The 72,089-nt window shown below is 41.4% G+C and overlaps 1 protein-coding gene and 1 pseudogene across 1 annotated transcript; both read right to left on the reverse strand.

The window, feature by feature from the left end:
• Window positions 1–5,977: 5,977 nt before the first annotated feature.
• Window positions 5,978–39,725, reverse strand: LOC100997079 (vacuolar protein sorting-associated protein 4B). Its single transcript, XM_003914455.5, has 11 exons — window positions 39,420–39,725; window positions 28,579–28,690; window positions 27,399–27,555; window positions 24,556–24,623; window positions 20,864–20,983; window positions 17,366–17,522; window positions 16,871–17,019; window positions 16,068–16,149; window positions 13,923–14,142; window positions 9,991–10,131; window positions 5,978–7,696 (listed from the first exon to the last, which is right to left on the reverse strand). The coding sequence occupies exons 1-11, from the start codon at window positions 39,708–39,710 to the stop codon at window positions 7,595–7,597; spliced, it is 1,599 nt and encodes a 532-aa protein (XP_003914504.2). The 5' UTR covers window positions 39,711–39,725; the 3' UTR covers window positions 5,978–7,594.
• LOC103879789 lies at window positions 31,792–35,690 on the reverse strand (annotated as a pseudogene).
• Window positions 39,726–72,089: the final 32,364 nt, after the last annotated feature.

Consider the following 72,089-nt stretch of genomic DNA (forward strand, 5'->3'; position numbering starts at 1 on the left):
AGTCTTATTCTGTCACCCAGGCTGGAGTGCAGTGGCGTGATCTCGGCTCACTGCAGCCTCTGCCTCCCGGGTTCAAGCGATTCTCCTGTCTCAGCCTCCCGGGTAGCTGGGACTACAGGCAAGTGCCACCATGCCCGTCTAATTTTTGTATTTTTAGTAGAGACGGGGTTTCACCATGTTGGCCAGTATGGTCTCGATCTCCTGACCTTGTGATCCACCTGCCTCAGCCTCCCAAAATGCTGGTATTACAGGCATGAGCCACCGTGCCCGGTCTGTAAGATTAAGTTTATATAATATCTGTTCTTTCTTCTACATCTATTTCAATTCTCAACTTACCTTAGATATATCTTCATTATCTAACTGTGAAATACCAGGCCGATGGAAGAACACGTAAAGTATGTATTCACTGTTATTCTCTAAAATTCATTTATTTTCTAAACTGTCCATCCTGCAGAGTTAAACGGGCCCCTGGTGGATAAGACCATACCTGCACTTTTCGTGTTCTGGATGGTGGCAGTATTTCTGTGATTTCCTCTAGTGTTGTAACAACTGTTTATTATTTACTGTTTCTGTAAGAGGGAAAAGTTCCAAGGGGTTCTCCTTGACCCTTTTTTTACATTAACCTTCACCCCACGTGTAAGAGAACTGCTCTGGTGACTGACCATTCCCAGAGATATTCATTCAGCTTAACCAATGCACACTTTGGTTAAAACACCACCTCATTTATCACTGAATCCCCGTAAGTCCCCTCTTGACCAGTGGACCATGTGACTTTCTGATTCTCCAGTTAAGATTATTGGCTCAGAGCCAGTGTCCCACAGTCCTCCAAAGTCTTCATATTTCTGTTTCATTATTTCCTAGCAGCTTTGACAAGTAGCCTCCCACCCCTTCGGAGAAGGCCGAAAGGAAGGTACTTGTGGTATCATTGCAGGATCCTTCCTCAACAATACCGAGCCTATGCTTATTTCAAGTGCTGCAAAATCAATGCTGTGCTTCATGCTTTGCCTATCATGATGGTTCTGGTCAGGTGTCCACCAGACTTGGGAGATTTTGGTTAGGCTAATGAAGTAGCCCCTTAGTGAGCTGAATAGGCATTTGTTTTTATTGCAGGGATCCCATCGCCAGTGAATTGTTGCTTAAGACTCTGTGGGAAAGACCTTTGTGATGATCACACTAGCCTAACATGGTACCAAAGTCCACTTGGCTTGTGCTAGCCTGGTGCCACTACTTGGCTTCTGCAACCCAAGTGGATTGCTTTCTGGCCCCAGTGCAATCGGAGGACAAGGAAAGCACGTTAGAAAGCATTTCTTCCGCCGGGGGGCGGTGGCTCAAGCCTGTAATCCTAGCACTTCGGGAGGCCGAGGCGGGTGGATCACTTACAGCCTGGCCAACATGGTGAAACCCCGTCTCTACTAAAAATACCAAAAAATTAGCTGGATGTGGTGGTGGGAGCCTGTAATCCCAGCTACTTGGGAGGCTGAGGCAGGAGACTAGCATGAACCCAGGAGGTGGAGGTTGCAATGAGCTGAGATGGCACCACTGCACTCCAGACTGGGCGACAAGAGCGAGACTTCATCTCAAAAAATAAAATAAAAAGTAAGAAAGCGTTCTTTCCACCTACCAAAGCTTTGATTAAGGAACCAGATTCTAGTTCTCTAGGAACACTGTGGCTTTGTGGATAGGTCTTACAGGGTAAATCCACTAAAGCTTTTTTATTTTCTAAAGTTGTTAGATTTTTTCTTTTACATTATATGTTAATGGAGTTCAGAGAGGGGCCACTGCCAAGTTCAGTTTCTTCAAGCAGTCAGGCAAACAATGAAAGTCCCTCTCAGTGACTCAAACCAAAAACTGAATACAGAATTTCTGATAACTGAACCCATAGTGATACATCCAATCATATCGGAAACTTGATTCCTCTGCTTTTTGATCATCAGCATAACCCACTGTCACATATGCTCCAGATGCTGATACTCAGAATCCTCCAAATTTTCACGAATATACACATTCTAATGCTACAGGGCCTGCTGTTTTCCTACTAAATTTTCTTCCTTTCACATACAAAACGTGGTCAATCTGTGAATTCAACTGATTGCCAGCAACCTGCAGGATCAAATACTGAGTTTGGCTTTTGATTACTTAGGCACTGTGGCTGTAAGAAATGTTTGTTTTAGGACAGTCACAGAAGATCCCTGGTTTTCCTTCTCTGCCCTGACCAGCCGTTTGAAGTTCTCATGCTCTTTATTTTATTCTACAGCAGCTGCAAAGTGGCTCTCCAATGTCTTGTCCTCACTGGGCACTTCATTCCGTGTGACCATAGGCAATGATGTAGTCAGCTGTCTCACTAGGAGCTACCAGAGTCCCATCCAGTTAGATGCTGGTGATGCTGCTATGATCCTATTTTAAATGTCCTGCCATCTCTGTGTTACTTGCTCAAGATTGAAGGAACTTAGTGGCAGTACTTGATATGCCAAGGTTACATAAAGGGCCCAGCTACTGGTTACCAAGTGATGAAGAAAAATAGGATCTCCCCACTTCGGCTCCTGTGTTGGGAGGCCAGAGGGCAGTTAGATGAACAGCACCTCTCCAGAGTACATCTGTTTGATGACTGACTGTCCTGTTCTCTTTTTAAAACATTTCCTGTTATTTCATAGGGTTCTAGTGGGGGAGGAGTCCTAATTCCTGTGATTTGCTGTCAACCAAATTCTTCCTTAAAACTTTTTTTTTTTTGAGATGGAGTCTCGCCCTGTCGCCCAGGCTGTAGTGCAATGGCGCGATCTCAGCTCACTGCAACCTCTGCCTCCCGGGTTCAAATGATTCTGCCTCAGCCTCCCGAGTAGCTGGGATTACAGGCGCCGGCTACCACGCCCAGCTATTTTTTGTATTTTTATTAGAGATGGGGTTTCACCATATTGGCCAGGTTGGTCTCGAACTCCTGACCTCAGGTGATCTGCCCACCTCGGCCTCCCAAAGTGCTGGGATTACAGGCCTGAGCCACTGCGCCCAGCCCCTTAAAACGTCTTAATTTTGAGAAATTAAAAATAAAGATAAAAATACAAAGAAAAGAATGAAAGTGTCCATATTTCTATTCACCAGGATTTAGTCACTGTTAATTTCTTGAGGTGTTTTCAGTCCTAATTTTCTTTTAGAATAACACTGGGGGTGGGGGGCAGAAATTATACATGCTGATTGTACAAATTTAGAAAGAATGCAAAGTAAGTTTCACTCACTCAACAAATATTTGTTGAACCCCCATCAGGCACCAGCACTCTTCTAGACACTGGAGATACAGCAGAGAACAAAGCAGACAAGAAACTCTAATTTCATAGCATACATGTTAGTGGGAGAAATCACATAAGGAAAATAGTAAATTATATCGTATGTTAGATGACAAGCACTATGGGGAAAAATACAGCCAGGGATGGGGATAAGGAGCATCAGGAGGGTTTGTCATTTTCAGTAGGATGGCCAAGGAAGGTGTCACTGAAAAAGAGACACCGGAATAGACCTGAAGGAGATACGAGAGGTAAAGTAAGTTTAAAAAAAAAAAAAAAATCAATCTAATAACATCATGAGCATTATGTGGAAGACATTCCAGATGTCTATGTGAACATGCAGATTTCTGGATGAATGATTATGGATGGATGGACAGAAAAATATACTTAGGAGACACTATCATAAAAACAATTCAAACTAGAAAAGATTTTTAATAATCAGTAAATTATTTAGTACCTATTTCTGGATATCTACATATCTGGATATAAATGTACAGCATAAAGCATATGAGTTTTCACATACACATACACCTTTGTATCAACTACCCAGATCCAGATTTGGAATTGCATTAAATCTACAAATTGAATTGGTTAAATTGACTTTGTTTTTTGTAAGTCATCCATCTCATAAACAGGGTCCACCCCCCTCTTATTTAGGTCTTCCTTAGTGTCTTTTGGTAACGTTCCATAGTTTTCTACGTGGCAGTCTTGCCAATCTTTGAGTAGATTAATTTTGAGGCATTTGATGCTGATATTATTGTAATTAGTATTCTCTTTTTTTTTTTTTGAGACAGTCTCGTTCCCTCACCCAGGCTGGAGTGCAGTGGTGTGACAATAGCTCACTGCAGCCTTGAACTCCTGGGCTCAAGTGATCCTCCCACTTCAATTCCCCAATAGTTGGGACTATGGGCACATACCACTCTCATAATTTCAATTTCTAATTGTTGCTAAGATAAATAATTTTTGACTTTGTATCCTGCAACCTTGTTAAATTATTTCTGTAAGTTTATATCAATTTTCTACAATCATGTCATCTGTGAATGACAATTTTGTTTCTTCTTTTAATCTGTAAGACTTTCATTTCTTTTGCTTGCACTGGCTAGAATCTGTATAAAGTTAAGAAAAAGTGGTGATAGTGGGTAACTTTGCCTTTTTCCTGATCTCTGGGGGAATAAACTTTTCAAAAATTCACAATTAAATACGTTGGCTATAGGGTTTTTTTCTAGATCTTCTTCTATTAAGAAGTTCCCTTCTATTCCTAGTTTGTGCAGTTCAAAAAAAAGCAAGTGCTGAATTGTATTGCTTTTTCTGCATCTATAAATAACTTGTCTCCTTTATTTCTGTAAATGCAGTAAATAGTATTAATCTTCCTATTTTAAGTTACAGGCAATCCTTGTTTTTTATGGCTAACTGAACTCTTGCTGATTTCTATGGTATAAATATTCCCATCACAGCAGACTTTAAATTTCTAGTATGAGGTCACTGAACTCGCAGCTGGGAAAGAGGTACTATCGGTTTTGGTGAGCCAGGGTGAGCTAGTTTGAACACATTTTTGATTTTGTAGTTCTTAATCACCAAGACAGAAATTTATCATAACTTCACTAGACAAGTAAGAACAAAGTCACTTTATAAACTTACCTATTTTATAAGTCTCTCACATAATCCACGAGGTAGATCAAAATTAAAACATAACTCCTTTTTTTCCAATACTAAGTACCTAATAGCACCCAGCAATATATTAATTGCTAGGGAAAATGTAACTCTCAGAACTTACAGTCTAAATGATCTAAACATGGTCAATAGAACATGCTTCAAACAGAAAAAAATCTCAACACAGCAGCAGCAATTTAACTGCTAATTCTTTAGCAGTTGGCAAAACTAGGATGGGGATAGTTTAGGCGGTCTTCCTGCAAGAGGCTACATGGTTCATCATTAGGTTTTAATGGAAATACGTGGACTAGCAAAAAAAAAAAAAAAAAAAAGATACCCTATTAGAATAAGAGAAGGATACAAATGAAGGCATGAAAGTAGGAAAGAAAAGGGCACATGTGAAAACTCACAAACTTAAGATAACATCAGTGTCAACAATAGGCACTGTGTTGCTTCATTTGCAAGACACTGTACCATCAGGTAGATATGCCTCTTTCTCATAGAAGTGGCTAAATGGTGTTTCTGTGGCACTAATCACGTACACCCATTCTGTTTTTCTGCATGTAGTCGACGGCAGACTCAGAAGTCAATCCTCTATTGACATGTTTTATAATTAGAGTCCTTCTAGATTTCTCAAGGTGAGACAAAATGCTTTCAAATATCCAGGGTGTAGATTATAGAGATGCTTAACAACTATGATCTACTTGCTGGCTCAGAAAACGTCTACCTAAACTTCATAATTACTGGTCAAGAGCCAGAAAAATAGAACATGCCCATTCGGGTTCCTCTGAGTATCTGTGCATAAAGAACACACAGCAGTACTGTGTAATTCTGAGGCAGATAAACAGGTAAGATGTATAAATTACCTTATCCACAAAGAATTCAGTGTTAGTCTACTAAGTTAGTTCTCAACCCTTGCATAAAAGTCATTGAAAAACAAGAATTTTCATGTATACATTAATAATTTTAATGATTTCTTTGTATCTAACCAATTTAGGTAATATTTTCTTTTACACAGATGGTCCCAAAATAAAGAATACACAGAACACAGTCAATGGGTTTTATCGATTTACTTCACATAAGAGCATAATTCAGGCCTTTTCCATTTAATAACAAAAACAATCTGTACAGAAAACCCAAAGGCAACCACATAGCATATGTAAAATGTGCAAATACACTTTAAAATGCAAGTTATTCTAGAGCATTTGCAAGATAGAATTTCATAGTAATTAAGGAGTCTACTTCATTCTAACTTAATAGTCTTTTGCAGGTATAGACAATGCAAATCTACAAGGCACAACTTAGCGCTGATGCTAAAGTATGAAACACATCCTCAGATTATTTATTTGAAAATATTAAAATAGTATCATGTTTATTTTTTAATGAGTCATGAGCTCATTTCTAAAGCTTCATAAAGCATTACACTGATAACATATGTGTGGTCAGGACAAACTGCTCCCTGAACTTAAAAGGTGAAGGACAAGACCCCATATTATTATCCTGTATTAAAAAAGGAAATATACATATATGTACACAGACACCCCATATCACAGACAAGAAACTTCCCATAATCCAAAGGGAGACCATTTCCTTACTAGCATTACAGTATTCCATGACAGTTAAAAATTACACACTTACCACCTGTTTTGGTCAATCTTGCTACAAAAAGACACTGAAATAGACAATTTTCTTATTTAAGGTAAAGACAATGTCTAATTTAGAAAATCTTCCTCTTGAGATTGCACAGTGAAAGGTATCATTTAATTAAATATAAAAGCTTACTGTTGTTTTTTTGAGACAGAGTTTCGTTCAGTCGCCCAGGGAGTGCAATGGTGCGATCTCGGCTCACTGCAACCTCCGCCTCCCAGGTTCAAGTGATTCTCCCGCCTCAGGCTCCTGAGTAGCTGGGATTACAGGCACCCGCCATCGTGCCCAGCTAATTTTTATACTTTTAGTAGAGACAGCATTTCACCATGTTGGTCAGGCTGTCTTGAACTCCTGGCCTCAGGTGATCCACCCGTCTTGGCCTCCCAAAGTGCTGGGATTACAGGCATGAGCCACCACGCCCAGTCAAAGCTTACTTATTTTAAAGAAATTATTTAAATCTACACAGAAAAAAATATCAACTTATTAAAAACCAGTAAGAGCACTGTCTATAATTCAAAATCTTTCAAACCCAATCACAATGCTCTTTGCTGTTTTATTGCCCATCCCTGAGAGTAAAGATTCTATCATTTGTAATTTTTTAATAACGTAAATTTTACATTGATAAGAATGTTTAACAATTTTTTTGAAAATATAAAATAAACCCTATATCATTTTAGTAAAAAAAAAGATAAATGCTCTTTGCAAAGACCACTATTCATAAAAATTTTAAATATTTGTATGTCAATCAATTTCTGACATCCTTTCTACTGGGTAATTTCTATTTTTTGCCATTCATATATCGCTCATTTCCTCATAACCTGTTGTTTTGTACATTTTGTTAATAGGAGTATTTAATAAGTAATGGAGGAAAAGTACAATATAAAACCTAATGGAATTCTGAAGTGAGATGTGTATTTCCCTGTGGTAAAAGTGTTTTACTGGAAACAATCAATGCGATCCAAAATAGACAAAAATATCTATGAAAGAAAGAATACATATGAGTAAGCATCTTCCTTGTCTTTGGTTTAGCCTTCTTGACCAAAATCTTCTGTAAACTTCTTTAATTTCAACAAGTCATGTTCATTGACTGTAGGTTTTGTGTTAGATAGTGACCGCAACATATCCGACTGTCAGGGAAAAAGAAGGGCAGGGAGGATATTAATAATAGAGTTAACAAAATAAAAAACCGTCATATTATCATTATTGTTACGAACTTTAACCTAAGTTTAAATATGAGTATTTGCCGTCTACCATAAGATACTGACAATAAACTCCCTGTTCTTTTTTTTGAGTCAGAGTCTCACTCTGTTGCTCAGGCTGGAGTGCAGTGGTGTGATCTTGGCTCATTGCAACCTCTGCCTCCTAGGTTCAAGCAATTCTCCTGCCTCAGCCTCGAAGTAGCTGGGATTACAGGCACCTGCCACCATGACTGGCTAATTTTTGTATTTTTAGTAGAGATGGGGTTTCACTGTTGGTCAGGCTGGTCTCTAACTCCTGACCTCAGGTGATCCGCCTGCTTCTGCCTTGCAAAATGTTGGGATTACAGGCGTGAGCCACCGCACCCGGCCCCTATTCTTTCACAGATCTTTCAAGATCTTTGATCATGTTATTACTTTGTGTAGAAACTTACACTTTCTTCCCCTGCATTGATCAAACAGCTCCCCATTATCAGAAGGACATTCCTCTTAGTCTGAGGATCAAGGCCTCCAAAGTATGTTCATGATCTAATTTCTGGCCTTATCTCTTTTTCTTAAACAAGAGATCAGTTTTCTAAGTAAGTATAGTTCAAAAGGAAAATATCATTCACTTACACGTAAGTGAAGCAGAATACCATTTTATGAAAAATCAACTAACCAGAATTTTACCATAGTTACAATTAAGATTGAAATGGTTAGAAAAATATGCTAATATCAGAGATTCATTAAAAAACTAACTTCTAAGCCAAGACTCCTGTAAAATGATATGAAAAATAATAAAGAGGACTACTCTAAGTCACTAAAAATTCTTCAAAGTTGAACAAAGTACAAAAAATAAAAAATAATACACCAAGGATTAAAACAAAAGGGGTTTCTGAGTAACTTCTCAGATAAGCATTATGGTTGGTTCACACACAAATATATAGGCGTGTACACATTTACATGTATGTCTATGTATCAGGTAAAAGTTTCTCCTCTGGAAGTTACTATTAAACCCGCCATTAAAAGTCCTTAAAGATCTGAAACTGACAGAAAATTCTGAAAACTGAGAATGTTCTTCCATAATTAATCAACTTTTCAATCACCCTAAGTTCCCTAAAAATAACATGCCTTACAAAATAAGTCATATATTAATTCCTCCAATATAAACTATGTAACTGTAATTTTTAAAAATAAAAATAGAACTACATTATTTAAACTTTCTATGGACCTTTGAAAAGTGAACTAGAAAACACTATAAATATGATGATACGAGCATTAGTATTTGTTTTTTGTTTTTTTTTTTGAGACAGAGTCTCGCTCTGTTGCCCAGGCTGGAGTGCAGTGGTGTGATCTCGGCTCACTGCAACCTCCGCCTCCTGGGTTCAAGCTATTATCCTGCCTCAGCCTCCCGAGTAGCTGGGACTACATGTGTGTGCCACCACACCTGGCTAATTTTTTTGTATTTTTAGTAGAGACGGGGTTTCACCGTGTTATCCAGGATGGTCTCAATCTCCTAAATTTGTGAACAGCCCGCCTTGGCCTCCGAAAGTGTTGGGATTACAGGCGTGAGCCGCCGTGCCCAGCCCTGTTTTTTTTGTTTTTTTTTTTTTTTTGAGACAGAGTCTCACTCTGTCACCCAGGCTGGAGTGCAGTCGCGCAATCTCAGCTCACTGCAACCTCTGCCTCCCTGGTTCGTGTGATTCTCCTGCCTCAACCGAGCAGCTGGATTACAGGTATGTGCCACACTGCCCGGCTAATTTTTGTATTTTTAGGAGAGACAGCATTTCGCCAGGTTGGCCAGGCTGGTTTCAAACTCCTGGCCTCAAGTGGTCTGCCCGCCTTGGCCTCCCAAAGTGTTGGGATTACAGGCAACTTCTGGTTATTTAAAAAAACCTGAGATGCAGGGAAAAAAAAATTTCACCAATCCTATTTTCTAAGTTAGGTTTTGGCAATAATTATACTATATATGAGCATTTTGGAGATATTTTAGCTGTAAGACCTGTAAAGTCAGAATCTTGTGCTTTAAAAAATAGCTTTTTCACTTAAAGTTTCCTCAAAACCCAAGAAAATAGTTTAAAAATAATTACTTTTTATATTTTAAGTTCAATTAACTTTATAATTTCTAATGTGAGTCAACAGTATTAAAATACACCTGTTTAATAGTAAGATTTTCCAGCAAATATTATGTAACTGAAAATTATAATGTTTTAAAATTTTTCTTAAAAATAAACAAAATTTCAAACCATGGAAACAACTGGCTCCAAAAGTTTATCTCCAGGGACATCCATCCATGTCATTTCAATGGCACCAGGGTCACCTGGAGAGCAAGGTGTTAGCAGATCATCTACAAGATGGTTAGGATCAGCTCGGGAAGGTCCGCGAACCTGAAATAAACAGTAATCTGAAATATTTATTTGAAACAAAATTGAACATTAAGATTTAATCCATTACCAGGAAAGTTAAAATGTATAATAGTTTTGTATATTTAATGTTTACTTTTGGGGAAAAAAATTAAGAATATACAACAAAAAGTAGTTATCCCCTGGATAATAGGATAGATTTTGGTTGCTTTTAATTTTTTTTTTTGAAAGGGTGTCTCGCTCTGTCAGCAGGCTGGAGTGAAGTGGCGCGATGTCGGCTCACTGTAACCTCCGCCTCCCGGGTTCAAGTGATTCTTGTGCCTCAGCCTCCCGAGTAGCTGGGATTACAGGCACGCGCCACCACACCCAGCTAATTTTTTTTTTACTTTTAGGAGAGACAGGGTTTCACCATGTTGGCCACAATGGTCTCAATCTCCTGACCTCACGATCCGCCCACCTCGGCCTCCCAAAGTGCTGGGATTACAGGAGTGAGCCACCGCGCCCAGCTGCTTTTACTTTTTTTCTTGATGCTTTTATTTTGAAATTTCCTACAATAAATTACTTATATGATCACACATAGAAGTTAAAAAAAAAAAAAAAAGAAATAGTTACCTGTGTCTAAGCTTTCTCTTTTACCCCTCCAGTGCTTAATAAGTGGTAGTAATCTCAGAGACCAAAAACAGATACATTAAAAAATTCTCAGAAGTTGCTCTATAGCTGAGAAACTTCTGTAATATTTGGAACTTTAGTATGAAACTACTGAATCTGTATCTTTCAACAAAAATGCTCTCAATTCTAAGTGCAAAATTATATGCTAAATGCAGTATCAATGCCATTTTATCATGTACAACTTAAGTTTTTTTTGTTTTGTTTTGTTTTGAGACAGAGTCTCACTCTGTCGCCCAGCGTGGAGTGCAGTGATGCGATCTCGGCTCACTGTAAGCTCCGCCTCCTGGGTTCACGCCATTCTCCTACTTCAGCTTCCCGAGTAGCTGGGACTACAGGTGCCCGCCACCACACCCGGCTAATATTTTTTTTTTGTATTTTTAGTAGAGACGGGGTTTCACCATGTTAGCCAGGATGGTCTTGATCTCCTGACCTCATGATCTGCCTGCCTCAGCCTCCCAAAGTGCTGGGATTACAGGCGTGAGCCACTATGCCCGGCCACAACTTCAGTTTTAACAATATCCAGAAAAAGAATCTTTGTGACATAGTCACATGGAAACATTTAGATGGCAATAGTCTGCATCAACTTGGGGGCACTTTCTTTTTTTTTTTTGACAGAGTCTCGCTCTGTCGCCCAGGCTGGAGGGCAGTGGCGCAATCTTGGCTCACTGCAACCTCCGCCTCCAGGGTTCAAGCAACTCTCCTGCCTCAGCCTCCTGAGTAGCTGGGATTATAGGCACCCGCCACCACGCCCAGATAATTTTTGTATTTTTAGTAGAGACAGGGTTTCACCATGATGGCCAGGCTGGTCTTAAACCCCTGACCTCGTGATCCGCCCACCTCAGCCTCCCAAAGTGGTGGGATTACAGGTGTGAGCCACTACGCCCAGCCAACTTGGGGGCACTTTCACATCTGTTTCACAATGATCGACTTTAAATACTATCTCAGGATTGGTGTAGGTGTGAAGAAATACACGCTCTCACCTTATTATGTGTATTTTATTGTCTGTCTTTACTCACTAATATTTTAGCTGCATGAGGTCAGGGATTTTTGTCTCTTTTGACTGCTCTACTTTCTGATGTACCGCTGGGCCCAGATTAGTATTTTAGAAATAAAATACTAGTAAATGCAAAAAATAAACAGGGAATCTTATTGTTAATTGAAATAATCAGCTTTAAAAGAAGTAAAGGATGGAGCCGCTGAGAGGTCTGCTGCAGCTGGTGATCCCCAGTCGCAGAGGTAAACCTCATCTGGCTGTGTTATCTTCATCCCACTAACAAGGACCTGGCTTCAGCGTCATGTGAGCTCACTCAGGCAGTAATATGCAGAATCGAGTGATAAATTCTGAGTAGGAAAGGACTGAGTTCCTATGCATTTATAGTTTCTAAATGGCAAAGAGAATTTAAGAGAAAACATAATGGCTGTGGCATAAACTTAACAGTATTTCAGTAATGAAATGGCTGAAGAAGGGTGGATGAGTAATATTCACTGGGCATCTGCAGTATCACGACTGGTGTTTTATAAGTATTATATCACTTCATTATCAGAAAGGACTTCAAAATAGCATGATCATCCCCATTTTAGAGATGATAAAAATGAGCCTTCAAGAAGTAATAGAATTCGCTCAAAAAGGTGTAACAAGTAAATGGTGCCAGGTTTCAAATTCAGATTTTAATTCAAGCTTGTTAACCTAAAAAATCTTATTGTGGTATATGATAAACATACATATGTGACTTAGTCATATTAGTCTTGACATACATTATGAGATTAGGTTTGCGATAGTATTCCACATCTATGTTCATGAGTAATACTGGATACTGCTGTTCACAGCAAAAGGGTTGGTCCAGATGACCCAGTACACTGTTACTCAAACTGGGTATCTCAAGACCATAGTCTTTTTATAAAACTTTATCTCAGCCATAGATGCTTAACTTGTTCTTGCAGACAAAACAGAACACAGGAGGGGCAGGATAGCAGAATGGTTGAGATTTCGGATTCGGAACCCTCACCTCCAGACAAATCACATGTGAACCACTCTAGCTACTGTGTTAGCACCTAAGTCTAGGACTAACCACCAGCAGGTGGCTGGCTACGTGTACCTCTTGTTGTTTTTGTGAAGACCAAATGAAATAATAAAAGATAGAACACAGTGCCAGGCATGTGAATATATAAAAGATATTAGCTATTATTAGTTTTACTTTATGAGGTATAAATGCACCAGATTCTGCTCAAAAATATTCTAGATGTGTCAGAAGCAGCCTGACATCTATACATTTAAGTTTCTATACTTACATCAAAATAATACACAAATACTTCAAAGCTCATTTCACAGGAAAATTTAAAACACATTAGGATGATTAATAAGGTCTTTTCTTTTTTTAAGACAGGCGCTCACTATGTCACCCAGGCTGGAGTCCACTGGTGCAATCTCGGCTCACTGCAACCTCCACCTCCTGGGCTCAAGTGATTCTCCCACTTCAGCCTCCCAAGTAGCTGGGACTACCGGAGTGCGCCACCACATCTAGGTAATTTTTCTATTTTTTATAGAAATGGGGTTTTGCCGTGTTGCCTGGGGCTGGTCTCGAACTCCTGAGCTCAAGAGATCTGCCCACTCCGGCCTCCTAAAGTGCTAGGATTACAGGTGTGAGCCATTGCACCCAGCCAATAATGGCTAATAAACTTTATTGAAGCACTTGTTTCAGTGACATAGAAATATGTCTATTATGTAAACCCACTTATTGTATTATTATACAACACTGAAACCCTCCCAAATTCTTTGAAGACAAACCAATGATGGTCTTGAAACTTGATTTTAAAAATATAGGAAAGGGGCCAGGTGCAGTGGCTCACGCCTTTGGGAGGCCGAGGTGGGTGGATCATCTGGAGCCAGGAGTTTGGGACGAGCCTGGTCAACATGGTGAAACCCCATCTCAACTAAAAATACAAAAAATTAGCCAGACATGGTGGCACACGCCTGTAATCCCAGCTATGCAGGAGGCTAAGGCACGAGAATCGCTTGAACCTGGGAGGTGGAGGTTGCAGAGAGCCAAGATAGTGCCACTGCACTCCAGCCTGGGCGACAGAGTGAGACTGTCTCAAAAAAAAAAAAAAAAAAAAAAGATAGGAAAGGATAGATAAAAATGACTTACCTTTTTAAAATGAGTAGCTGACTGTACTTTCCTAACAGGCTGCATAAGTGCATCACGTACAATGATACTTATATCTGCCCCTGAATAACCATCTGTTTTCTTCCCAAGTTCCCGAAAGTCTGCTTCCGTGAGACTGTTCTGAGTGGTCCCCAGGTGCAGTTTAAACATTGCTGCTCGGGCATGGGGTTCCGGCAAAGGAATATAAATTCGTTTCTCAAATCTTAAAAGAGAAATTACATCAAGAAAATATTTAATTGAAAATTAGGATATTTGCAAGGAGAAACAGATACTAAGTTAAGTGGGCGTGTATGTGCCAAGGTTAAACATATATATTTCGGTTCAAGGGAGAACATCCAGAACACATTAAAAACAAACAAATAAAATCAAAATAGCCTGGGAGCCAGTTTGGAGTGGTTGAATATTTCGCGCATGATTTTTGGGTTATTTTGGCCACAGTGTTCATATGTCTGGAATTCATGAAATAAAAAGAGGTCCTACAGGATTACAGTTTCCCACAAAATTGTACTGTGAACTCTTGATCAAGGGACTAATGATTAACAATATAAAATAGAAGTAGAGATGACACAGTAATTCTCTACATTCAAAATAGAATTAACTCACAATCTTATAGGATATACATTACACAAAATGTCCACTTTAATGAATACATCCAGAACAAACAATCCTATATTATAAAAAATAAACACTATGTTTCATTAACAATAATTTTGCTTGCCTTCTTAGAATGTATTTGGAGATAGAGAAGCAGCGATGAGGGATAATTTAAGTGGTCTGAGCAGACTGTTTTTCCTCCAGGTAACTCTCTGTGGCAATGAAAAGAATTTTAAGTTTCCATTGCCCCTAGAGATGGGTGCAGAATAAGGCAATTTTCCAAAAATACCCTGCACATTTCCTTTCTTGGTACTGGATGGTAAGCTAGCATGCTGGCAAATCATCAAGTGAATGGGATAAAAGTGGCAAAAACTGAAGTGCTAATTTTTACCATACAAAATAAATGAATGTACTAGGGAACTGTGAAGAGTGAAAAGTGAAGAGTCCATATACCTTTCCTAGAGCTGAAGTTTTATTTTCAACTTAAAAATTAGATAGATATATACACACACACACATATTTTATTTGTGAGATGGAGTCTCACTCTGTTGCCCAAGCTGGTAGTGCAGTGGCACAATCTTGGCTCACTGCAACCTCCGCCTCCTGGGCTCAAGCGATTCTCCCACCTCAGCTTCCCAAGTAGCTGGAACTACAGACAGGTGTGTGCCACCATGCCCAGGTAATTTTTTTGGATTTTAGTAGAGACAGAGTTTCACCATGTTGCCCAGGGTGGTTTTGAACTCCTGAGCTCAGGCAGTCTGCCTACCTCGGCCTCCCAAAGTGCTGGGATTACAGGCACGAGCCACCGCACCTGGCCTGACATACATTTTTTACTTAAAAAAAAAAAAAAAAAAAAAAAATCTTGGCCGGGTGTGGTGGTTCACATCCGTAATCCGAGCACTCTGGGAGCCCGTGGTGGGTGGATCACGAGGTCAAGAGATCGAGACCATCCTGGCCAACATGGGGAAACCCCGTCTCTACTAAAAATAGAAAAATTAGCTGGGCGTGGTGGTGAGTGCCTGTAGTCCCAGCTACTCGGGAGCCTGAGGCAGGAGAATCGCTTGAACCTGGGAGGTGGAGGTTGCAGTGAGCAGAGATTGCGCCACTGCACTTCAGCCTGGCAACAGAGCGAGACTCCGACTCTTACCTGGTTATCTTACTCTGACTTATAGAATTGCCATTGTGCTAAAATTTTATATGAATGGTTTTTACTGAATTGTCAAACTATGTTTGTAAATTTTTGAAGCATCAGTGCCCACCAAGCTTAATCAGAATGAAAGGTAAACATTATGTAATATATTTCCTAATATGAAAGACTCAAGTATGTGGAAATCTTGTATATTTGATAAAATAGGGAAACAAACAAGCAAATAAGCACCCTTCTCCCCCTCAAGGCAGGGGAGCGACAGGGTTAGAGTACACTACAAATCCTTTGAAAAGTTGTTAGAATGCCTCCTCACATGACAAAAAGGGAATTATCATCTACTTGTTACATCTGCGGTGAGAAATAAGACATTTACTGTATTATCCTACCTTCGCCTAATGGCAGAATCCAGAACCCAGGGTATATTTGTAGCTCCCAGAACCAAAATTCCATCATTGTCTACACCAACCCCTGCATTAAAATAGGTAATGCTTTAATTAATTTGTCATTTTGCTGTTCTTTAAACCTCTTCCATATATTCTGTTAAGAAATGTGGTGCTTTAGCATTAAAGTGCCTCATCTTGAGGGTCTTTGAAAAAAAACTGTATTTAATCAAATATCACCTTACAGCAATATGATCCAAATTCACTATGATGCAGGATGATGCAAATGTAAGCATCAAATCTCCCAGACTGTGGACAAATACTATTAACATTCATTTCGAAATATTTCTTGAAAGATTTCATTTGAAGTCTACATATTACTTTTACTGAAGTTGCTGCTGGTACACTATAAATGAATATATTAAAACTCTTTTCTATTTATGTCAGTGAGTCCTACAAGATAATTACAACTGAGTAAAAATCATGTATGCATATGGAAGACAACGGAATGAAACATGGCAAAATGAAACAGTTTGTTAGAATGGAGAAATTCTGCTTGAATTTTTTATTACTGTTATAAAAACTGTTATAAAATAAACAAAGACGACTTTAAAAATTAGTAACATTAAATTAGCCAGGCATGGTGATGCGTGCCTGTAATCCCAGCTACTCAGGAGGCTGAGGCAGGAGAATCGCTTGAACCCGGGAGGTGGAGGTTGCAGTGAGCCGAGATTGCGCCACTGCACTCCAGCCTGGCGACAGAGTGAGACTCTGTCTCAAAAAAAAAAAAAAAAAATTAGTAACACTACCTTGCATTTGCACTAGGAACTCCGTCTTAATTCTACGTGCGGCTTCACTTTCGTTTTCACTTCTTGAACCACATAGAGAATCAATTTCATCAATGAAGATAATGGAGGGCTTGTTCTCTCTGGCAAGTTGGAATAAATTCTTAACCAGTCTAAAAATAAATGAAAACTTTAAGTGTCTAAAAAATAGTAAAAGAGTAAAACAAAGCAATGTATCAATATTACAAGAACTGTGTAGATTAAAAAGCCTAATCATGTTTCAGGTACAGAAAATAAGAATGCTACAACTGGATAACTCACTTTGATTTACTAGGTTGTACATATATGCTATCTTTTCCCACAAAATAAATTCTAGATTAGAGACTGATTTGACAGAGAACTGAGTACTTACATTACATCACTTCTCTGAATATCTATGAATGATGTAAGAAATCTATTAAGGACTGATACAGTAATTACAGGCAAAGAAAAAACTTTAAAAATTGATTTACTACTTACTTTTCACTTTCACCTAGCCACTTAGAAACAAGATCAGAGGAAGATATTGAAAAAAATGTTGAGTTGTTGGCTTCTGTTGCTACAGCTTTGGCTAAGTAGGACTTTCCTGTTCCAGGCGGCCCAAATAATAGGATTCCCCTCCAAGGTGTTCTCTTGCCTAAAATTTACATTTAGAAAAATGTCACAAGAATTTTAACACTTAATTGCAGTTACCACTGACATCATCTATACGGAGGAATACTCTGAAAAGATTTTCACTCTAAACCTGTAAGGATTAAAACAGTATTTTAAAAATAAATCAATCTAAGGTATGTCTTAAATGTATTTTGTTTCTTCTAGAGACTACTTTATCAAAAATACACTTACATAACATAAGCCTTCTAACAGGAAGTACATTTGTTTGCTCATTCATTCAACCAGTATGTATCAAAACCATAACATTTGCACAGGCAAAAGGATTGCTGCCCTGCATGGAGTCTAATAGGGGAAAAGAGTTCAGTGAAAAGGTACTTTCTGATCATCCACTGTGTGCACAGCTTGATACCAGAATATTGTACAAAAACTACACCCGTAAAAAATGGGCAGCTGGAAGAGATTTTCTTTCAATATTTATGCTCTTTAGAAAAGTGAACCTAACAAAGTTTGGATGACTTATGAGTTTCTGCTGAATTCTTGATTCCACAGGAAAGCACAGGTTAGTGTTATAGGTAGCAGACTTCCTTTTATTTTTTTTGAGATGGAGTCTCACTCTTGTTGCCCAGGGTGGAGTGCAATGGTGCTATCTCGGCTCACTGCAACCTCTGCCTCCTGGTTTCAAGTGATTCTCCTGCCTCAGCCTCCCAAGTAGCTGAAATTACAGGCGTCCGCCACTATGCTTGGCTAGTTTTTGTATTTCAGTAGAGATGGGGTTTCACCATGTTGATCAGTCTTGAACTCCTGACCTCAGGTGATCCGCCTACTTCAGCCTCCCAAAATGCTGGAATTACAGGCGTGAGCCACCGCGCCCATCTAGGTAGCAGACTTCCATGGTTGGGTAACAAAAAGGTGATACTACCTTAAATCCTAGTTTTGCCAAAATATAACCAGTGAATACATCAACTCTTTGTGCCTCAATTTTGCTAATGAGCAATTATAATTCTGCCTAAAATAAAACAGGCTGGGTTACAGCTGGCAGTAAATTATCAAACATACATTTAAAAAACTATGGCTGGGCACAGTGGCTCACGTATGTAATCCCAGCACTTTGAGAGGCCGAGACGGGCGGATCACCTGAGGTCAGGAGCTCGGGACAAGCGTGGCCAACATGGTGAAACTCCGACTCTAGTAAAAATACAAAAATTAGCTGGGTGTGGTGGCAGATGCCTGTAATCCCAAATACCAGGGAGGCTGAGGCAGGACAATTGTTTGAACTCGGGAAGTGGAGGTTGCAGTGAGCCAAGACCTTGCCATTACATTCCAGCCTGGGCAACAAGAGTGAAACTCTGTCTCAAGAAAAGAAAAAAACAAACAAACAAAAAACTGCTAGGTGCAAACTATGGCTGTATACACAGTATCTGCAAAAGGATGATACGCAGATGAGTAATACTATTTCACTTAACTGTTATGAAAGCAACTATTACTTGAATTTCATTTTCTTATTTCAAATGTATACATTTACAAATCAGTGTCTAAGTATGGTACATATACCACTGGTATAACATGAAATACTTTTAGGTGGTATACACTTTTTAATTTTTTAACGTGTATTAGGAAAACACTTTTTTCACTTATAATAGGCACAAAGTCTTTTCAATAACGTTACTAAGTGAAAATATGTGAGATGATTTAAAGTTCAAATACAGGCAAAATAATCTCTGGTGTTAAAAGTTGAGAGAGAGATGACCTCTGGGGAGGAATGAGGCAGAAGGCTCCTGCCAGGTCCCTAGCAATGCTGTTATTTCTGGATCTGGTTGATGACACTGGCATGCTTGCTTTGTGATAACTAAGGAAGCCCAACACCCAGGGGCTCCTGTATGTCTCTGTATATTTATGCTATACTCCAGTAAAAATACTGTTCTAAAAAAATAAGCAAAGAAAAAGTAATGGTACACATACATGGAAAAATTCATGAAGATGATACATAAATGACTTATGTTTGAGAAAAACTGGTATAAGTAATATACCATAAAATGAGTTCAACCATATTTTTGTGCTTTTCTAGGATTACGATGTCAACTTTTATGCTGTTAGTTTCATACTCCTGAAGTTGGGTTGTAAACTACACCTTGAAGTTAGGTGGACAGTGCGTGACCTACTGGCTTTTTGCTCTTCATCACTGCTCTATATGATATGACTGTCTGGACTGCTCAGTCTGAGGCCTACATTACAGATTTGCTGTTGACATAAACCAACATGTTTATAAAAGGAAAACCTCTGTCTGACCATCAGATTGTGGGTGTGGCCATATTACAGACACAGACTATCAGTCACAAGAAGGATAATATAAAGGAATGGTTTAGCACAGACATATCACTTACTGCTAGAACTAGAACCTGTAAGTTTCCCCAGATGGTAGGTCAGCAATATTCTCTTCACAGTGATAATGAAATGTTGTTTTGCTACTAGAGGATATGCACTTCCTCTGAAGCTGTTAAGTGATTCTTACCTCTCATTTTAAGAAATGGAAATGCTCTTTAAAAATTAATACATAACTGGCCAGGCGCGGTGGCTCACGCCTGTAATCCCAGCACTTTCGGAGGCCGAGGCGAGAGGAACACGAGGTCAGGAGATCGAGACCATCCTGGCTAACACGGTGAAACCCATCTCTACTAAAAAATACAAAAAATTGAGCTGGGCGTGGTGGCGCGCGCCTGTAGTCCCAGCTACTCGGGAGGCTGAGGCAGGAGAATGGCGTGAACCCAGGAGGCAGAGCTTGCAGTGAGCGGATATCGCACCACTGCACTCCAGCCTGGGTGACAGAGCAAGACTTCGTCTCAAAAAAACAAAAAAAATAATATATAACCACTGCAAAAATTCAGATGAGAGTCAAAAGTAAAAATCTCCTATAATCTTATCTCCTAGGCATACATTAATATTTCTATGTCAATCCAATTATACTTACTTCTCAGCATACACATTTAACAAACATGGAATCATACTATTCAGTTTATAACTGCTTTTTGATCTTTGTAATAGATGTGGACATTCTTCAATAAAATACAATGCAGATTACAATTTATTAATGTAGATGTACACTCTGTTTTACTGAGGGCATAGTATTCTATTGCATGTTGGTGAATTACCCTACTGGTTGACATTTAGGTTGTTTTTCAATATATATACAGCAAATATGGATATGTATAAGAAATAAAACATCTTGTATAAAGATAAATCACCACCTTTTAAGAGTCACAATTTATTTAAGATAATTCATTAGTGACAAGAATGACAATGCTTCGCCTCAGTCATCAATGAACTTTTACAAACTCATGAAATAAAATTATTTAAACGTTATGTCACCTGTAAAAAGATGAGGAAATTTAATAGGCAGTATCACAGCCTCTTTCAGTGCTTCTTTGGCTCCTTCAAGTCCAGCAACATCACTCCATTTCACATTTGGTCGTTCTATAACAATGGCACCTAGAAAAAATTATGTTATCTTTAAATTAAGAAAGACTATTTCACCAAAGTTAGAAAAAAACATGAAATAATGATGTTAAGGAAATGCATTATAAAATTGTCTGGGAAAGTTTTACGTACTAACAACCTTTTTGAAATAGTGTGAGGAGGAAGCAGGTGTTAGGGAGAAGTCAATAGGACTAGGAACCAGGTGGATGACTAGATCACCTGGGGCATGTTTCTTTACCCTTCTGTTTCAGCTTCCTCATTTGTGAAATGAAAATAATATCATCTGCCCAAACTACTTAGATAGGTTGGTGCAAAAATCAAATGACATAATGAATATTAGAGTGTTTGGAAAAGCACCAAACGTTCCGTAAGTTGGTTATATTTGAATACATTGATTTTGGGGTATCAAAAGTACTTGTTCTACCATTTCTCCTGTTAACCAAAAGAAAAGGGGATCTGATCCTCTCCTCAACCACTGAAAAAAAAAATATGCTTAACAAATTTAACTCAAGATAGGCAGATAGACAGAAGGGAGAAGGAAAAGGGGAGAGGAAAGGAAGGAATGGAAGCAGATGATGGGAAAGAGAAAATATACCCCTGCAGATTTGCAGTATTTTCCTAAGATTTGCTGAAGTTTCTATTTGGCTGCTAAACAGATCTATTTACAACTTTTGTTAATTAACAAAGTTAACTTACATGGAAGATTTAGCTTCTGAATGCAGTATATTTAAAAGCAAAAGCAATTACTGCAGTAAGAGTCCAAGAAGGATGTCTTTTAATATAGCCTACGGACAAATTTTCTAGTTCTCTTTTATCGAAAGCTTTTCTAATTTTCTAGAATATGGAAACTGTTCCACTATAAAAGATGAAGCAGCCTGTTCTGAGATGGCATGTACTTAGTTGTCTTAAGTGTAACAGAACACCACCACTTACACAATCTATTACTTTATGAAATCAGTTCTACTGATTGTTTCTCCTTGTTAGGAAAGATAATCTGTTACTCTAAGACTAGTTACTCAGCAACTTCCCTAAATTATGAAAATCTTCAGCTACTAGATTAAAATTAAATGAAATCATAAGCATTTTGTATTACAAAAGTTCAGACTACTGTAAAGAAAAAAGTAAATTCACTTCGTCTTTTTTATGTTTCATTAAGATTAGTAATCCTAGGATTTCATGTCAGTTAAACAAAAGTAAACTTATTTTATATATGTACACCATCCGACTAACTCAAGATTTTCTGCTATAAATTTAAAAAATATGTCATGATTTGTTTTCATATATAACTAATACTTTTAAGTTAAAAGGTGACTTTGGAATGTTTACTGATCAACAATCTCATACTAGACATGGTTTGCAAAACTAAAAATGGGGGGATAGGACTACTGAAAAATGCTAACAAATGGAATGTACTTCAGTGATATAAATTTATCCAGTCTTTGACTATACTATTTATTACACTAGTATATTATTTAATCACAAAAATTCACTGAATAAAATTAGCTAACAGAAAACTCAAATCACAAACCAATTCTTAATTTTAACAAATATACCCTTAATATCATAATCTAAAACAGAGGTAAAAGATTTAAAATACTGTTCAAAAAACAAGGAAAAATTCAAAAAATGTGTAATAGTATGAAATCCAGCAGCAAACCATTAAAAAGTAGAAAAAAAAAAGGATATTCAAACATAAAAGGCTAGGACTCCTTTCATATTCTACTTCATCCCGAAATTTCAAATACATTTCCTCATTTAAATGTTTTAAGTATTTGGTTTTTGTTTGTTTGTTTTACATTTCTGGCCCTTATCATAAGTGATATGGAATTTAGAGAAATCCCTATTAAAAACTGGTTGTATCAGCCAAGAGCGGTGGCTCACAACTGTAATCCCAGCACTCTGGGAGGCTGAAGTGGGCGAATCAGTTGAGCTCGGGAGTTTGAGAGCAGCCTGGGCAACATGGCCAAACCCCATCGCTTAAAAAACCAAAAAAAACTCAACTTAGCTGGGCATGGTTGTGTGTGCCTGTGTTCCCAGCTACTTATGAGGCTGAGGTAGGAGAATCCCTGGAACCCAGGAGTTTGAGGCTGCAGTGAGCCATGATCGCGCCACTGCACTCCAGCCTGGGCGACACAGTGAGAGCCGGTCTCAGAAAAACAAAAAAGAAAAAAAATGTATCTTTTTCAAAATTAAAGATATACAACTGATTTTTACCTGGGGCAGGGAAACAAAACCAAAACCAAAAGAGCAGATAGAAAAAGTATCTTGCCTTACAACTGGAATAAGGCCACTTGGCACAGACCACAGGGTTACCCAATAAATGCCAACTGAGTGGGCAGTGCATGCCAGCAGTTTCAGGTGGTGGGGACATGGCAGTGTAAACTCAAGTTTTCGCTCCTGGACTACACCTACCACTGAGGTTGTTGGCACCTAAAGATGTTTTCTATCCTCATTACGTGGTCTGTTGTCAACATATTATCCTACAGTGTTTTCCTAGACATCCCAGTAGGGTAGGCAAGACAAAAATATTACCAAAACGAAGACACTAGTATAGCAAGGCTAAAAGTCTGGTTAAGGTAGGTATTTTCACTATTCTGTAACCAAGTCTGAACCTATAAAATGGAAATCCTTCCCAGTTATGCATTCTATTTGGTAAGATTTAAATGAACAAAATACATACTACCATTGGGTGAGCAAAAAATTCAATCTGAAAAATTGTTAGATAATTTATTTCAAAGAATAATCAAATCTCAGCAATGAACAAAGCCAGCCAACAAATAGATGCCTTTTTAGATAAACAGAGCTAGCATTTATTGAGTCCCTAGACTTCGTCAGATATATTAGGTAGTTTTTATACTGTCATTAATCTTAAAAGCCCTGAAAGGAAGTTATTGCTTATTTCCATTTTAGAGATGAGGGACTCTGACTCTGAGAGGCTCAGTCACTCACTCACAATTATAAAGTTTCTAAGTGGCAGACCCTTGAACAGAATGAAGACCTGAATGGAGCCAAGAATCTATGTCCCCTTGGTTATGCCACTACGCTATAGCAGAACAGAATGAAAGGGCTTCACAGGTGTGGAAGGTAAACACAGAAAGCTTAAACACTTAAATGTAAATAGGAACACTGAAAAGCAGATGAAGAGCAGTTAAGAAACAAAATAAACTATCAATAAGTGAGCTACAGCAACGGCAATAAAAGCCATGTGTAAGTCCTAACTTCTGCGCCCCTCACAGTAGTAAATTTTAACACCATCACATTTTGCAGTGTGCTAAGAGTATAAATGTTACCTTCCCTAAAAGGGGGCAAATAAACAAAATCAAAGAGCAAGTTGACTGAGAGCCTTTTAAAAGCAGATATGAAGCCAACAAAACTTTTACTATATAAAAAAGGCCAAACCAGGATCCTAGAGGGCAAACCCTAAAACACACTCTAAACAAAGCCAGCACATGACTACTGGGAACCAAAGCCCAGCTCTTAAACTTCATTTAAATACAGAGGGAGAACAAAAACAATTCAAATAGACAATTCACTTTGAGTCTTTTTAATAGGATAGTAAATTTAAAAACGAAATCTAAAGCAACCTTGAAGTTGATTCTGTAGTTTCTTTTTTTCAGGATCATCAGATTCTCCTTCCCCATCACTGTCATTCCTAATAAAAAGAATTTAATATATTCAAATGATCACTCATTGCTATCAAATAAGGCAAAAATGAAGGAAAAAATAACCTGAAATATTTGTAATTTAAGTGGCAAAATCAGACATTTACATTAAAAGCTATGCTTACTTAAAGAACGTAGTAAATAAAATAGGAAGCAGGCACGTTATCATCAATAGAGAATCATGTAAAGGAAAGGGACAAAAAGACCAGAATGAAGTCAGGAACTAGCTCCAAATTCCCATGACATATTTAGGTATGTATTAATTCATAAATGCATGCCCCACACATCACTCCATGAAGGATTCAAGATGAATTACAGAAGAGTTGCAAGCAACAACAGTGAAAACATCAGGACTGGGCAAGATATAAATTAGAACAAGAGGTCATATTAGGAGGAAAAAAATCTGGAACACTAATTATCTAAGGCACAACCCTTAGTCTGGGGGTTCCAAAGGATAGAGGAAGCTTCTTGAGGACAATGAACTACACTCAAAAGAACACGTAGGTCGATCAAGGCATTTCATATCTAGGAATTTATCTTGAGGAAATAATTTTAGAAAAGTTCAAGGATTTGACCATGAGGATAATCACACACACACCGTTTGCAAAAAGGGAAAAAGTAACATATTACAGGGACTAGCATATGACAGGATACATTGCAACATTTAAAAGCGATGTAGAAATAGTTTATTGGAAAAATGTTCCTGATACAATGTTAAGTATAAAAGTGATAAAGCCAAAAATAAGGCATTATATCATTTTAAAAACAATAACATATAAAGGGGGATAAAAGCATGACATATTTTATGCCAAAATGGAATTGCCTTGGTTATCATAGGATGGTGGGGCTGTGGGTGAGGCAGACACTGCAAAACAGATTCACTTGACACTCACTTTAACCTCCTACTATCACGCTGTCCAGTACTATAAAGGCTGTCCTTATTAAAAACAAACTGCCGTTTCTCATCTCCCTTGCAGCTAGGGTTCCACATGAGACCTAAATTCTTCCAAGAAGGTGGGGGCTGCTCAAAAGGAGACAGAATCTTCAGGTGAAGGCACTGGTTTTGCTGAGGGAGCTGCGCAGAGCTTTTACTGCCTGCTCCCAAGCACCATCAGTGCTTAGCAGAGTTGTTGGCAACGGCGGGATCCCTACTTGAACAACCTTGGTACTGTCGGCCATTTCTCCTTGTGATCCAAGTCTGATTCCCTGGCCCCACTATTCTGTAAGGTAATACCTATAATACATCCCTTTTTGCTTAAATTAGCCAAAGTGAGTCCTACTGTAAACGAAGACTGCTGTTCAGTACAGGAGAAAAACTGGCATCACCTTGTCAGGTAATTATCTCAGGAGAGATCCTTACAGGATTTTCAAGCATGACCAGAAGAGCTCCTATGGACAAGGGAAGAGAAGCTTCTACGGTCAAGGGAGTTTCAGTGAGAGCTGGAGGTCCCAGGCAGTCACGGTCAACTAAATTCTTCCCAATATTTTCACTTCATGTTTGGAGTCCCTGTTTTATACTAAATGTCCTCAATTTCATGTAAGAAACCCTAAGTTGAAATTCAATATTCATCACATCGGACTATCATCTGATTTTTGTTATGTCAATGTTATCGATGAAGAAGATAAAATGTTGTTAGGGTCTCACAGAAGCTCCCTAGTTTCCCGATCACATCTTGAACACAGAATATGAAACCTTGAGCTTGAGCTTATCATTTCCTTCAAACTCTGCCACTTAGTTTGAAGCAGCCAAGTCAACACTGGTTCTTATATTCCTCATGTCCCTCTAAACGGTCAAAGCCCCAAAGCATTGCCTAAAAGGCACTTCATTCCTTGTGACCACAGGGCATCGTTTCAGTAACTTGCGCCACTGCATACCATGAACAATGAGAACCGCATCCTCTAAAGCTGAGCAGAACCTCCCTGCTTTCAAACCCAACCAGGCCAGATAACTCCATCCCAGAGTCTCATTTTCTTAAGGGTGTGTTACCTGGAACTATTGGCATCAATTAATAGGAGAGCCAGAGAGGATGTGGTTAGAATATGTTCCCAGTGCTCAGCACAAACTTGGCATGCATATGTCATGTACTGAATAAACAAATTCTGCATCTAGAAGTGATACATCCCCCATCTAGAAGACACGTCAAAAATCGGTTTCAATGTTTATAAGTTATGCTGTGCTGTGTTGTTTTCTTTACAATGACAACATAAAGCAAGTCTAACACAAATTCACATCAAAAAATTTTGCATAAGACATCTGAAAAAAGTTTACATTGTTGGAGTTACTTTTCATTTTTTCCATATGGTCAAAGGTTTAATTTTCAGGTCACTCCTATAATCTCAAGCTTCGATATTAGCTAAAGACCACAGGGTACGTGAGTGCTGTTCCTACAAGCATTCTCCCCTACTACTGGCAGGCAGTCAGGAAGCGATGTTTGAGGAATATCATCCATTAAGCTTGACAAACTAGGGGTCAGCAGACTTTTTTTGTAAAGGACCAAACAAGTAAATATTTTAGGTTTCGTGGGCCATATAGTCTCCATACAACCACACAACTTTGTTGTCATGGCATGAAAGCAGCCCTAGACAACAATATGTAAAAGAATGGGCAAGACTGTGTTCTGATAAAACTTATTACAAAAACAGGCAGCTGGGCAGCTTTGGCCCATGAGCCACAGTTTGCTGACACCTGTTTTAATCAAAAGAAATTTATTTCACAAATCAAAAGCTAAAAGCCACAATAAAATTGAACAATTTTAAACACGTACCCCTTCTCATCTGCTGGACTCGGCTGTCCTTCTTTCACTGGCTTCTGTGCTTTTTTCTCTTTATTTTTCAGGTACTCCTTTAGTTTTTCTGCTCTATCAAGATATTCTGTACACTTTGCCCTGATACTTTGCTTGGCTTTATCACCCTGTGCTTCATCTATTAAAGGGAAATGAGAGAGATTTTTTTCCATTAGTATTCTGTGTAGAAAGGTTTGAACTCTTAAATATGTATTTTTTAGACAAGGAAATTCTATGTTGGGAGAAGGAGAGAAGAGCATCTCTAACTCTTCGTAGTCAATGATTATTACCTCTTTTCTACCCCTTCCCCCAGCAGGGTTGGAGACCAACAGTGGGTCTGAGTCAGAAACAATCTGAGCAAGACAGCAGGGTATTTTAAGTTAATGTTAACAGGAAATTATTTAATATTCTGAAGCTTTCACACTCTTCCCTTACATTTTTTGCAGATAGTTCAAAGTTGCTTGTCTTCCACAAACCCAATTATAAGAAAGACAAAGAGAAGGAAAGCAGTATTAATCATTTCCATGAATGTCTACAAAAGCTTTATTTCAGAAGAGTAAAGTGATGGAAATCCCACACATTCTGTGTAATACCAGTGTCATAATTTTACTACATGAAGGCCTCTGTCAGAGCTGTTTTCAGTGTGAACTTTGGCAACACATGCAGTAGATGGGATGAGCCCCACATAGCTTACAGGTTATGACTCATTCTTAGTTTCACTTTAACATAAAACCTCAAAAATAAATGAGAGAAGTTCAAAAGAACATCTTCAATTATCCAACTACATTCCATTTAAAAGCCATGAAGGCTGGGGTTTTATCCATTGTTTTCTGTTGTATCCCCAGTGCCTGCCACATGGTAAACATGCAATACATATCTGTAAAGACACAAATAAAATGTCTCCCAATCTATTTTCCTCTGACCATACTACATTTTAAGATGTTTTGGTATACAAAGTAATAACTATGATGGCTGTCACGTTTGCTAGCTAAGTCTCATTGCTTAAAAATCACTAGAAAGAAAGTGGACTTTTTTTTTTAAATTTTTTTTTAACAAATGGATAGTTTAGAATTTGCTGGCATTATATTTCCATTTTTAAGATATGAAATAGAATAAATTTTTCTTTTCGTGTTTTTAAATAAAACATAACCGACGGCCTCACATTTCACGACGTGAAGAAAATACTGCACAGCATGCTGATAGAGCTGAAGGGCTTCTTCATAGTTCCCAGCCTTGTCTTCCTGCGATGCTTTGCCAGCCAGATCTATCGCTTTCTGTTTGAGGGAGGCAAAATAATAACATTTAAATCAAAGCCTAAAGATAAATTGGAAGTAAATAATCGTATTGAAAGTTTTTTTTTTTTTTAAGCTTCTTAGCCTGCTGGGCTGTTAAAGAAAACAAACAAAAATAAGTAAAATACAAACAACAACTAAAAAAATCATTTTCTCTAACCCACAACTGTATTTTATTATAAATTACAAGTTGATAAAATGCAAATTACATTTGTTATATGAATAAATGTTACTGAATATTACTTTAGTACCAATCGCTAACATTTACATGTAATTTTCACTTAGCGAAAGTTAATTTTAGGGCTAACAAGAAATAATAGAATCTGAAAATTCACAATTTTAGTATATGTGCTGCCGAAGCGAGCACAGAATCTGAAAATTCAAACTAAACAAGTATTTAGGGAAATTCTAAAAAATTAAATGCTGCTTTAATCTAAAAGATATAACAACCGTGGAGATGTAAATGGGGTGAAACCCCTTCAGAAGCAATGGGGCAATGAAACATCAAGAATCTGAAAAACATTCATATGTTTCAATCTAGTAATTAACTAAAAGGTTTACTGAGCAAAGATATTAATCAGAAAGGTCTTTTAAATAACAAAAACAAAACCTGGAAACCTAAATCATAAGGATGCCACAAAACAGAACATCAAAGGATCACTAAAATAATATTAAGAAATATTTGTAATAACATGGAAAGTGCTAATAATGGGCATTTTTAAAAAGCAGGACACAACTTTTTATATGTAGCATGAATTTATTTGAAACAACAGCAAAAAAAAAAAAAAAAAGCACAGGAAAAAGATGGGAAGGAAATTTAACAAAGCTTATCTTTGATAAAACTTCCTAGATTTTTCATTTTCTACTTTTTCACATCTTCTAAAAAACATGGACTACTTTTGTGGAATTCTTTTTAAAACCTCCCAGAAATAAATCCATACTAATAAAGCCAAGAGATTTTTGAAAATGATGCAAAAAGTCAGTCAATGGCACCGAGTCAGGCTTTTGAAGAAGTGGTGCTAGAGGAACTAGACATCCATAAGCATACACCTAAAAGAATCCTGACTTAAACTTAATACTTCCTGCAAAAATTAACTCAAAAATGGATTACAGAATTAAATGTAAAACTACAAAATTTTTATTCTTATTTATTTTGTTGAGACGGGGCTCCATCTCACTATGTTGCCCAAGCTAGCCTTAAACTCCTGGGCTCAAGTGATCATCCTGCATCAGCCTCCCCAAGTAGCAGGACCACAGGTGCACACCACTGCACCCAGCTAAAACTTTTAGAAAAAACATGGAAATCTTAGGATCTGGGGCTGGGCAAAGAGTTCTTAGATTTGACATCAAAAGCATACTATATAAAAGAAAAAAATGGTAACTGGACCTCACGACAAAACTTTTGCTCTCTGAAAAATTTTGTTAAAAGGATGAAAAGACAATCTATAGACTGGGAGAAATATTTGCAAAACATATCTAACAAAGAACCAGTATCCAGAATATATAAAGAACTCTCAAAATGTAACACATATCTTCATGTGATAAAACTACACAAACACAACCACACCCACACACATAAAAACACATGAGGACAAGTAAAACTGGGAAAATATGAGTAAGAGTGGTGGAATGTATCAATGTCAATATCCTGGTTGTGATATTGTCCCAGTTCTACAAGATGCTGCCCCTGGAGACAACTGGATAAAGGGAAGGCCGGATTCTCTGTTACTTCTTACAACTGCATGTGAATCTACAATTATCTCAAACTAAAATTCTCCTGAGCTCAGGAGTTCACGACCAGCCTGGACAACACAGTGAAACCTCGTCTCTACGAAAATACAAAAAATTGGCCAGGCATAGCGGCATGCGCCTGTAGTCCCAGCTACTTGGGAGACTGAGGCAGAATTGCTTGAACCAGGGAGACAGAGGTTGCAGTGAGCCGAGATCACGCCACTGCACTCCAGCCAGGGCAACAGAGTGAGACTCCATCTCAAAAAAAAAAAAAAAAAATTATATTTAATTTTTTAAAATATGCACAGACACATACAAATAAAGGGCAAACACGATTTATTAAAACATTCCAACTGGGTTAATTTAGGTCGTAAAACTATTCAACAGAAATAGGGTACAGTAAAAAAAAAAAAAAAAGTTGTTAGAGATATTAAAAATAAGTACATAACGTAAGCAAAAAAATCATTCAAATAATGCAAAAAACCAATTATGTGGAAGAATATTACATTCTGGGGCAGTGGAGCATGGATTAGACATGGCTGGGCTGAGATCTGCAAATGGGAGGAACAGGTCCGCTGGAAGACCATGCTTCCTCTATTACAGCGGGGAAGAAAAATAAATGGTTTACTTTAGAATTGATAAAATGTAATAGTTATGTGTCTCACAGTTCAAGTAGCCTAAATTCAAAGCTAAATTTTCAAAAGTTTTATCAGCTAGCATATGAATATAAAACATGCAGTCACACAGTCAAGTGGTGGTTAGGTGAGACTGGCCATATAAAAATGCATCACGGCTGGGTCTGGTGGCTCATGCCTGTAATCCCAGCAGTTTGGGAGGCCAAAGAGGGCGAATCACTTGAGGTCAGGAGTTTCAGACCAGCCTGGCCAATATAATGAAACCCCAACTCTAAAAACACAAAAAATAGCCAGGCACCTGTAATTGGGAGGCTGAGTCAGGAGAATCGCTTGAATCCGGGAGACGGAGGTTGCAGTGAGCTGAGATCACGCCACCGCACTCCAGCCTGGGTGACAGAGCAAGACTCTGTCTCAAAAAAGGAAAAAAAAAATGCATCTCAAAGTCTCAGTGGTTAAGCTACATAGCAGAAATAAATCCTTTTTCTTTTGTGTTTTTGTTTTCTTTGGTTTTCTTTTTTATTTTTTTTTGAGATGGAGTCTTGCCGCTCTTGTCGCCCAGACTGGAGCGCAGTGGCGCCATCTTGGCTCACTGCAATCTCTGCCTCCCAGGTTCATGCGATTCTCCTGCCTCAGCCTCCCCAGTGGCTGGGATTACAGGTGCCCACCACCATACTTGGCTAATTTTTGTATTTTTGGTAGAGATGGGGTTTCACCATGTTGGCCAGGCTGGTTTCAAACTCCTGACTTCAGGTGATCCACCCGCCTCAGCCTCCCAAAGTGCTGGGATAACAGGCGTGAGCCACCGTGCCTGGCCTAGAAATAAGTTCTTTCTTATCCTAACTGTAATTTTCTTCTCAGGTGATTTTGAAATGCTGTGCCACTCACCTCTTCAGCCACTTGTTCCTCTCATTCAGTCAGGCCTCACTGTGGCACCACACTGATTTTTATTAAGGTAAGTAAATCTCTTACACTGCAGTGGGTATTATTTAAGCATCTAGCTCCAAACATAGTAGTAATTAAACCAGCCTTTCCCTGTTGGTGAGAATGTCTCTATATGGCTTCTGAGCACTTGAAATGTGGCTAGTGTGACTGAGGAGTGAATTTATGTAATTAAAATTAAAATAGCCACATGTAGCCACTGTACTGAGTGGCACATGTTAAATCTTTAATCAAAGACGATGAATTAAGAGGATATGCATCTATTTTTTTCCGCTGATGAATGCCCCATCTCAACCTTATTTCTGCTAACATTTTTCATCTGAAATAAAATTAACCGTGTCTGTTGGCATTTTTCATTTGAAATAAAATTAACCATGTCTTCTATGGTCTCTATGGTTAATTCTGGAGAGTTAATTATTTTATTTTTTCATTCTAGAAAGCTTTACCAGAGCAATCCATACAAAGGACATCCATGCACTTCCATTAGTTTCTTGACGGACATGTTTTACTCTCTATCCTTCTGCAAGATGCTGGCTACTGCTATCTCAAAGTCCTCCCGGGTGACATGGACTCGCTGTTCCCTCAGGGCATATATGGCGGCTTCTCTGCAGATGACTTTCACTTCAGCCCCTGAGGCCCCTGGCAAAAGCTCAGCAATTTTTCTCTGGTTGATCCCCTGGGTCAGGTTCCTTTTCAGAGAATGGATCTTCAAAATGTCCAGCTGGAATTCAATTTTTCTGTTGACGTGCCCTGACTGAAGCAGCGGTCCACAATAACCTCCATCTTCTTGGTGGCCTCAAAGCTGTCCAGCTGGTTGAGCAGCTCCAGCACGATGTGCACTTCACTGTCCCCTCCACAACCCACCTCCAGCCGCAAGGAGCTGATGGAGCTGATGATAGATGGCGGGTCCTCATGCCATGACAGACAGCTCCCTCACCATTCTTGGCCCTTCCCTGATGAATTTCTGTACCGATTCAGAGCCAGGGATATGAACAAAAGTACAGTCTATATGATGAGCCATGACCCAGGCAAACAGTGTCTTCCCAGTGCCTAGAGGTCCATACAGCAGGACCACCTTGGGTTGTACGATACCCAGTGCTTCAAAGAGCTTGGGATGCTTAACAGGCGGCTCGATCACTTCTCTGATGTCTTTAATCTGCTTGTCCAGTCCACCAATCATCTCTTAAATCAAGGCTGGCACCTTCTCCACCATCACTGGTGACACCAGTGGGTCTACTTTGTTGGGTACGATGCTGTGCAGTGTGTAGCTATCATTTCTGAGCGCCACCTGGCAATTGGGTCTCATGTCATTGATGTCGCTGTTTCTGTCCACATCTAAGACAAACTTGCCCTTGGGATATACCTTGACTAACACTTTCTCCATATCCATGGCCCAGACTACTTCCTTCATACAGGAGCCCTGTTCCGGCAGCAGCTGCAGCTCCTCCTGCAATAGGTGAACTTTTGCATTTAGTTCATTCCTTTGTGCCTGCAGCCTCTGGAGGTATTGGCTCTTATCATTCACAACTGACTGGAGTTCTTCAGTTCTTGAGTCTCAGACAGATAATACTGGCAGAGTCTGCTGCCTGTCTTCCCCTCTTCCGGCTCTATCTGCTCTGGTCCATCAAACATTATCTTCCCTCTTCAGCCAGAGCTCATTTTCTTTCTGAATATAATCCTCCACCCTGTCCCTTGCTAACACCCTAGTTCTATCTGCTATCATATATGTCAAAACTACCATCCAGCCTCGTGAGTGGTCAGTTTGTTCCCACCCTTGCTACCTGAAAACATACAAGGCAATCTTCGATGGCTTCCCATTGAAAAGAATAAAATCCTGATGCTGGAGCTGACCTAAAAGGTCTGAAATAACCTGGGTCCTAGCTACATGTGGTTCTCCTCTGAACCCTAGAATCCTCCTGCATTCAGGCAGCCTGAGCAGTTGGATCCCTCCACCTAGAATGTTCTTCCTTCCTTTCCCCAGATAGATGCATGATGTCTCCTCTTCAGTCCTAGTTCAGATGGTAAGTCCTCAGAGAGGCCCTCCCTAATTTGCTATAGAAAAGGCTGTACCTCATCCCTGCTCTCTGCTCTCTGCTATCTGCCCCCGCTGCACTCTCTCATCCTATTACTGTCATTATATTTACCTGAACACTCACCCACTGGCTGTCTCCTTTAGGGAGGTAGGCTCCATGAGGACAGGACTTCACCTTGAGCTCCCCACGCCTAGAATGGTGCTGGCATACGACGGGTCTCAAAATTGTTTAACGAATGAAAAAAAAATTCCCCTACTCCTTTTTCAGTATCTTCTTCCTTTTAATTACTTCACTTCTGTCATTCTTAACATTTCTCTCCACTAGATATTTCCATCAACATACAAACAGCCCTCCTTTAAAAAGTCTTATTTGATAACAAAACACTGTTCAGTGTTAGTTCTGTTTCTCTGCTACCTTCTAGAGTCAAAAATCTCACCAGAGTGGCCTCTATTCTCTTTCCCTTATCACATAATAAAACGGCTCCTATAAAGGCTCTCTAGGATGCTAGATCCAAACACCAGCTCTGTCTTCTCAATCTTCTGATACTGAAAGTTGATTATTTCCTCCTTCTTGGACACTGTCCTCTGCTGAGCCCCCCACTACCACTTGGATGGTTTTCCTCCCACCGCTCTGGCAGCTCCTTCTCAGTCTCCTTCATTGATTCTCCCTCTCATATGTGACAATGAAGTATATTCATCAGGTGTGGGCTGGGACTCACCACCCTACGTGGTTTGCAGTGACCTAAGGCTGATGATCTTTGTGTGTGCGTGTGTGTGTGTGTGCGCGCGCGTGTGTGTTTCTGAGCATGCACAAAGTTTTTTTGTTTTTCTTTTCATTTATTGGCCTCTCTCTCCCGGTTAGAATGTAAGCTCTAGAAGAACAGCAGTTATATCTGTTGTCTTCACTTCTTTATATTCCCAGAGTCTATCACAGTGGCTGACACAAGACTGAATGATGTATCACCCCAGGATCAGTCAGGATCCAGTTATCAATATGGAAGTATAAAGGTTGGGAACATGTGGAATTGTCCTTTTCCACTTAGGAGACCCAGACACATCCACCTTAGAAAACCCCGAGAACTGGGGTAAATTCTACAATTACCTGCCTCAGGAGAAAAGGTGTCCCAGGCCCTGTCTGTCGAGACCAATTCTTTCTCCTCTGCTGTGGAGCTGATCCCCACCTTCCTCCGCTGACATTTACTCTATCAATGACATGCCTATCAACTGTTCTCCCCAACCCTTCCTTTTTTCCCTCAGCAGAAAAATGTGTTGTCCTATCTCAGACTCACACCTGCAGAACACAAACTACACACCATCTCTCCTCAGCTCCTCGGTTCTCCTCTCCCTACATCTCACTCATCTCTTTGCCTCCACATCAAAATCCCAAATACCCACATTCATCCCAGTTTCCTGATCTGCTATTTCTCACACAGCAATGCTTTCTGCCTCCTGATAGCCAAATCTTATGCTTATCTCACTCCCTTCCGCAGCACTTCACACACACAACAAATACCCTGACAGTGTCTCCTTGCTTGGCTGTCATGACATCATTTTCTTCTAGTTTTAGTCTTTTTTTTTTTTTTAAAGACAGGGCCTCACTGTGTCACCCAGGCTGGAGTACAGGGGTGTGATCACAGCTCACTTTAACCTCCACTTCCTGGGCTCGAGCCATCCTCCCACCTCAGCCTCTGGAGTAGCTGGGACTATAGGCATGCACCACTACACTCAGCTAATTTTTGTAAAGAGGGGGTTTCACCACGTTGCCCAGACTGGTCTCGAAGTCCAGAGCTCAAGCGATCCGCCTGCCTTGGCCTCCCAAAATGCTGGGATTACAGATGTGAGCTACCGCGCCTGGCCTGGTTTTACTTTTGATTAACAATTCTTTTCCAGGCTCCCGTTTCTCTCTCCTTAAATGTCGCTAATCCACAGAATTTCTACCTTGGTCTTTGTTTGGGCTTACTCTGTATACTCTCCAGGATGTGACTCTGTATGCCTACAACCTCTACTGCCACCTGTACGCTAATAATTCCCAAATCCTTATTTCCAGCCTAGTTCACTCTCCCTAGTTCTACACATGCGTATGCAAATATTCACCAACATTTCCATTTGATTGTCTCCACAAGCAACTAAAACTCAACAGGTTTAGAACCAAATTATTTTGCTCCCTTGCCCTGGCCCCAAATATCTCTCCTTTTGTATTCCCAGACCAATCCCTACCAACTCAGATACCCAACCCCGAAATCTGGGAGAAAACCCAGACTATTCCTCCTCCCTTTCAAAACGCAGATACAGCCAGGAGCGGTGGCTCACCGCCTGTAATTTCAGAACTTTGGGAGGCCGAGGTGGGGGGATCACCTGAGTTCAGCAGTTGGAGACCCACCTGGCCAACATAGCGAAACCCCGTCTCTACTAAAAATACAAAAATTAGCTGGGTGTGGTGGTGCATCCCTGTAATCCCAGTTGCTACTTGGGGGCGCTGAGGCAGAAGAACAGCTTGAACCCAGGAGATGGAGGTTACCATAAGCCGAGATCATGCCACTGCACTCCTGCCTGGGCAATAGAGTGAGACTCCGTCTCAAAAAAAAAAAAAAGAAAGAAAAAAATGAAGATACAAGCTTGACTCTTCTCCATCTTCAATTTTTCTCCTCTGATCAATCCTTTTCACTTTATTTTAATGGATACTCTCCTAATTTGGTCCCTCACCACCTCCCATCACACAGACTTTGCCTCCTTGCCCAGTACAATATACTGCAATAAAAGTTATGTGAATGTGGTTTATCTCTCTCAGCATCTTATTGTACTGTTCTCAACCTTCTTGTGATTATGTGAAATAATAAAATGCCTACATGATGACACGAAGTGAAGTGAATGACACAGGCATTGTGACACAGTGTTTCAAAATTATAAACTATTTATTCTGGAATATTTCATTTAAAATTTTTGGACCCAGGTTAATTGTGGGTTATTGAAACTGTGGAAAGTAAAACCACAGAGAAGTGGAGACTACTGTGTAGCTTTATTACATTATTACATAATCTTGATTTTTAGTTATCTGCATTCCCTCATTAGATTATAAGCATCTGGCCACAGGGAGTTTTGCCTTGCTCAGCACGAAGTTAACCATCACATGGATATTAATCCAAATTTCCTAGGTTAGAAGGCTGAAAAGGTTGAATGAGAAAGCACACATGTGAACCTACCACTAACATCACAATTCAAGATCCCTCCTGCTTAACAGTAACAATTATGCCTTTCATGTTGGTCAGTCTCTGGCTGACGCACTGAAGAACAGCCAACAGTCCAATACAAATATGATGCATTCCGGGGCTGGGCACGGTGGCTCACACCTGTAATCTCAGCACTTTGGGAGGCTAAGGCGGGTGGATCACTTGAGGTCAGGAGTTCAAGACCAGCCTGGCCAACATGATGAAACGCTGTCTCTACTAAATATAGAAAAAAATTAGCCGGGCGTGGTGGTAGGTGCCTGTAATCCTAGCTACTTGGGAGGCTGAGGCACGAGAATCACTTGAACCTGGGAGGTGGAGGTTGCAGTCAGCCAAGATCATGCTGCTGTACTCCAGTCTGGGCAACAGAGCAAGACTATCTCAAAACAACAACCAAAAAAACCTGCAAATGATGAAGATTATGTTGTAGAGTATCGAAATCGCATGCGAAGTCTCTGACAAATGAAAAGTTGGTGAAATAAAAATTGTTAAAAAGCCAACGATGACAAGATGGGCACTTCAGAAGGGTCACCTTTAATACTCAAGGGAAAAACACTTTTACCAAATGACCAACGCTTTTTCCAAATAAGTTTACCGAAAAGAACCTTTCCAAATAGGACTACAAAAAGCTACAAAAACCTCACGTGAAGATTGCTGAATCTTAGTTTAACACAACCTTGGTGAAAAAGATACAGTCGGCCGGGGGTGGTGGCTCACGCCTGTAATCCCAGCACTCTGGGAGGCTGAGGTGTGCGGATCACCTGAGGTCAAGAGGCCAGCCTGGGTCAACGTGGTGAAATCTCATCTCTACTAAAAATACAAAAATTAGCCAGGAGTTGTGGTGGGCAACTGTAGTCCCAGCTACTCGGGAGGCTGAGGCAGGAGAATCGCTTGAACCCGGGAGATGCAGGTTGTAGTGAGTTGAGATCGAGCCACTGCACTCCAGCCTGGGTGACAGAGCAAGACTCCGTTTCAAAAAAAAAAAAAGAAAGAAAGAAAAGAAAAAGACACAGAAAAATCAACACTTGACTTATTCTACAAAATGAGTCATTGCTGCAATTACACAATTATTTCGTGAAAGATTAAAAAAAAAAATTTATAATCTTCTAGGTCGATTTTCAAGACAAAAGTCCCAAGCAAGCCTCCTTTCCCACTCTTTTTGTGTATGTGTGCGTGAAACTGTAATCTCTGTTTAAGTGGGTCTACTTTGAGTGGTCTTTCTTCAGAATCAATAATCATGGACTAAGGAGTTCTTCCATTACCTTTGATGCCTCTATCAGGCACTCCAATAAATGCTTGTTCAACAACCTACCGGAAGTCCAAGACGGGGATTCAATACAAGTATTTTAGGCTACTTTCTTCCCTTATTGACTTACTGGACTGGGAGTCCTCTACATTAAGCCACATTACATTCTAAACTCCACTAAAGCCCTAGATCCATTCTGGGGATGGGAGACACCATTACATGAATTTCTTTTCTGAAAGAATTCCATTCCACAGAAGACTAACGATTAAGCCTAAAATCTTAAGATTCCATGATTTGTGTACAAAACACTGTGCTCATTGCGGTAGAAAAGGGGAACTGGAGCCACACAGAAGTTTAAGAATAGTCCTCGATCTTACACACTACAATCTGGGAGCCACAGGAGACTGCACATAAATTCAATGACTTCACGGAGACTGTATGTAGCCTGGCTGTAATCTCAGATTCTTAGTCTGTTCCCATATTTCTACTCACCTGACAGCTCAGAATGAAGGCGTCCGCTGTCAGCTTGAGAAACTAAGACCGAACTATGACCACTCTATTTTCAACTGGTCTAGAACAGGGCTTTGCAAAAATTACGTTCTTTCTCCCTTAACCCTGATTGGAGAGACCTGCCCAGATCTTGGCTGGTTTGGGGACGTGAAGACCCAACAAAAGGGAGGAGTATCACAAAGTCAGTGGCTCGGGAGACCCCAAGAGCGGGTCAGAAAAGACCTTTCCGCTGGAAAACGGGCCCCTCTCCCACCTGCGGCAGGTCCCCGGACCCGCCCTCCTCCTTCCCGACCACAGGCGCGGCCGCTTCCTCCCTTCTCCCCGCCCCCCACCCGCTTCTCGCGCCTCCCCTGGGTCCCAGCTTCCTAGGGGGACGGGAGATGAGCAATGATACCTGGAGGTTGGGCGAAGTAGATGACATGGCGGAGTTCCCAGGCGGTTTCCAAGGGGAACGAGGGGCGAGAAGAGCCAACAGGAGCGACGTCGAACCGCGCCCGGGGTAACAGCCCCCAAACTGGGGAGGCCGGTGGTTCTCGGAGCGCGAGCAACAGCCTCCCTTCCGGAACTTGTTTTCAGACAACACTCTCTCCAGTAGCACTCGGACCCTCCCCACCAAACTTCCGCAATCCCGAGCCCCTCTAGGTTCTGGTCCCGCCTCTGCTCCGGGCACTTCCGATTTCGTCATCAGCACGCGCGCACCCAGTCACCAGACTCCCTTCTCTCGCCACAGCTCAGGCCCTCCCTAGGCCGGGAGAAGTAGCCTGGAACCAACCCAATCGAGCCCTGGCGGAAGTCGGGCTCGGCGCAGGCGCACTGAGACTCTGGCCTAGGGGCGGGGCGGCAGCCTGGCGGACCTAGGATAGCGCAAGCGCGGAAGCGCAGAGCCGGTTTGGGGTTTTTTTTTTATGTTTTTTTTGTTGTTGTTGTTGTTGTCGTCGTTGTTTGTTTGTTTTTTCCCCACCCCCCAGGGACGTCTTTTACTTTGAGATGAATTATTGGTCCTGGCTCCCTTCCCTCATCCACGTGCCTTGTTGCCTCGCAGCGTTTGAGTGAAAAACTCATCCATTTCCAAGACCCGCCGACTGGGGGCTTTGGGCCTGTGACTGCGCCTCCCTCACTGCGTGTGCTCTGTGGAATGGGGGCGATCACAGTCCCCTCGGTGGTGAATAATTCAGGAGGGAGTGCGCGGTGAGGCGGCTGCACAGCGATGCGCTAGCAGTCAGGCCGCGGGTGGGTCGGCGCTCGTTCCTGCTTGTTCTTCCCACGCCACTCGGCATCTTCCAAATGACTGTTGTGTTGGGAAGATAAACGTAAATAAGGCGTGGACGGCCGCTGTCCTCGAGTATATGTTCTAAGAGGGAAGCACTTGTCCTGTAAAATGGGCATTATGCCGGTTATGTTTACAGGCAAATGGCTTGAGGTTAAATGCGTCAGGGATTAGAGGCAGAACCAAGGTAAAACCCTTTCTCAGCCTTCCCATGGTTTGCAGCCACCACCACCCTTTTCTTCTTTTCATAGTTAACCTTCTCAAAGGAAAGCAACGTAGATGTTTAATCACTCCATCACTTTTTTCTCACTCATTCCTTAATTTTTTCTAATCTGGCATCTCCGAAAGAATTAAAGTCTTCTTCTCCTCCCTCTTCATTGGTATTGTCAACTACCCCGTTCTTATTTGTCCGGCTTCCTAATGTTCCTTTTCTACCTCCTTCACTGTCTCCCTTTCTTACTCCTCCCTGAGCTTAAGCTGAATTTACTCAAGAGTCTGATGTCCTCTTCTCTCTTTCTTCTCCACCTCTGCTCATCTTATTCTCTTCTTGAGCTTCAGCTATCAATAGACTAGAAGTCGCTTCAAATCTGGATTTCTAGACCCATCGCATCCCCTGCCCAGCATTTACAACAGCCTCCCAGAGATTTCCTTCACAGGGTTTTTCTGCAAGACAAATTCAACATACTCAAATTAATTACCTTCTACCCTAAACTTCTTTATCTGGTCTCTCCTTAGAATAGTATTGCCAAATCTGTATCATCCAGGCTCAAAGCTCAGAGCCCTGTCTCTGCCCTGCATCAACTAGTCCTTTCTCCCTACTTGTGAAATTGCCTTTGCAAAATGATGACTGAGACAGTGAAAGAGATCTAACTTAACCAACTCCATCTTGCTTCTAACCTCCAAGATGTCCTTGTACATTCCTGGGCATAGGCTGCACTAACTGTGGGAGAAACTAAGTTTATAATTTAAGCAAAGATGGGCCAGGTGCAGTGGCTCAAGACTGTAATCCCAGCACTTTGGGAGGTCGAGGTGGGTGGATCACTTGAGGTCAGGAGTTGGAGACCAGCCTGGCCAACATGGTGAAACTCCATGTCTACTAAAAGTACAAAAATTAGGCCGGGCGCAGTGACTCACGCCTGTAATCCTAGCACTTTGGGAAGCCGAGGTGGGCGACCACCTGAGGTCAGGATATGAAGACCAGCCTGGCCAACATGGTGAAACTGCGTCACTACTAAAAATACAAAAATTACCTGGGCATGGTGGTGCATTCCTGTAATCCAGCTACTCGGGAGGCTGAGGCAAGAGAATTGGTTGAACCAGGACCCAGGAGGTGGAGGTTGCAGTGAGCTGAGATTGCACCACAGTACTTCAGGCTGGGCTACAGAGTGAGACTCTGTCTCAAAACAAACAAACAAAAATTATTCAGGCGCGATGGTGCCTGCCTGTAATTCCAGGTACTTGGGAGGCTGAAGTAGAAAAATCACTTGAACCCAGGAGGCAGAGGTTGCAGTGAGCCAAGATCACACCACTGCACTCCAGCCTGGGCAACAGAGAGAGAATCGGTAAAAACAAACAAAAAACCCTCTTTTATCACCAGTAATAAGCCATGTTGTTATGATGGAACCCCTGATGTGGAGAAGGGCACATTACCTCTGTGGTATGCTTCCCAAACCTGTAACCTCAATCTAATCATGAGAAAACATCAGAAAAATTCATATGGAGGGTTTTTCTACCTCTACAAAATGACCAGTGCTCCTCAAAAATGTCAAGGTCATAAAAGACGAGGAAAGACTGAGGAACTGTCACAGATTGAAGAGACTAAGAAGATGACAACTAAATGCAGTATGGGATTCTGCATTGGATCCTGAAACAGAAAAGGGCCATGAGTTGAAAAACTGTTGTAAGAATGAGAATAAAGTCTGCAGTTTAGCTAATAGTAATTTATAAATGTAAATTTCTTAGTGTTGATAAATGTACTATGGTTATTTAAGATGTTAACAGTAGGGGAAGTTGGGTGAAGAATATATGGGAATTCTCTGTATACCTTTGCACCTATTCTGTAAAAGTTTATTTTTAATTTTATTTGTTTACTTATTTTGAGACAAAGTCTCGCTCTGTCACCCAGGCCGGAGTGCAGTGGTGCAATCTTGGCTCACTGCATCCTCCACCTCCCATAACGATTCTCCTTCCTCAGCCTCCCGAGTAGCAAGGATGACAGGCGTGTGCCACCATGCCTGGCGAATTTTTTGTATTTTTGTAGAGATGGGGTTTTGCCGTGTCGTCCAGGCTGGTCTCAAACTCCTGTCCTCAAGTGATCTGCCTGCCTCAGCCACCCAGTATGCTGGGATTACAGGTGGGAACCACCACACCCAGCCTGTAAGTATTACTTTAAAACGAAAATTTTTCATTTTAAAATTCCCGTTCCCTGGGACTTTACATTTTAGTGGAGTAGAAACTTTTAACCGTTTACATATTTAAAACGTAAATGTAAAAATGTTACATGTGTAAGAGTTTACAGAGTACTTTTGCATACATTATCTTACTGTATACTACAAGGTAAATCTTAAATCTCCCATTTTTACAAAAGAGGAAACAGGCCAGGCGCTGTGGCTCACACCTGTAATTCCAGCACTTTGGGAGGCCAAGACGGGCAGATCACGAGGTCAGGAGATTGAGATCATCCTGGCCAACGTGGTGAAACCCTGTCTCTACTAAAAATACAAAAACTAGCTGGGTGTGGTGGCACGTGCCTATAATCCCAACTACTCGGGAGGCTGAGGCATAAGAATCACTTGAACTCAGGAGGTGGAGGTTGCAGTGAGCTGAGATCGTGCCACTGCACTCCAGCCTGGCGAGAGAGCAAGACTCCATCTCAAAAAAAATAAAGAAAAAAAAGGGAACAGCCTCAGAGGTATCAGTAGAAATGCCCCCCAATTCATTCAGCTTTTATATGGCGGAGCTGGAGTTTGACCCAGGTCTTCTGATTCCCGGATGACAAGTGCTAGGATAGAGGCAGGAAGCCCTGTGGGACCACAGGAGAGAGAAGGCTTAATTCTGAATGAGTGGTTAGGGATGTCTTAGGGAAAGTTCACTTAAACTGAAGTTTAAAATCTTAATCTGATTTTGATGGAGTGCAGGCCATTTCAGGCAGGAGGAAAAGCAGAAATAAAGGCGCCGAAAAATAAAATACCTGCTCTGTTTGAGGGATCCCTGGAATGTAGGAAGCAGAGGCGCTGTGGGGTTGGAGTGGCAGGAGATAAAGCTAAAAATGCACCAACTGGCACTGCCAGTTAGAGGCTTGGGATAATGAGTTTGGACATCATTCTGTAAGATTTGTTGAAAGTTTTCCTCTTCATTCTGTCACTACCTCCTGCTTTTCTGTCTTCCTGTCTTCCTTCTTGGTAGAGTTGTGATTTGGTCAGATGTTGGTTTCATGAAGGTGGATCTGAGTCCTTTTAGGATACACCAGAAAGAGAGAGGAGGCAGTAAGATCAAGCAGGAGGTTCCTGCAAGTGTTTCATTTTAGAAAAAAGGGATGCAGAGCCAAAAGGGATATTCCCGGTTCCTGCAGTGCAGCCCCCCTTCCTTGCCTCTTGGGCGTTGAAGAATAGATTCTCCTCCTGGCCTGGCATGGTGGCTCATGCCTGTAATCCCAAAGTGCTCTTTGGGAGCCCGAGGCAGGTGGATCACCTAAGGCCAAGAGTTTGAGACCAGTCTGGCCAACATGGTGAAACCCTGTCTCTACTGAAAATACAAAAATTAGCCGGGCATGGTGGTGGGGGCCGGTAATCCCAGCTACTCGGGAGGCTGAGGCAGGAGAATGGCTTGAACCAGGGAGGGGGAGGTTGCAGTGACCTGAGATCATGCCCTTGCACTCCAGCCTGGGCAACAAGAGCAAAATTCCATCTCGAGGAAAAAAAAAAAAAAAGATCCTGGCTCCTTTCATTGCTTTCACCAATTCAATCTGTTAAAAATCATACTATTCCTCAAGTGTCAGTTCCAATGTCACTTCCTCAGGAAACTTCTGAAACCTCTCTGAGCTCTCATCGCACTTTGGACCTTGAATTGCCCTTAAATCACACATGCCAAGTGCCTAACGCAGTGCCTGGTACAGAGCAGATGCTCAAAAATTGTTGATCTTACTAGCACGTGTTCTACTTTTCTAGATGGTAAAATCCCCAAGGGCTAAGACTTCATTTTATTCCATTTGCAACCTACCCCCCTGCCTTACCACCTACATGTACTAAGGGAGTGTGTTCTTCAATAGCCAAAGTTTGTTGAACAAAATGGAGTTTCCCTGCTGTGATCAAGGACTTCAGAAATTAGGAAGGTCAGTGGGGTGGCAGGAGGCATTTGTGGATTCAGCCTTCGACAGGGTCTCACATGCAGACCGCCCAGGACTGAATTCATTTCACTCAGACCATTTTAAATGACATGCATAATATTAACATTAAGGTCCTCCCCTCCTGTGCATCCAGAAGTCAGGTCTCTGTTGAGTTTTCAACTTCCTGCCTGACCTGAAACATAACTTGAAGGAAGGCAAAGTGCGGATGGGGCTGATCCCATGAAAGTGACTCAGGCAGTTGTCAGGCAGGAAGTTGGTTGAGCCCATCAGGTGACATTCCTTTCTGAATGTGCTCAGCTACCCTGAAGGCCCAGCCCTTTCTCACTTATTGCTATTCATTTTATTCATATGAAGCCACAGCCAGCTTGTGGACTGATAAGGAGGTGTGGGAATCAACCCATCAATGTCATTCATTCAGCCATGTGATAGAGGGCGTGGGGATGAAGCAGCAATTCCTCATTGCTGGTCATATAAGGGTGAACATGACGTAAGGCATTGGCACAGAAAAGATGAGGGGCCTGCCCTCAAGCAGTTGCAGGCTAGAATAAAAAAAAAAAGAAAAAAAATTTTTTTCAGCCACACCTGGCTAATTTTGTATTTTTAGTAGAGATGGGGTCTCGCCATGTTGGCCAGGCTGTTCCCGAACTTCTTACCTCAGGGGATCTGCCCACATCGACCTCCCAAAGTGCTGGGATTACAGGCATGAGCCACCGTGCCTGGCCCATCTTGTTTATTTTTTTAATTTTTTTTTATTTTCTGAGACAGAGTCTCCCTCTGTTGCCCAGGCTGCAGTGCAGTGGCGTAATCTCGGCTCACTGCAACCTCCGCCTCCCGGGTTCAAGCGATTCTCCTGCCTCAGTCTCCTGAGTAGCTGGGACTACAGGTGCATGCCACCACACCAGGCTAATTTTTGTATTTTTTAGTAGAGACGGGGTTTCACCATATTGACCAGGCTGGTCTTGAACTCCTGACCTCGTGATCCGCCCGCCTCAGCCTCCCAGAATGCTGGGATTACAGGCACAAGCCATCGCTCCTTGCCTTCTTTTTACTAATATTTTCACCTGCAGTTGGTTGAGTCTATGGATGTGGATTTATGGATTTATATGCTTTATAAAAGCGTATAAAACAGGGTACTCTTGTGTTATATGTGTTGCAAATATTTTACCGTTTTAGTATTTGGGTCATTACTTTTTTGGCATGAAAATTTATTATTATTTTTCTTTTTTGCTGTCTTGAGAAAGAGCTTACCCACTAGTAGATTATTTAAAACAACAATATCATACTTTTATCTTCTTTCAGTATGTACAGGGTTTCACTATTGCATCTAAATCTTTGACCTGTCTGGAATTTATTTTGGTGTTTTATTTATTCCAAATGAATAGCCAATTGTTCCAATATTATTTAGTTAACATTCATCTTTTCTTTACTCATTTGAAAGGGCAGCCCTTGTTGTATACCATTTTCTCACAAGGATTTGTCTGAATTCTTGATGATGTTTTAACTATTTCTTTTAACCACCTATTCTTACTCCAACAAAACTTATTACAATAGCTTTATAATACATTTCAGTATCTTGTGAGACTGCCTGATTTCTTCTAAGCAGAATGCAACACTAGTTAAGGGCTCAGTTTCTGATGTTACAATGCTTGCTTCAAATTTTTTTTTTTTTTTTTTTTTTTTTAGATGGAGTTTTGCTCTTGTTGCCCAGGCTGGAGTGTAATGATACGATCTTGGCTCACTACAACCTCCGCCTCCCAGGTTCAAACGTTTCTCCTGCCTCAGCCTCCCAAGTAGCTGGGATTACAGGCGCCTGCCACCACGCTCAGCTAATATATTGTATTTTTAGTAGAGACTGGGCTTCACCATGTTGGCCAGGCTGGTCTCGAACTTCTGACCTCAGGTGATCTGCCTGCCTTGTCCTCCCTGAGTGCTGGGATTACAGGCATAAGCCACCATGCCAGCTTCAAAATCTTGACTCTAGCACATAGTAGGCAATTTCTCAATATCTCTAAACTGCTGTTTCTGCATCTATAAAATGGGAGTGGTATTACTATCCCATCTACTGGGGCTACATGAGAATTAAATGAGACTACAACGTCACAGGATTGGGCTCAAACCATAGTTAACACTTGTTAAATGTTTGCTATCAAGAATATTCAGAATAGCTCAGATGTTTCTTACATTACTTTTCCACATGAATTTTAGTATTATTTTGTCAAGTTCCACCTAAAACGTTTATTTATTTTGTAATTGAATTGATATATTAATTCAGAGCAGATGGACATCTTTACAGAAGTGAATTTCCCTCAGGTTTAAAAATCCTGATATGTCTTTCTTCAAGTCTTCTCTTATGCTTTTTTTTTTTGAGACGGGTCTCGCTCTGTCACTCAGGCTGGAGTAGAGTGCAGTGGGGTGATCTTGGCTCACTGCAACCTCCGCCTCCCGGGTTCAAGCTATTCTCCTGCCTCAGCCTCCTGAGTAGCTGGGATAACAGGCACGCACCACCATGCCTGGCTAATTTTTGTATTTTTAGTAGAGATGGGGTTTCACCATGTTGGTCAGGCTAGTTTTGAACTCCTGACCTCATGATCTGCCGATCTTGGCCTCCTAAAGTGCTGGGATTATAGGCATGAGTCATGGCACCTGGCTTCTTGTATGCTTCTTAGCAGTGTTTTATATTTTTCTTCACATGGTTTTTGAACATTTGTTTTGGATTTATCTCTAGGAATTTTATTGTACTGTTGCTACCATAAGTAATATATTTTCTTCCCATATTTTCTAGCAGATTATGGTTTATATACGGGAGACCATGAATATATGCAGGCTGATTTTGGCAGACACTTTGTTTCTAATAGATCATTTACCTATTCTCTGGGGGTTTCCAGGCAAATGATGAAAACTTCTGCAAACAATGATACCTTTTCCTCTTTCCCATACAAAATTAAAAGTGTCAATAATAGACATCTTTATATTCTCCCAAAGTTTAAAGGAAAGCCTTCTAGTGTCTTATAAAGAATCATTTAGCGTGTGAAATATGATTAGATTTGTTTTCTATTGCTGCATAACAAATTAGCACAAACTCAGTGGCTTAAAATAACATACTTTTATTGTCTCACAGTTTCTGTGGATCGGGAAGCCAGGCCCAGCTTAGCTATGTTCTGTGCTCAAGGTCTCACAAGGCTGAGATCAAAGTGTAGGCTGGGATGCATTTTCATCAGCAAGCTCAACTGGGGATGGATATGCTTCCAACTGCCTATGATTGTTGTCAGAATTCATTTCCCTGGAGCTGTAGAATTCATGATAGCTGATAACCTGCTTCTTGAAAGCCAGACACACACACACACACACACACACACGCATGTGTGCACATGCGTGCTCGCAGAGTTTCTGCTGCTTCAAGTCTCTTACTTTAGGGAAAGCTCATACTCTCTTTAAATGGCTCACCTGACTAGGTAGGACTCACTGAGGATAATCGTCCTTTTGATGAACTCAAAATCAACTCTTTAGATGCCTTATTTACATCTGCAAAATCCTTTCACCTTTGCCATATTCTATTGGTTTGAAGTAAGTCACAGGTTCTGCCTGCACTCAAGGAGAAGGAAATTACACAGAGGTGTGACTTATTGGGGTATATCTGCTACAGTAATATTTCAGAACACATCTCTGTAGAGGAGATAGGAAAAATTAATATTCTGCTCAACATAAGAGAAATGTGTAAGATTTCATATTCTAAATGCTATTCTCACAAGCAACTATAAAACTTTTGTTGGTGCTATATATATATATATGTGAATATATAATTTATGTTTTATAAGACTAACACAACTGTTGCATTTATTTTGATATCAACAATAGATAATAAAAAAGAGGAGTGAGCAAAGGCAGATGCTTATAAAGAAAGGTAAGGCATTGCCTTGGAACATTGTATGGAGGGGAAGCACTTGGTTTAGAAAAAAGGAATTAGTTTTCCATACCTTGGAAATATGCTAACTAATACATGTTCCAGCAGTAAAATTCATCTGGATCTAGAAGCTCTTATTGTCCACCGAGTGTCCCTTCTCCAGAGTAACTCATTCCAGTTGTCTTTTGAATTGGCAAAATTTGGAGTGCCAAGATGCTATCACTAAATCAACACGCAGATCTAGGGTGAGAGTATTGGAGTGGAATCATTTTTATTCCAAAAATCCACCTGTATTTATTTCTCATGGACTAGTTTCAGGAGAATTTAGGTTCTATTTCAGAAATTCCCCCAGCACCGAATAGCACAATCTCCCAACTAGCAACAATGCCATCATCGGGCTAATGATTGGCTAGATGAGCAAAGGAATTTTGCGTATCATTATCTAACTGCATATTTTCCCAGGAATTTTAGTCTACATTAGTTTTTCATTGTCCTATTTGATTGCTAAATCAAGTCAACAAGATTAAGCAGAAATAAGTGAATACATCGTAAGAGTAGATATTATGTATCAGAGAGGGCTCAAATATGATGCCTATGATGTTTGTTTAGTAATATTTTTTCCTGAAAATAGTATAATGCTCTCTTACTCTGTCACTCAGGCTAGAGTGCAGTGGTACGAGCATAGATCATATATCACTGTAGCCTGGAACTCCTGGACTCAAGTCATCCTCCTGCCTCTGCCTCCCAAGTAGCAGGGATTAGAGTTGTGCAGCACTATGCTCAGGTCCTTCACCTTTTTACAAGCTCATTTGTATCAACTTCAGGCAAATCTTTCCTGAGACCTTAAGCTTTGCTTCCATCTCCCTGTTCTTCCTTTTCAAAGTGCATAACTTTATATCATTTCTTGATACTGCAGCTATTTTTAAAAAGAATATAACTGCCACAGCTGGGTGCAGTGGCTCAAGTCTATAATCCCAGCACTTTTGGAGGCCAAGTGGGGGGCAGATTGCTTTGAGCTCAGGAGTTGGAGACTAGTTTGGGCAATATGGTGAGACCCTACCTCTACAAAAAGTATGAAGATTCACCGGGCGTGGTGGTTCATACCTGTGATCCCAGTTATTCAGGAGGCTGAGGCTGAAGAATCGCTTGAGCCTGGGAGGTGGAGGTTGCAGTGAGCCAAGATCGTGGCACTGCACTGTAGCCTGGGCAACAGTGAGACCCTGTCTGGAAAAAAAAAAAGAAAAAAGAAAAGAAAAAATATCTAAAAACAAATTGGCTATAAAAACAAAAAGAATATAACTGTCAGGAAAAAAAATAAGCGATGGTTGTGGTTTTGTGTGGAACACACAGAGAAGCCTTATGATTTAATTACAAGCTAAACTTTTAGTAAATGGCTCTTAGGGAACTTTTTGAGTAACAGGTGAGGATAATACTCTGGGTAGTGGGAAGTAAGGAAACAGGACTGGGGACCCCCAAAAAAGATCACATCAATTGGAACCTTAAGACTGAAAATCAGCTGGTTACCTTCTTTGTAATTTATCAGTTTCCCAATGAAAAACCAAAAATTGCCAAACTTTCACAATATTTTATTAGAAGTTGCTGTTTCAGGGCACTTTAAGGTCAATGTTTTAAGTACACAAGACACTCAATACTCCTCTTTATACTTTAGCTGTAATAATGTTGGGCTTTGAAATCAAAGCATGTGGGACAGAATTCTTATTTATATGTGTAAATAGATGTCAACCCCCAGACTCAAAGAAGAGACAATAGAATTCATGGCACAGCTGTGTTAGAACCAATAATGGTTTTCAATCACTCAGTCTGATGGTGTTAATTGAGACACTGTCAGGTATGCAGCACTTAAATTTGATGTTTAAGAGAAATGAATCCCAGACAGAAGTCAAACATGGCCCCTTCTTGAAAACTTCCAATACAACTGAAAGAATAAAGCAGTTATATACCGAAGGCAGTCTTTATGGGTCAAAATGAATGATAAATATATTTTACAGCTTATAAGTTATAAACAAGCAGTGAGAGCTGTTGGTTTCAGTGATCATAGAAAGGGCTGGGCCTGAACTATGCCTAGAGAAGAAACTAGATACAGTGAAAGAATCTACTTATTCATGTAAAGGCACTCAGTGCTACCAAACAGAGCTGTCTTTTCGTATTATTCAAATCGTAATCCCAAAATGGAAGTCTTGGAAGCCCAAATGTTTACTCATAATCTTGGCCAAATTCCACCTTGGAAGAGTGAGTTAAAAACCACAGCCAATTCAATTATTTAATTTCACTGTATTAAACCTCAAGGTTGCCAAATGATCTCATTACCAAATTATATCCTAAGGTTGTCCTGGGAAAATAAGCTATTCTATGCCAGACAAACTATCCCCAAGGGCAATTCTGGGCCAGTGATATTTTCAAAGTTGCAAAATGGCTGTGTTTTTCATTGGAAAATTCCATCCTCCACCCCTGGTCCTGTTGGAGAATTCTGTAGCTTACCTAACCTAGCGCAACAAAGCATTGGGCCAAAGAGTATCATGCAAAACACACTCAGTAACATGTGAACGACCACTAGTTGCAGTCCGAAAAACAAATTTGTCATAGATTTTGTAGAGATGAATACTGAGTCTGCAAAAATCATATGAGAAACAGTGGATTCCAGTATTAATCACAAGTGCCTGTCATATAGTCTGTATTTTTTTGTTTTTTGTTTTTTGTTTTTCCAAAATGGAGTCTCACTCTGTCGCCCAGGCTGGAGTGCAGTGGCACGATCTCGGCTCACTGCAACCTCTGCCTCCCAGGTTCAGGCAATTCTCCTGCCCCAGCCTCCCGAGTAGCTGGGATTGCAGGTGCGCGCCGTCATGCCTGGCTAATTTTTGTATTTTTAGTAAAGACAGGGTTTCACCATGTTGGTCAGGCTGGTCTCGAACTCCTGATTCACCCACCTCAGCCTCCCAAAGTGCTGGGATTACAAGTGTGAGCCACCGTGCCCAGCCTCTTATATAGTTTATGATTAGGTATTCACAGGTTATTAAAATGCTGTAGTAAGAGATGTTATGCTTGGGAACATTACCAATAAAGACATGAAAAGACAGAAATGTTTTACTTTCACTCTTTGTGTTTTAGGGCTCCTTTTTTTTCCAATGGAGGGACTTTGTAGTAGCAAAAGGTTCAGGTTCCCTCTTAAAAGAGAAAACATACTACCCCTATCAAGGCAAGGAATACCCCTAAACAAAGTAGTCTTATTGTGCCAGGGTCAAGTGAGAAACTTCAGGAAAGGGATATTATAAGAGCCCCTAAGGGGTTGATTTAGGTCAGGGGAAATGTATACCTCGGAGGGAGATGGAAACATTAACTTATTTAGAAGTTGGCTCTCTTCAAAGACCCCAGAGTGTAAAGTATCATGTAATTGATGCAAGTGGCCAGTATGTCAATCAACAAATCTAAATTGAGTTGACTATTATGTGAAAGGTACCTAACTCTCCAAGCTCCTTCTAAATTTCCCTAAAAGGGCAGCATTGTGCATTGATTGTCTAACTCATGAGTATTAACAACACAGATATATTTTAGAAGTACCAACAGTGACATTGTAATTTTATGGTGTTGTGTCTACACATTGTAATGTTGTGCGAAGAGCTCTCGCTGGAGTCCAGAAGTCCTAGGGTGTAAGCCTGCCTCTCCCACTCAACAGCTTTGGTGCCTTTTTCAGAGAGTAAAGGAAGGGTTTTGGATGAAAGGTAGTGTGATGGAATCAGAAGACTTCAGTTCTATACTCAGCTATCCCACTGCCTTGCAATGGGAAGGTCACTTAGCTTCTCTCTTTTGTCTTTAGTTTGCTTGTTGGTGAAGAGAAAAAGCTACATCACCTCTAAATTATCTTGCTGCTTTAAATCAGTCCCTTGAAACAGAAAATAATTATATCACTTGAAATTACTATGGATGCTTAAAGTTGCCCCTATATTTTTACGCCTGACTCTTGAGATGCCGTGGTGTAACAGAAAGTATTAGAGATTTTGAAGTGAGACTCAAGAACAATTACCTGGTCTAAAACTTAGTTTTATCTTTAAAGTTAGACTAGTAATTCCTACTTTACAAGGTTTCTGCAAAGATGAGAGATAAACTACAATGTCTGGCTCACAGCAGACACTTAGTAACTGGTGGTGCTTTTTATTTTTGCCTCTATGAACTACTTGATGCCAAGGTGTAGCATTATTCCTATGGGAAAATAAAGTAGACCTTTTAACAGTCTTCTGTTTCTAGGGCATCACTGCAGCAGACACAGCATAATGCTATCTTATGTAGACTGTCAGGTATGAAATTGTAGGGAAACTTATTAATGGAGCCCAGTACTTTACAAAAGTATTGAATGTTACCTTTGTAAGGTCTCTCACGCAGATCTTACAGTGAATTCTGACACTTAATGCCCAAGGCTTCTTTATGTAGTCAGGTCAGTTCTGATAGGCTCCGAGTTAGCGATATTCTACTGATTGAATAAAGCTGCTCCTCAGCTTGGTGTTTTTCTCCATCCTTCTTTTCGGGCTCCTCTTTTTCACCAGCATCCCCAGCACATCACACCCCCACCGCTCTGTGTTTCTGCATTTTTACCACATCGTGGATACTTGTTGGCACTCACAAATGAGCATTCATTCGTCGTGTTTCCAGCGTTCACAGTTTCACAGGGAACTCCCTGCGTAAGGCATAATCCCTACTTTTAAAGAGTTTACAATCTATTAACATATGGAGAAATAAGCAATACACAATCCTGTGTGATAAGTGTGGGTAGTGTTACAAGCAGGAACTTCAGGAAGGAGAAGAGACTGCTTTAGGCTGGGCTGGGATGGCTCCTAACAGGAACTCACTACTGAACTCCCTCTTGGTGGTGGGAGAGGAGAAGCTGGGCTTTTCAAGAGCACAAATGCAGGGACCAAGATGGGTGGCAGGATGGTGCCAAGAATGTGGTCTGTGGAATTCTTCCCTAGAGAAGTTTTAAAGAAAATTATTTTCCAGTCAATTCATAAGCTCATCTCTGCTGTGGACATTCTTTTTACTCTAACCCAGAGAAGAAAAGCAGGTATCAGGTATTGGATGTGTGAGCCTGGCTGGACCAATTATCCACATTAAGTCCCATTTCATCACCGGTTAAGGTCAGTATCATACAGTTAGTGTGACAGCTAAGATGCAGCACGTGAAGATACTGAGAGGTAGCAGGTTCTTGAAGGCATGATGCCACCTCTCCCCCTGCTTCACAGAAATATGTATATGACAAGTTGGGATTGGGATATATTTATCTCTGTAATTTATTTTTATTTAATTAATTAATTAATTATTTTTTTTGTGATGGAGTCTTGCTCTGTCACCCAGGCTGAAGTGCAGTGGCGTGGTCTCGTCTCACTGCAACCTCTGCCTCCCAGGTTCAAGCGATTCTCGTGTCTCAGCCTCCCGAGTAGCTGGGACTGTAAGTGCACACCGCCATGCCTGGCTAATTTTTTGTATTTTGGTAGAGACGGGGTTTCACTGTGTTGCCCAAGCTGGTCTCAAACTCCTGAGGACAGGCAATCTGCCTGCCTTGGCCTACCAAAGTTTTGGGATTACAGGCGTAAGCCACTGCGCCTGGCCTATCTCTGTAATTTATTAATCTTATGTAATTTCTTTCTTTTTTTTTTAAGAGACAGGATCTCGCTCAGTCACCCAGGCTGGAGTGCAGCACTACCATCATAGCTCACTGCAGCCTCAAATTCCTGGGCTCAAGCAATCTCACCTCAGTCTTTCAGGTAGCTGGGACCACAGGCGTGTGCCATGATGCCTAGCTAATTATTTATTTTTGTTGTAGCGATGAGAGTCTCATTATGTTGCCCAGGTTGATCTTGGACTCCTGGCCTCCAGCAATCCTTCCACCTTGGCCTCCTAAGGTGCTAGAATTATATGCCTGAACCACAGTCCCTGACCAATCTTATATAATTTTATGTAAGTATTTATTTTCAAATTAATGCACATACTTATGTGAATAAATCTAAACATAATAGGTTTCCCAGCTCTTTTTTTTTCCCTGAAATATTTCTGTGATGGATTGAAAGAAATTTAAAAAATAATTTTAAGGAAATCTTATCAAATGTTTTAGCTCAGAAAACAGAAAATTGTGTCTGGGTTGCTGCTGTAACAATGTAACACCAACAGAATGGCTTCAAACAACAGAAAAGAAGTGTGGGGCATGGTGGTTCATGCCTGCAATCCCAGTACTTGGGGAGGTCAAGGCAGGAGGATTGCTTGAGCCTAGGAGTTTGAGACCCCCAGCCTGCACAGCGTGGTGAAACTCTGTCTCTACAAAAAGTAAATTTTAGAAAAAGAGTCACCGGCGCCAGCCAAAATTTCCCTCTTCTAACAAGGATACCAGTCAGCAGTCAAGAACCCTGAGCAAGGCAACATGAACTGAAGCTAATTCATGATCCAAATATTACTAAATAATTCCAAGGAAAAGCAGAACCTAGATACAGTTAGCTTCAGATGAGTGACTGCCATGAAGAGCATTCTGACATGACATGAAATATTGACTCCCAGGTCAACCTTTTGTTATAAATATTCTACCCAAAAGACAGGATAAAGCTCCGTTGTAAATAATTACTTCAGGAAATTTAAGAATTTCACTCTTCTGTGTCTAGTGGTCTGACAAAGGAATTAAAATTATTTTTAAAATTTGTGATTCAAAGGGTTTTAGAAAAAATTAAAAGAGGAGTTCAAATACTGTTCCTCCTTTTAATGGTTTTTTTTTTTTTTTGCCATTGGATCTATCCCCAATATCAGTTTCATCTGCAAATTTTAAAGAAATTCTCCCACTCTTGAATTGATTTTATTTTCTTAGTTCAGTCAATCTATCTTGTAATCAACTAACAATCCAGAATGTATGAAAGACAATCTATTCCAGTTAGTTTTCTAGTTTTTTGGTCTTAAGTGTGGTAAGAGTCCCCTCTACTGGCAATGCCTCAAAACTACAGTTCTAACAGTAAGTGACTTGCCTTTCCTTGTAGCCCCCCGTGAAAATTGCCAGAGGTAGTAGGCTCAGGGCAAGCAACACCGAAAGGCACAGATTAGGAAACCCACTGTGAAGTAAGCCTTGGCCCACAGCCTTGTGGGTTGAATTGAAAAACGCTTGCTTCTCTACAGAACAATGCTGTTCAATGGAAAAATAATGCAAGCGGCCGGGCGCGGTGGCTCACGCCTGTAATCCCAGCACTTTGGGAGGCCAAGGCGGGCGGATCACGAGGTCAGGAGATCGAGATCATCCTGGCTAACACGGTGAAACCCCGTCTCTACTAAAAATACAAAAAATTAGCTGGGCGTGGCGGCGGGCACCTGTAGTCCCAGCTACTCGGGAGGCTGAGGCAGGAGAATGGCGGGAACCCGGAGCTGAGATTGCGCCACTGCACTCCAGCCTGGGCGACAGAGCGAGACTCCGTCTCAAACAAACAAACAAACAAACAAAAAAAGAAAAATAATGCAAGCTACAAGTGTGAGCCACATATACAATTTCAAATTTTCTAGTGGTCACATTAAGTGTAAAGAAACAAGTGAAAATAATTTTACGAATGTATTTTTATTTAACCTAACATATTCAAAATATTGTAATTTCAACATGTAATCAACATAAAAAATTAATGAGACATTTTCAATGTTTCTGTTGCACTGAGTCTTTGAAATCCGCTGTGTACTTTCCACTTGCAGTGCATCTCGATGTGGACTAGACACATGTCAAATGTTTATTAGCCCCGCGGGGCTGGTGGTTGTTGGACTGGACAGTACAGGACTAACTCCAGAAACAAAGACAAGACGTGAGGGATATGACCTTACCTGCTTCACAATTTACAGTTCAGAGCTCAGGGCAATACCTTACCATTTTCCTGAAATCCGTCTAGAAAAAGACCATTATACATTCATACATTCGCTTGCAAGAATCTAGAGGTCAATATCGTGTTTGTATCACTTTTGGCGCAACAGTTATACAAAGTAACAGCACCAGAACTCTGGAAAGTGGTTTGACATCATGTATCCAGAGCTTTCAAACATTCACAGCTTCCAGATCAGCAGTTATATTTATGGAGATTGTGGTAGTGAAATATGAGCACAACTCTGGCTTTGGGGGCCAAGTTCCTGTTTGCTGGGTTGGGCCGTGTCTCTTTGCTAGGCTGGACTGCATTTCTGCGCCCAATTCTGGCAAGACTGGGCTCTCAGGATGGCTGTAACCCTCAGCAGCAGATGTCGAGTCATCCCTGACAGGCCTGCTTTGTCCTGGGCGGAGGAACACTGACACTCCTGCGGGCTGCTGTTCACACACTCTCGGCTAGCTTTTCTTTCCCTTTCCCTTGGGGGCTGAGGTTGGGTGGAGTGGGCTAGTTAAAAATTAGATGCATCTGTAAAATTAAACTAGTAATCAACATGTATAATTTTACTAATAAGTATATAACAAAACTAATTAAATGTATTATTGCTTATGAAGGTCTTTGTCCTCCAGGCTGTTTTGTTGGTTCTAATGAGAGGGAGCCATGGATGACGGTGGAAGGGCATGGCCTTTCTGGACCTTCTGCCCTGGAAGGGGAATCTACCCAGAGGAGGTAGTCAGAGATGCAGAGCAAGATCCATGGATAAATCTATTCAACCAGCTTTCTTTATATTAGGAACAAATAGAAACAAATATTCAACAGTAGGAAATTGCTTAACAATATGACATTTCCATATGATGGAAATGACGTAGCTTTCAAATAAGGTTTCAACTAATGTTTTCCCTCTTATTTTGTTTTATCTATAACTCCATGACACCCGAGTTTTGTACGGTTTATTATGAAAAGCATCGGCCCCTTTCCCTTTCACTTCTCCCCTCCCCAGATGTCTCACTACCTCCGAACTGGTCATTTTGAAATTTACTTCCAGTTCTCCAAATCAGCTACGTGTATTTCTGTTTGTGGACTTTCGGCTTTAGTCATTACATATTGGCTGTTAGTTCTGGAGGAGGGAATGAGCTTCTTCCCTTCCCATCCCCACCGTGAATGGTCACCTCTCCCGTTTCCTTGCCCGTCTCCCTCCTACAGCTTCAGCCTCCGCAGGCTGGGTGCTGCTCTTGCTTTTTTTTTTTTTTTGAGGCAGAGTCTTGTTTTGTCACCCAGGTTGGAGTGCAGTGGTGTGATCTCAGCTCATTGCAACCTCCATCTCCCAGGTTCAAGTGATTCTCTTGCCTCAGCCTCCCAAGTAGCTGGGATTACAAGTGTGTACCACCACGCCCAGCTAATTTTTGTATTTTCAGCAGAGATGGGGTTTTACTATGTGGGCTAGGCTGGTCTTGAACTTCTGGCCTCAAGTGATCTACCCACCTTGGCCTCCCAAAAGTGCTGGGATTGCAAGTGTGCTGCTCTCTTTCTACCTACGCTCTGCCCTGACATTTGTCTCACATCAGATTGTGGTCATCCATTTTGTTGTTCATCTTCTTTGAGGACAGTCTATGCCTTTCCACTCTGTCTTGGGTGTCTGATGCATTCCAGATACTCAGTGTTTGAGGAAAACCAAACAAGGCACATGGCAGCCCCTGGGCTGCTGCTTTAAGAAGGCCATGGAATGCTAGCAACAAGTGAAGCCACCCCACCAGGAACTTATAAGGCAAAGGAGTATCCTGCTGGTCTCCACCATCTCTCCAAACATGTTATGATATCTTAATCAGCATTCCCCACCCTCCCAAGACTTCACTTTTATGTTGAGGCTTCTCTTTTCTCCCCGTCTTTATGTTGGTCAACTTTCTTCCCAAGTCTGCCTATAATTGGGAAAGCAAAAAGTAAATCAAGATCAAGAACATTTAAAATGAATATTCTCATTGAACTATCCCAAGTGGAGCTGAATTTTCTCCTGAAACAAGATATAGAATGATGAAGCTTTTAAATTGGGCCTTGAAGATCAGGAAAGACAACAACAGGAAAAGATAGGGCTTATTTTGCAGAAGGGTGTTCTCAGTAGTAATCCTTTGAGGCAGCGGTGTGGGGTATGTTCCAAGGAAAGTCACCTGTTTACGTTAGCTATAAATTAACTGTATTTGTAATAGAGATTAGGCCATAATATTGTTGCTGTTTAGATTTGATGCACTCTGGTCTTTCAGAGGAGCTTGTATATATCTGTGAAGTTTGTGAGTTGGATGTTTGTAAATAGAGAATCTGCTAGATTTTACTGCATACAAATTTTAGGACAGGCACCATTCTTGATCCTGGAGATAGAAGCAATAAGAAAAGACATGGATCTTGTAGTTCAGTAGGTGAGATGATTGCAAATAATGAAATAGGTAATCATGTACAATAAATACTACGATGAGAAGCTTCTGTGAGAGTGTTTAAAGGAAGAAGGAGGAGGAGGGGTGGTTAGGGAACGCTTCCCTCGAGGGAGGACTGGCCAAAACTCACCTTTCATTAGAGAAGATTGTAAGGGATGTGGTGCCAGCGGGCAAAAGTCAAATTCCAAGTATTAAAATGTATGGAAATGGGACAAGTGTACAAACAAATGTTTGAAAATACAGGTTAAATCATGCATGTAATGTTATACACTTTCAAAAATCAGATATGCATAAATGTAACATTTTGATAACTGAATTTAGTTCTAATGCAGGGAAAAATAGTCTGGCTACTTTTAAGTATATCCAGCTACATTCAGTAATTTGGGGACATTAACTGATTTAAAGCTTTGTCACACTGGGAACAATCTCAGCCACGTTCAGGATGATTACTTCTGGCACTATTCCTCTCCCTGGGATAGATATTAGGATATGAGCTTTGCATCCGAGGCACAAAAGACCCCTGGCAGGGGGTGGCCATGCGTACGTCCAGATGCCCTCCCGAGCCTAAACACACTCTTTTTTCTTTTTCTTTTTTCTTTTATTTTGAGACAGAGTCTCACTCTGTTACCCAGGCTGGTGTAATGGCGTGATCTCAGCTGACTGCAACCTCAGCCTCCTGGATTCAAGTGATTCTCCTGCCTCAGCCTCCTGAGTAGTTGGAATTACAGGCGCATGCTACCTTGCCTGTCTAATTTTTGTATTTTTAATAGAGACGGGGTTTCACCATGCTGGCCAGGCTGGTCTTGAACTCCTGACCTCAGGTGACCCACCCACCTTGGCCTCCCAAAGTGCTGGGATTACAGACGTGAGCCACGGTGCCCAGCCTAGACACACTCTTGCACTGCCAGTACCCTCCAGGGTTGTCACGACCTGTAACCCCAGGGGGCAATTTTTGGTAGAGACTTGCTGTCTCCCTGGGCCTCCTCCAGCATCTGAGGCTCAGGCCCTGCCTGTTCTTGGATTTTGAAAGTGAAAAGGGAGCTTTATTGTGTGTTTCTACTTCTTCCAGCCCCAACTCGACTTGCCAAGCGACAAGCAAATTTTGTGGCTCCCACACTGACTCTTACCCTCTTACTTCCTTTCCAAGACTTCTTTCTCAGTCATCCAAATCAGAGGGTCTTTTGTTTTATTGGAGTGGGGGTGGGGCCTAGGAGAACTGGGTCTTCTCTGTTATGCCTTCTTTAAAATACTTTCTACTTTATTCCTTTCAACACCTTTGCTTGCTAATTCTGGCCATGCCTGGGCTCGTGGGAGAGCCTGAGAGTGTAAGGGAAAGGGACGTTATTGGGTTATTGGGTGTAGCTGCCTGGAGGTGGTTGCCACACCCAATAACGCATACCCCAAAACATAGACACTCCTCTCTGTTCACAGGAGAACAGGGATTCTAAAATGGCCCATAGTGGTAGGGTGGTGGACAGAGGTGATGTGTGTCTCAGGGAGGGCTGATCAGGACAGAGAAACAAGCAGGGAAGAAATAGTAAAGTCAGGGTCAGAGGTTGGCACCTGGAGGGCAGCGATGGTAGTTACCTAAAACGAGCATTGAGTCAAGGGTGTGTCATGATACAGGCGGAGGAATCCCAAGAGTACAGAACTTCACCTTACGTTCTATGAGTCCTTTCAACCATAGTTCTTTTTGTTTTTCCTTTGAGATGGAGTCTTGCTGTGTCCCCCAGGCTGGAGTGCAGTGGTGTGATCTCGGCTCACTGCAAACTCTGCCCCCTGGGTTCAAGCAATTCTCCTGCCTCAGCCTCCCAAGTAGCTGGGATTACAGGCATCTGCCACCAAGCCCAACTGATTTTTGAATTTTTAGTAGAGACGGGTTTTCCCCATGTTGGCCAGGCTGATCTCGAACTCCTGACTTCAAGTGATCTGTCTGCCTTGGCTGAGGTTATAGGTGTGAGCCATCTCACTCGGCCTGAAACATAGTTCTAAAAAGCTTACTTTTCATTCTTTTTTCTTCCCCCCATTTATTCAATTTAACAAGTGTTGTGGTTGGAAATATAGATTGCTTATTTCTTGAGTACTTACTTTTAAACCTGAGTAAATGCCTAGACATTTGAAAATGCAATAAATTGAAAGCATGTGGTAGCTTATAGAAATATTACAATGCTCACATACACCCAGTATGTCTGAGTGGGTCAAATGGAGTGTCCCTGCCAAATGTGCTGTCTGAATGAGACAGCGATTATGTCACTCATTGGCAATAAACACTTGCGGAGCCATCACTGAGGCTGGCAGGAAGTTAAAAAAAGAGTCTCTGGGGAAACAGCTTGTTCTGCTTCTGGTTCCACGAGATGTAAATATGTCTCTGGAAATGCGTCCGTATATATTTTATTACTTATTACCACATACAAGTTCATCCCTAAGCTAGGGTGCCTGTTGTGATGATGGATTTGAGTACTAGCATTCACTCTTCAAAGGCACAGTTCAGCAACCCCACTCCTGGGGTGAATATGCGCCTGAAATGGGAACTTTTTTCTTTAATGCCCAAAACCCCCGACAGAGCAACCAAAAACCACACCCAAAAATTCTTCCCCATGCTTCCTCAAAGTGTGAATTCATTCTCTTGAGCCAAGATTCACAGAAGACAAGGCGCCGGGCACCCCGCAGCAGAGAAGCCCTCATTCCTAGAAGCTGGAACCCGTGATCCTCTTGTTGGGGCCTGTTAGGGTGATGCTCTGTTGGAACAAACCCCACTCGGAGCTGGGCCCAGTCCCTGGGCAGAGAGCCCGCCCAGTCACATTTGTATCCTAAAGCCAAATATCTTGTCTTATGAGGAAATTAACCAGTTCTCCCAGACGTTTTATGGGAGCAGCAGAGAGGGTGGGTTTGACTGAGGTGAGAGAGAAAAAGGAAGGCCCGGAGAGAGCAGCCAAGCCTCACTGGCTTGGAGTTATTGGGAAAAATGTGAGTTTAGATAAAGGAAAATTCTAAATTATGGAGTATATTTCAAAAGAAATATAATTTAATATTTGAAAGTATACATATAATAAACAGAAATACCCATAGTTATTAGTTAACTAAATGAAAAGGTATAATTTTTCTTTTTTCTTTCTTTGTTTTTCTTTTTTCTTTCTTTTTTTTTTTGAGACAGTCTCCATCTGTGGCCCAGGGTGCAGTGCAGTGGCTTGATCTCAACTCACTGCAATCTTTGCCTCCCGGGTTCAAGCGATTCTCCTGCCTCGGTCTCCTGAGTAGCTGGGATTAAAAGTATGCATCACTACGCCCAGCTAATTTTTGTATCTTTAGTAGAGACAGGGTTTCACCATGTTGGCCAGGCTGGTCCCGAACTCCTTCTCTAGTGATCCGCCCACCTGGGCCTCCCAAAGTGCTGGGATTACAGGTGTGAGCCACTGCACCTGGCCTAAAAAAGTATAATTTTTCTTAGTCCTACATTACACATTAATGTATCAAAAACATTAAAAAGTGATTTTGAACTTTTAAGCAAATACAAATCAGTGCTACCCATACATAAGAATACATTTTAAATTCGTGAAGTTAAAATCAAGGAAGATCTTTGGCTTGTTATTATTAAAGTAATTGTCGCTTAATCATTGCAATAATAACTGCTCTAAGGTTTCTGAAAGGGCATCTGAGAGGTGACACTCTTTGCAATGGAACAATTTGAATTCAAGGACCCATGGGACTTACTTCATTGATAACAGACTTGGACAATACTAATTGGTCTGGAGATGGACATGTGACCAGAGTCTGGCCAATCAGCATGCTGCCTTGAGGTCTGTCTGCCTGCAGTTGGCAGGATAGAGCTTTGTGCTCTCTGGCCATGGGGTAGGTGTTGATGAAGCTGTGAGTCTCCTGTTGCCTGGGGAAAGCCCACCTGCAGCAGTAGACGGAGGCCAACATGCTTAGAGAAGCAGAGATGAAAGGAAGTGAGATAAAGTCCTGCCTGGGCTAAATCCCTGGTCTTTGCCTACCCTACTTGGTTGAATGGATGTATACTGTCCCCTTTCACCGTGGGCAAGCTTATGTTTCTGTTACTTGCAAGCAAAAGGATCTACCGGATCCATTACTCATTAGTATTATTTCCTTGAATTTGCAAGGAAACTTGACACTAAGGCACCAGTGTGAAGTTTGTGGTCATGTTTACGTCGCATCTGTAACTTCATGGGTACTCCTGTAGGCGTTTCTCTGTGTTTACTTATGATTAAAGCATTGCTGATGGGAATGGTATATATTGTTTGATATATTGTTAAACAAAGTTGCACCAATTGGAGTCTTGCTTTACATAGCTGGAAAGTACATCCCATTGTTTGCGTGTGTGCCTGGTTCCTGGATTAGATTGTGAACTCTCTAACAGCAGGGATCTGCAACTTGTCATATTCATATCCCGAAGACCCAGCAGAGTTCTGTCCTATAAAAGGCACCCAGTAAAGGTTGAATGTTCCTTTTTCACACTCCTGGCACTTCCCCCATTCTGCTTTCTACTGGAGATACTTCGCACAGGCCTCAGTTCTCTAAATGTTGCATTAGCTTTTGCTGTAGAGTCCAAGTTCAATGATCTTTGCACCTAGCATGCTCATGGCCCAATGGCAGGCGCTTGATACGTATGTTGATCTGCTCCCAGAAACTTGTATTTGCGAGCAGCGTAATGGAAGCTAAAGCAACTGCATCTTGGATGCTAATGTCAAAAGTTGACTTCTGATTAACCCCAGTTCTGGGAATACCTCTAAGATTACTAATCTCACATGGTTACTGTAAACCCTGCCCTTAGGTCAAAACAACCTTTATGTTATCATAAACACATACTTACCATAAATCCTTCCCCTAGGCAAATGCCCTGTGGTATATAAGCCCTGGGTCTGGAGGGTATCAGGGTGGGAGCCACCATCTCATGGCTGCATGGAACATGGCTTCTGTTCCTAAGCCCCTGTGACATGTTTCTTTCTGAGAAACTGGATTTATCAGCCTCTTTCTGCGGCTTCTCAGCTTCCTTGGTTTTTGGGGGTAGGTTTCATAGAGCTTCTCACTGCAGAACAGGTGTTAAGATTATGCCCTTTTTGGCCAGGCGCGGTGGCTCACACCTGTAATCCCAGCACTTTGGGAGGCAGAGGCGGGCAGATCACAAGGTCAGGAGATCGAGGCCATCCTGGCTAACACAGTGAAACCCCGTCTCTACTAAAAATACAAAAAATTAGCTGGGTGTGGTGGCGGGCGCCTGTAGTCTCAGCTACTTGGGAGGCTGAGGTAGGAGAACAGCATGAACCCGGGAGGCAGAGCTTGCAGTGAGCCGAGATTGTACCACTGCACTCTAGCCTGGGCGAGACAGTGAGACTCTGTCTCAAAAAAAAAAAAAAAAAAAAAAAAGATTATGCACTTTTAGCATCACAATGTGGGGACCAGGGACATCTCTTTTACCTTTACGTTCAAATATATTCTAGAACGTGCACTTCTCCTGGGCATGCTCTAAACAAACTGGACATGCCACTTATTGGAGTTGCTTCACTGTATTTCTTCTTAACTTCTAAATTTTGAGACAATTAAAGGTTCACAGGAAATTGCAAAGATAGTATGGAGGGCCTCCATTCACTCAGGTTCCCCCACTGGTTACATCTTATTTATTTATTTATTGGAGATGGAATCTCACTCTGTAGCCCAGGCTGGAGTACAGTGGCAAAATATCAGCTCACTGCAACCTCTGCCTCTGAGGTTCAAGTGATTCCCCTGCCTCAGCCTCCTGAGTAGCTGGGATTACTGGCGCCCGCCACCACACATGGCTAATTTTTGTATTTGTAGTTGAGACGGGGTTTCACCATGTTGGCCAGGCTGATCTTGAACTCCTGACCTCAGGTGATCTACCCACCTCAGCTTCCCAAAATGTTGGGATTACAGGCGTGAGCCACCGCATCTGGCCAGAAACAATTCCTTAAATGAGGTAGTGAGAGAGAAGAGGGGAGTGGGAGATGGATTCCATGACTCAGTAAGGAATCACTTGAGAGAGCAGCCATGGCACAAACAAGTTAAAGAGGACCACTTCTTAGTGATGAGGACCACCTAACCTGGAGAAGGTTACTGGACTCCTCTGAATTCCAGTTTTCTCATCTGTAAAAATATCATAACAATGTTTAGCTTCATAGTGTTATAAATCTGTACTTCCATATATTAAAGAACAATAAAAGTAGTGGCTGGGTGAAGGAGCTTACACCTGTAATCCCAGCACTTTGGGAGGCTGAGGTGGATGAAGTGCTTGAGCCCAGGAGTTCGAGACCAGCCTGAGCAACATGGCAAAACCTCACCTCTACAAAAAAATACAAAAGTTAGCTGGGCATAGTGGTGTGCACCTGTGGTCCCAGCTACTCGGGAGGCTGAGGTGGGAGGCTCACCTGAGTCTGGGGAGATCAAGGCTGCAGTGAGCCAAGATAGTGCCACTGCACTCCAGCCTGTGTGACAGAGCAGGACCCTGTCTCAACTAAATAAATAAATGAATAAATAAATAAATTAGGCAATTAGTATACATTCTAATTGCTTGGGGAAGCTGTTAAAAATGAAGATTTTGACCGGGTACGGTGGCTCATGCCTGTAATTTCGGCACTTTGGGAGGTCGAGGTGGGAGGGTCATGAGGTCAGGAGATTGAGACCATCCTGGCCAACATGGTGAAACCCCGTCTCTACTAAAAATACAAAAATTAGCTGGGTGTGGTGGCATGTGGCTGTAATCCCAGTTACTTAGGAGGCTGAGGCATGAGAATTGCTTGAACACAGGAGGCAGAGGCTGCAGTGATCCGAGATTGTGCCACTGCCCTCTGGCCTGGCGACAGAGTAAGACCCCATCTCAAAAAAAAACCCAAGGGAAAAAAAAAAAAAAAAAGATTTTAAGGCTCCTCCCAGAAATTCTGACTCAGTCGGCATAGGGTGAGGCCCTGCCCTGGAATCCTCTGGAATCCTCATTCTATAATCAACCCTGGTGATTCTGTTGAAATTGATTTCTAGATTTCAATTTGAGAATTCTTCTGTCCATTGATTCCGAAACCTGGCTGTGATTTATAATTGCCATTATTTAAAAAAATAATGATGCCTGGACCCCACCCCAGATCAATTACACCAGAATTTCTGGGGGTAGAACTTGGAAACTGTATTTGTTAAATACTCCCTGTTGATTCTAACATGAAGCCAGGGCAGGGAGGATCCTAGCTAGACGACCAAATATCTAGGGTGATATTGGCATTCAGTTGCATGCATGGAAAGAGTGGTGTTTACTCATGATTTAAGATGGTTATTTAAACCTTACAACAATTCTATGACATTAGTGTGATTATCTCTACCTTTTGATTTTAAAAACCCAAGGCTTAGAAAAGTTGCATTACTAATTTGAGCGCTGGAACCATCACTGGATTCTGGAGTTAAAGGCCTTTTCTATATATCTTGCTACCTTCTTCCACTAAGAGAAAAACAAATTTAATTTAGTTTTAGAATTGAAATCAACTGATTATCAACATGCCTTAATAAGAAATTGCCCCCATTGAAATCTGTTTTTAAGCATTGTGTTATAAACTTAGGTAGGTCACGTGTGTGTAACCTGAGGAATGATCCATGAACTGGACACAACCTTGTCAATGGGTAAAAACAGTGTTGCTGATTTATATGGAATTTTGGTTATGTGGAAAGAAAGTGAAGTCAGGTCGGGAGCAGTGGCTCACACCTGTAATCCCAGAAATTTGGGAGGCCGAGGCGGGCAGATCACTTGATACCAAGAGTTCAAGACCAGTCTGGCCAACATGGCAATACCTCATCTCTACTAAAAATACAAAAATTAGCTGGGCATGGTGGCACGTGCCTGTAATCCCATCTACTTGGGAGGCTGAGGCATGAATTGCTTGAACCTGGGAGGCAGAGGTTGCAGTGAGCTGAGATCCCACTGCTGCCCTCCAGCCCCGGTGACAAAGTGAGACTCCATCTCAAAAAAATAGAAAGTGAAATCTATTTGTTGCTGGTGGCAAATCCATAAGGGTCTGCAGCAACCTCAATTCTTGCCTCCTCAGAATAAATAATTTGACTGAGGGGCATAAGGCAGAAGGAGAGACTGAGGCAAGTTTTAGAGCAGGAGAGAAAGTTTATTAAAAGCTTTAGAGCAGGAATGAAAGGAAGGAAAATACATTTGGAAGAGGGCCAAGCGGGTGACTTCAGAGATCAAGTATGCAGTTTGACTTTTGACTTAGGGTGTTATGAGAAACAAACTCACCTGTCCAAACCCAAAGAATGGTCTCAGAGACCCGCAGAACAGCAAAAGTGAGACTTTTAATGATAGTCTTGCAAGATTCGGTGTTTGATGGACAGGCACACCCAGTGCAGTTTCAACAAGCAATTTTTATCTCCCAGTGTGCAGGTCCCTCCCCTGGTTCCTCATAGGCTGGGAACACAGTGCTGACAGGCCACTGCACATATGGACAGCTCATGCCAAGGGAAGAATCACAGGGAAAGGGATGCAAGACCCTGGAAGCATGCCAATATGTAACACCGAAGGAAATAATGTATACAGTGACCCATTTCCAAGACAAAGTGCCTTGAATCGGCTTGTTGTGGGATTCAGGAGGATGAGAGAGACCTCAGGTTGAAACAGGAGAATCTTTATTGAGTGCACTCAGGCCCAGCTGACTGACATCCAAAAGACTGGGCCCAGAACAAAGACAGTACTTGACTTTTATACACACTTCATAGAAGGGGGTGGGCTAGCTTGAAGCAAGCTTACAGTGGCGTGAAAGCAGGGATACAGAGGTAGGACAAAGACAGGACTGCACATGACCATTGCCAAGCAACCCAGATGTCCATTATCTAGGTTTGCCTGGGCACACACAGGTTTATCTTATAACCTTCACTATGGTGCCTAGGCAGCTGTAGTTCAGGCCTGCTTAGGCTTCTCATGACCTTTGCTGTACTTCTTAGATAAGACAATATTCGAAGTCACTAGTTACAGAGAACAGGAATCTATAAACTCATTCCATAAAACAAAGGAAAATTGTTTTTCTTTTCCTTGTGTTGAGGGAGTGCTGGGAGAGTCTCCAGAGCACATTAGATAATATTATCAAAACTTTTCCTGGGTCTGGGCTGTGCCTGTTGCTGCCTCTGGGAAAAGTTAGCTTAAAACTTATTTCTCTTTCTTTTTAATTTTGTTTTTCTTTTAATTCCCCCCTCAGGCTTAGGTCAGCAAACTGCAAAACAAACAGAATATACTAGGCCCCTGCTTGGATAGCCAATGCCTGCTTGTCTGCCTCTCCCTCCCTCACTTCTCCACCCCTTAGTTGCCCTCATCCAAACCAAAGAAGTGTAGTCTAAGATGAAAGTTTACTAGCCTGCAAAATAGTTCGTTTTGTCTGTTCTTATCAGCCTGCCCAGTTACTTATGTCATAAATCAAATACTTGAAAAGCCCCAGAGCTGACTAGGATTGCAATGCATTGTGGGCTGCAACAAAACACAGCAAGATGACCTTAAAAAAAAAACACCTAAAGTCCCTACCCAACAATCAATAGGTGATGTCTGGGAAGATTGTGATCCCATGCCTATGTGTTCCCAGCCTGTGAGGCTGCAATCTTTTGGACATAAGTCAGCTGGGCCTGAGTGCACTCAATAAAGATTCTCCTGTTTCAACCTGAGGTCTCTCTCATCCTCCTGAATCCCACAACAAGCCGATTCAAGGCACTTTGTCTTGGAAATGGGTCACTGTATACATTATTTCCTTCAGTTTTACATATTGGCATACTTCTGGGGTCTTACATCCCTTTCCCTGTGATTCTTCCCTTGGCATGAGCTGTCCACATGTGCAGTGGCCTGTCAGCACTTGGGAGGGGCCACACGTGCAGCGTATTTACTGGAGTTCTGCACATACTTGCTTGAGGTGTTTTTCCCTCGCCAATCAAGCGTTCTTCCCTTACCAGTCTAGCATTCCGAGAGGAAGGTCATATACTAGTTAAACTCCGCCATTTTGCCTCTTCATGTACGTGCTTGAGCCCGCTGGCCCAACTGCTGAGATCTTATTGGGAAGTTGCTGATTACCAGTGTGGTTTTTTTCTTCTATCTGTTGGGAGACTGCCTGGGAAAGACGTTTCTCAGGGGTCTAGCTACCTACTGTCATGTATTCTCCCCCATACATACCAGCGACCTCCACTTGCTGCAGGGATGGAAACTCCTTCCAACTGGCCCACTGGCCCAACTTCTGAGATCTTATTGGGAAGCTGCTGATTACCAGTGTGGCTTTTTTCTTCTATCTGCCTGGCAAAGGCAGTCTCCCAACAGATAGATAATTGGCTGCCTACAATTATTATTTTAGAGAGGCAGTTTCACAACGACCTGACCATCATCTGATCGCCACCTGACATTCCTGGTGTGTGTGTTTGTGTGTGGGGGGGGCCCTCTCCTGCCCTGCTCATGTCTGACTAGCTACCTATTGTCATGTATTCTCCCCCATACATACCAGCGACCTCCACTTGCTGCGGGGATGGAGACTCCTTCCAGGAAAACCATTCAGTTCCTCTCAGACAGGTGCTCCCTAGAACAACTGGCCTCTTGTTTCTTCAAGTTGATTCTCAATCATTTTTCTGAATCTCAGTGGAACATCAATTCATGTGCCAAAATGGAAAGAAATATTTAATCCCAAATCTTTTCCCTCAGCAACTCCTTTGCAGTGTTTCATATCTGACACAATCTCTATAGAGGGATATTGACAATGGCCCCATCGTCTTTCCTTTACTTTGTGACATTGAAGAAAACAAAAATATTTCTCTATAAAATATTGAAGGTTGTTGAGCTGAAGAAGGTTAAAATGCAGAGGGTGGATATCGAGGCGCCTTATGCCGGCCTGATGGGAAGACGGTGATTCACAAGGACAAAAAATCTTTCGCTCATTTCCTTTCTTTTCCCATCTAAAGACAGAAGTAAATTCTGTCTTCACTGGAGATGGCTCTGGCTCTTATCAGCTCAGAAACTGGCGCCAGCTGGGCTAGGGGAATCTAGGAGCAAACTTATCTCCCTTCCCACAGTTTTCCCACCTTGAGAGACTGGAAATTTTATATCTCATCACTGCTCTAAGATTTAGTGCTCTTTGATAAGATACTGTTTAAGCAAGGCCTCTAAGCCACTGATTTCGGACAGTTGCTTTCTCCTGCGTGATGGGCATGGCATGCATAAATATAAATGCTTGGTTTTCTCTTGTTCATCTGTGTTTTGTTAACAGGAATCTGTCCCAGCAACAAACTTAGGAGGGTTCAAAAAAGAAATGATCTTTTTTTTTCTCCCCTTCCACATCACCGGCTGCCAGACGACTTGGGAGAGGCCGTGGCCTTGACTCAGGCTTACTCACAGAGCGCCCAGAGCCTGGGGCTGTTTAGACACCGCCATTATCTGCCCCACCCATGGCTCCGTTTACCCATGGATGAAGGAAGGGCTCTTTTCAATTAAATAGATGAATCTTATCTATTTCCTGCATTCACAGAAGGTTTAATAGGGTACAATTTTCTCAGTAGGTCACGACGCAAAAACTTTGATTTTGAAGGTAGACTCTGATTTTGAAAAAGGGACCAATATTCCAGGTTTTAGATTTTTCAGTAGTATTCCAGAATGATAGCTAGAATGCTACTGAGAAGAAGCCTTATGTTTGTGTGATGTATATTTGCACAACCAGCCACTCCCTGATGTGTCTATGCCCAGTGTAATTTCTTCTTTCCTCCTTCACAGGGTCTGCAGTGACAGCTTCAACAAGATGGTTGAATGGCTGCTGGCTCCCCCATTCCATCTTCCGTTAATGGTCTCCAGCATCACCTTGTATCATTATCTTTTCTAGAGCCTCTAAAACAGCCCACAATTCATTCTATCAAGGACCGTCTGGCAAAGCTCGGTTTTCCTCCAACCTGCAGTTGGCACACTACGGGTGTTTATGTATCACTCTGACTTTCCCTAAAGCATGTATTTTAAAAATACCAGCTTTATTGAGATGTAATTTACATACCACAAGGTTTATCCCATTAAAGTATATAATTAAGGTTTTTTTTGTTTCGTTTTGTTTTGTTTTTTGAGACAAAGTCTCACTCTGTTGCCCAAGCTGGAGTGCAGTGGCGCGATCTCAGCTCACTGCAACTTCCACCTCCCTGGTTCAAGTGATTTTCCTGCCTCAGCTTCCTGAGTAGCTGGGATTACAGGCACATGCCACTGTGCCCAGCTAATTTTTTTTTTTTTTTTTTTTTGTATTTTTAGTAGAGACGGGGTTTCACTATGTTGGCCAGGCTGGTCTTGAACTCCTGACCTCGTGATCCAACCTCCTTGGTCTCCCAAAGTGCTAGGATTACAGGCATGAGCCATGGCACCCGGCTTAATTAATTTTTTTCAAGTTTTTTCACAGAGTGTGCAACCATCACCACACTACCTAATTCCAGACATTTTTATTACTCCTAAAAGAAACCCCATACTGGCCGGGCGCGGTGGCTCACGCCTGTAATCCCAGCACTTTGGGAGGCCAAGGCGGGCAGATCACGAGGTCAGGAGATTGAGACCATCCTGGCTAACACGGTGAAACCCCATCTCTACTAAAAATACAAAAAATTAGCCAGATGTGGTGGCAGGTGCCTGTAGTCCCAGCTACTCGGGAGGCTGAGGCAGAAGAATGGTGTGAACCCAGGAGGCGGAGCTTTCAGTGAGCCGAGATCGCGCCACTGCACTCCAGCCTGGGCGACAGAGAAAGACTCCATCAAAAAAAAAAGAAAGCCCCATACCCATTAACAGTCACTTCTCATTTCACTCCAACCCCACCCCTATCCCCTAGTCCTTGGCTATCACTAATCTACTTTCTGTCTCCATAGATTTGCTTATTCTGGGCATCTGGTATAACTGGAATCATATATCATGTGGCCTTGTGTCTGACTTCTTTCACTTAGCCTGATGTTTTCAAGTTTCATCCATGCTGTGGTACCTGTTGGCACTTCATTTGTTTTTGTGGCTGAGTAATACTCCATTGTATGAATGTGCCACATTTTATTCACCCACTGATCAGTTGAAGTACATTTGGCCTGTTTCTATTTTTAGCTACTATGGATAATGCTGCTATGGGCATTCATGCCCAAGTGGACATATTCTTCAGTTTTGGGGACATGTATAGATGGGCAAAATGGCTGGGTCATATGTTAACTCTATGTAAAGAGTTTATTTTTCTTTTTGTTCATATATGATCCAGATGACAAGTTTAGATCAGAGCT

Source organism: Papio anubis, chromosome 19 (genome assembly GCF_008728515.1).
Source record: "Papio anubis isolate 15944 chromosome 19, Panubis1.0, whole genome shotgun sequence".
Classification (NCBI taxonomy): domain Eukaryota; kingdom Metazoa; phylum Chordata; class Mammalia; order Primates; family Cercopithecidae; genus Papio; species Papio anubis.

Excerpts from the sequence above, each read along its gene's own strand:
- LOC100997079 (XM_003914455.5), bottom strand. The coding sequence starts at position 39,710 with ATGACGAAATCGGAAGTGCCCGGAGCAGAGGCGGGACCAGAACCTAGA. Across the intron at positions 28,691-39,419 it reads CTACTTCGCCCAACCTCCAG|AAAGCGATAGATCTGGCTGG; the intron begins GTATCATTGCTC and ends TCCCTCAAACAG. Across the intron at positions 10,132-13,922 it reads CAGCTACTCATTTTAAAAAG|GTTCGCGGACCTTCCCGAGC; the intron begins GTAAGTCATTTT and ends TGTTTATTTCAG.